General features: G+C 50.4%; 1 protein-coding gene across 1 annotated transcript; it reads left to right on the top strand.

Annotated features, from left to right (window-relative positions):
* Nucleotides 1-45,456: 45,456 nt before the first annotated feature.
* On the top strand, nucleotides 45,457-70,310 carry MMP2 (matrix metallopeptidase 2). Its single transcript, XM_036088786.2, has 13 exons — nucleotides 45,457-45,928; nucleotides 48,468-48,694; nucleotides 49,642-49,790; nucleotides 50,868-50,996; nucleotides 51,232-51,405; nucleotides 54,072-54,245; nucleotides 55,206-55,379; nucleotides 57,141-57,296; nucleotides 58,763-58,898; nucleotides 62,343-62,479; nucleotides 63,545-63,704; nucleotides 67,832-67,941; nucleotides 69,405-70,310. The coding sequence occupies exons 1-13, from the start codon at nucleotides 45,773-45,775 to the stop codon at nucleotides 69,506-69,508; spliced, it is 1,986 nt and encodes a 661-aa protein (XP_035944679.2). The 5' UTR covers nucleotides 45,457-45,772; the 3' UTR covers nucleotides 69,509-70,310.
* Nucleotides 70,311-71,336: the final 1,026 nt, after the last annotated feature.

The raw sequence follows: 71,336 nt of genomic DNA, 5'->3' as shown, positions 1-71,336 counted from the left end.
CGAGTCCATCTGTTCGAGCACGATCCACCTCAGAGCTCCCATTTCTCATGTAAAACAGAAGATATGATTTATAATTTATATCTCACCGGTACAACCCTGATTGAAGCAAGCCCCTTTGATGAAATGTTGGTTTTCATGCTAGTGGAACACCATTCCAAATCAGAGAATATTTAGAACTCTAACTCCTCTCCTGCTACTTTGAAGTAGAAAGATTTGTATTTTATGTGCTGTTCTTTAAACAAAAAAAAAAGAAAGAAAGAAAAAAGAAAAATATGTACACTCCAACATACATGTGGTGGAAATATGAAAACATTTACGTGCGAATCAGCACCAAAATGTAATTACCGCTTTAAGCATTGGGAATATTTATAGACTCGTATCTCGTGTTGAAGACCTGGTTCCAATAATTCTCAGAAAATTGCAAAATTCATACTTTGTTTTCTGGGGACTAACTTAATTTATTTGAAATCTACAACACATGAAGAACAAAATCAAAGAGCGTCAACTTTCCATCACCTCAACTAATGATCTAATAAAGTTGTTCTGAGTAGATGTACGTGTATATGTATATGTGACTTTGATCGGTCGAGAAAGTGAGAGACAGAGTCAGAAAAACAGGCAGAAATGGAAAGAAAACTAGGCTGAAATTTGGAAGACGATTCCTCCCTTTCTTACGGGAACATCTAGAAAATACCGGTTACCATACAACTAAAATATCAACCAAGTTAATTCTCTTAATTATGTCCCCAAGTGACAAAACTAGCCAGTGAGTCAACATCATAAAAATCCTTCCTTCGCAGGTGTTCACTGGTCCCTTCTGGGCCAGGCACTGTTCTAGAGGCTGAAGAGATGGAAGCTAGGGTGACAAGCAAGACAGATGACTCTTCTCCTCATGGAACATACATACCTTCCAGTGAAGGACCAGAAAACAAATAAATGTATGGCATGCCTTTATGAAAGCCGTAATAAACCATTTAAAAAGCAGAGAACAATCTTTAAGTAGAGAGAAAAGAGGGTATGCCATTTTTGATGGGAAAGAGTTTTCTGGAGAGGTGACATTTAAGCAGTTACATGAATTAAGTGAGGGAGACAGACATGCAAAGACCTGGGGATGAGGATTCTGGAAGGAGCAGACAGTGAGTGCAAAGGCCCTGCAGTTGGGACAAGCTCGCATGCTTGAGGAAGAGCCAGAAGGTTTGCTGTGGCTAGGCAGGGCTGAATGGGGTGAAGAGGAGGGGTTGAGGAGGGGTTGAGGAGGAGGTCAGGCAGATGGGCAGAGCCACACCCCATGGGGTATGACAGGGATGCCATGTAGACTTCGTTCCCCATCAAAACCCGAAAGGGTGAGTTTAGCTACTCTGGGTCAGTTAACAACCACAGGCTAAGTGTCAGTCATAGGCAAGGCTCTGAGGGTACCAGGCACCATGGGGAAGGAAAGATATTCACAATGATTGTAGAATAAGGAAATGTGATAAATATGACAAGGAAGCTACACTCAAAGGGCTTTGCCTTTGAACCCTGAGATAAGGTGGGTATTTGGGCAGATAGAAATGGGAGAACTTCATTCATTCATTCATTCAATCCATCAATATTTATGGAGTGGCCAATGAGTCATCCATGCAAATACAGTTCTGACTGCAGGGAGTCATATGCAAGAGAGGCTCAAGGTGGACTCACCAAGGATTATCTGAGAGACTTCTCTGGAGAGGGCGTGAGTGGCTGGGAGCTACCTGGGAGAAGGGAGCTGGGGTCAGGAGCTTTTTAAGTGAAGACAATGTCAATGCGAAGAACCTGTGGTTCAAGGACTCAGAAGGACAATGATGGGAAGCATGACCCAAAATGAGGTTGGCAGGAGGTAGGTCAGGGTCCAGCTGTGATGCAGAGCCATGGAAAGACCATGAAATGGTTTAACGTGAGGTGAGGGTAATGACATGAGAGTCACATACTGAAAAACTCCATCTGAAGTATGGACAGCAGATGAGGGGGAAGAAGGATGGGTGAAATTAGGGAAATCAGATGATGGCTGCTACAGAAGCCTAGGGAAGGAGAGAAGTTGCTGGCGGAAGTGACGTGGAAACGGAAGGGAAGAAAAGCGATCAGTTTCAAGAGAGAGATTAAGGAGGTTGTGATAGGTCTCAGACTTGTGTTAGATGTGCCAATGGGACTTGTTGGCCACGTTGTGAGCAGAAGTGACATGTGGCAATTCCAGGTGGAAGCGTTAGGAGCCAGTCAGGGTGTGATTGCCCACACTCTGTCTTTCCCTTTGAATGACATTTGTCATCATTTCAAATGGCGGCCACTTATATATCCTGGGTGCCTCGTGCAGAGCCCCCAGGTGACCCGCTGGATATGTAGCATGAGTCAGACTTCAACTTCTGCCAGCTTAAGTCTTTGAGGTCCGGGGATTGCTTGTTACTGCAGCATAACCCAGCCTATGCACCCTAAAAAAAGAAATAAGAAGGCACGACAGGGACACAATTGTGAGGAATGAGAATGGAAACAACAATTATCCTAAGCTCTCCGGCCCGTATTTTCAGGCTGTTTTCAAGTACCACTCAGCACTCCGAGGGAGTCCCCTGCTCCTTGTCCCCTCCAAATTCAATCTGATACGATCCGGTGTGACACAGAGGAAAGCGAATCTATCTTCGGCAAATGTGGCCTTTCATGGTAGCAAAGTGCTTTGAAGATGAAAAGTTCTCTGTGAGTGCCAAGCATTATTATTCTGCATCAGATGTCAGTATGCACTTAAAAAAAAAAAAAAAATTCAATTAAACTGCCTTGCCATTGTTTTATGACACAACCATCAGACTTTTTCAAAAGGGTCAAGTCATGACAGGAATATTTTAACTCCTAGGAGGAGCAGAGGGTAATTGGAGTGGACTGGAGGATGAGCCAGGAACTGAAAAACTGTTTAGTTAGCATGGGATTCATTGGCAAGAGTGGCCACATTAGAGAATAAGGGTTAAGTGTGCTTGGTTAAGGAGCCCAAGGGTACAGAGCTTGGTCCCTGGGTCTGAGGCCCTGGTGTCTGTGTGTAGGCAAGTGAGGCGGAGACAATCCACCTTGGGCATAAGGAAGCAGGGAGGGATGCAGACACACACACTCATGGTCACTGCTGTTTCTTGTACATCAGTCTCAGATGAAAGAGTCTGGGAGCTAGGAAGCTGAGCCTCGGCGCCCCATGACCCCCACTTCCTGTTTGCTACTGGATACAATAGTCCTTCAGTGCTGGGCATCTCCATTACAGAAGAGATGGAAGAGGATGTGGAGGAGGACAACCTGGAGGCGAGGGCATGCTGGGGATTGTGGGGGCAGGCATCCTATGGTGTAGTATTAAGTGGTCTGGTCCTAGGATGCTACCACACAGGGTGGGAAGGGGGCGCGTCACAATTTCAATCAGACTACCACTCAGATGTACAAAGAAAATGTCACTGTTTTCTTTTACATAATTGGTCTTATCGTCTCCCCAAACCTCTTGCCTCTGGTTGTGTGTGTTAGGCAGTAAGTTTGGGAATGGATATCGTAAGCTTGCTCATAAAGATGACTCCGTTTCCTCAGTTGGAACCATCTCCTCTGAGTTCAGATCATTTCTTCTGGTCCTCATGTGTGTGACACTGGAGGGAAGGGACCCCTTATCCGTACCGTGCCTTCTGAGTACTTGCTGGCACCTGCTGGCGTCAGCTCTGCCCCCAGGACCAGAGCCCCCCCCACCCCAGCGATCTATCCCATCTGGACAGTCGAGGTGTTGCTCATGTGGAGAATGTGGCCCCAGTATTTCCCACTGAGGGTGGCGGTCAGAGCTTCCCTACCTGGCCATGCCTAGCATTTTCCTCTCAGGGCTCCCCTGCCAGGCAGGGGCTTTCCATTTCCTCTTCTTGTCCGCAGGGACGTCTCCTGACTTATATCATCCTCCTTCCCAAGGTGGCATTCACCCTTCATTGGAGCAAACATGGTGGAATGGCTGTGGACACCGTGATTTATAGAGGACTTGGATGAAAACCACAGGCATTTAATATTTTAAAAATATTTTCTCCATCACAAGAGGTGCATTCCTTTAGCCTAAGGCTTATTTCGTCTCATAAAATGCAGATATGCCTAGGAGATGGCAAGCTAAATGTCTTCCTCCTAAAATACTGTTGGATAATATGAGTTGGTTGTTGGTTCATCCGCACCTGAGACTGCATAAGCTTTGCCATCCACCCATCCATTCATTCATTCGTTCATTCGTACATTCATTCATTCAGCAACTAGTCGGCACAGCCCCAGGCACCAGGGATCACCAATGACCCTGAGGGATAACAGCTATGAGCAGGGCCACCTGGGGATAGTACAGGATGCTCCAGGAATGAAGAACTTAGAGAAGGAGATCCGGGAAGGTGACCTGAGCAGGTGACAGGTGGCATGTAAGGACAAGAAGGACTTGTGGAGCTGGTATGGGGTGGACAGAAGAGGCACTCCCAATAAAGCCTGTGTGTGCAGAGGCCTCGAGGTAGGAAGGGGCTTGGCAGGTCCCCTCCAGAGTGGCCTCTGGAAATAGGTTCTGGAGGGAAGGAGAAGATGACAGAGGAGAGAGGCTGAGGGAAAGGAACCAGGTGCTGGGGAGGGCACTAACCATGGTCCTCACCTTCAAGGCTTCCTCCCTCTAGTCAGCACCCGGCCCACCCTTCATCTGGGGGCACAAATCCCAATCCTCAGAGGCGTTTTGATGACTTCTTCTGTCTACACCTCAAGGCTAATCTTCTAAATCCTCCCAATGCTACCTGCAAAACACTTCCAGGGTCCTTTCACCTCCCTCGGGCCTCCCTGCCTCCACTCTCATCAAACTTTAAGTTTTCAGCTTGATAATTGTCATGACCTCTTAACAGGTGACCCCAAATCCAGTCTGATTCCCCCCCACACCATGGGGCCAGCCAAAGTGATCTTGTCAGTTGCATATTTGATCATGTCGTTCTCTGCTTTGCCCACTTGAGAGGCTTCCTTGCTCGCAAGAGAAAGGAGGATCCCTATCCAGTCCACGAGGCATAGGGAGACCCAGCCGGTACCTGAGGAGGTGTAGAGAAGGGGTGCATATGCAAGTGGCATTTACTGGGTCCCTCTTATGCTCCAGGCACCAGCTGAACCCCTTCATGGTTATTCTTCTAGCATGTCCCCTCAAAGCTCCACTGTAGATAGGAGGGAACAGAGTCCTGGAGATGAAGTGACAGGGACCAGGCCAGATGTTAAGAGACAGAACCGGATGTGCAATCACAAACTAATGGCTGGAGAGGCCTCTAACATTCATCCATTACCAGCAACTTGTTTTATGGATTCAAAACAGAAAGTGGCCCCAAGTCCCGGGGAGGCCCGGGGAGGCCCAGGGAGGCCCGGGGCAGCCGGGTTAATGCTGCAACCCTATTGCAATCTCTCGACCATAGGTTTACCCCAGTGACATTGGCCCTTCCCTCCCCCCGCGTTTCCAACTCCTGGGGTGTCTTCCCCAGCCCACATCCAGCCCACTTCCTCTCCCATCCTGACCTTCCTCCTCACCCACCGCTGCATGCCTGCCAGGACTACTCCAACTACAAATTAAGCGAAGGGGAAAACTGAATTGATATGATCTGAGTGAGGGAAGCACAAAGGCCCCAGTTTCCTCTGCACATTATACAGGAAGATCTGGGCCACGTGGGGCGCAGGCGCGGGGCCTTTTGATGTCTGCCTTTCTGCAAGTAACAAGCAGGAGGACATGGGAAGCCTCCACCTCCTCCATGCAAACTCACAACAGCAGGTTTCTAATCATGCTTGCAACAAATCCAGAGATGAAAAAAAAAAAAAAAGAAAGGAAGGAAGGAAGGACGCCAAGAAGGAGGAGAGGATTGTTGTTTAGAGAGCTTTCAGGATGACGAGACCCTTTAAAACTGAGTACAGGACACGTTAAATGGCTTACAAACACCCCCAACACAGCGCTGGGCTGAGCTCCTGAGGGGGCATCCGCAGGCGCATGGGCCTGAGCTGAGGCCATTCCAGGTGGGGACACCAGGCCCTCCTCTACACATGTAAGCTGAGATTTCTGAGAGCCTGGCCCAGGACGCTGCCACCCACCAGCTCCCGTACTCACTTTTACCAGCCAGGTCACCTGGTCTGTAAATATAAATATCCGGAGACCCTCATGCCCAACTCTGGTATTTGTGGTTCAATGCATGACATGGGCCACAGATCATGGCCACCTTTAGGTGCTAAGGGGAAGCACTAGTCGATTGATCTCTCTCTCATTCTCCCCAGATTTTTATTGCAGTGAGGTGGGAGGCTAATGTGTGGCTCCCAAATCATCTTGGGCTTATTCTGTAGCATTAGAAGTTCTGGAACATTCCAAGGTGCCAACTGGAGATCAAAGCTCTTGTACCATTACAACACCTTCCTGCCTTCATTCACCACATGGAACAAAAACATTATTTAGGAATTATAAAAGAAATATATACAGGCAAGAAATAGCAATAAGATTTTCCTTCCAGGAGGTGGGGGGATTGAGTAAGATGCATTAGTCTCTTCTCTTAGTTGAATTATTTGTGGCATGATTTTTTTTTAATCTTAATATGCCAACAACTCTATTGTCATTATTCTACAGGTGGCAGAACTAAGGCTCAGCAAAAGTAATCGAGTTGCCCAGAGGTCATAGATTTTTAAGTGATGGAGCCAGACATCCAGCCTAGGGCTCTCTGATTTTAAAACCTGAGCTCCTTCAGAAATATCCATTCATATTCATCTTAAAATGGCCATGTGGGGGTGCATGGTTGGCTCAGTGGGTTAAGCGTCCGATTCTTGATTTTGGCTCAGGTCATGATCTCAGGGTCGTGAGATTGAGCCCCGCGTAGGACTCTGCACTCAGCAGGGAATCTGCTTGGGATTTTCTCTCTCCCTCCTCCTCTGCCACTCCCCCCAACCCCAGTAAATAAATAAAATCTTTTTTTAAAATGTCCATGTGGCCCCCTCACTGACAGCCTGTGCATTGCAAGGATCCAGTTGATGTTCCTCAAAAATGATACCAGAATAACTTGGACTTGGACGTGTCAGCATTATCCACAATGTCAGCAAAGTTGGAAGGTCAAGGTCTTCTGCTGTTGACATACATAAGTACGAGCATGCTCTGTACTCAGATTTATTTCCCCGTCCTTGACCTCAACCCTTAACTCCCTGGACTTATATTTCCACCTGATTACTCAACAGTTTGGCTTGAATCTCAAACTCAACATGGCCAGATCTACAATCTTGACATTTCCCCTCCAAGCCTTCTCCCTGGCCATCCCCCAGGTCTTTCTTATCCCAACAATGGCACCACCACTCATCTGGTCAATCTAGCCAAATATTTTGGAGGTATCTATTTGATGAGTCCAGGAATTTGAGCCCAGATCCTGCCCCAAGGGACCAACTGATATGAACCTATGGGTGCAGAGTGAGCAACTGGAAAGAACGGGTGGGTGGGATAGGCCTCCTGAGACCAATCATACAGAGAAGTGACTGCACAAGAGAGCAGAATGTGGGACTCTAAGAAAGAATGCCTCAGTAGAAGGCTTTAAACTTCTAGGAGGGAAGAAAGCTTCCAAGGAGCCATTTGGATCTCTCAGTCAAGCAAGGCCTTGGTGAGAGCTCTAGAGTCTAAACTTTCGTGGCACTTTCTCTGTGCTTGGCACTGCCTACATGTTCTGACCACTGTCCATCTATTAACTCATTTAGTCCTCACAATAACACAGGGAGGGGGAAGGTTTATTTCTCTCCCATCTAAAACTTCCAGGGTTGGTGGCTGGGGTTTGATTTGGTTCTCCTCCCTGATGGGGACCCTTATGCCTTCTATCTTGTTGCTCTGCATCATTCAAGGTGGCTGCAGGAGCTCCAGCCTTAATGAACAGTTCCAGCCTGCAGGAAGGAGAAAGCTACAAAGAAAGGAAGATGTAAGACAGTGTCTCTAGTGAGGGCACCCTCCAGAAGTTGCACATCCCACCTCCACATATGACCACTAACCAGAACGTGGTCATGTAATCACACCTAGCTGCAAGGGAAGCTGGACAGTGCATCTTCCAGGCAGCCAAAGAGCCCTTTAAAAGCCAGGGGTCTCTCTTGTGGAGGGAGAACAGAAAACCTATTAGGGACAGTAAGGAAACTCTGCCCCACAGATTGAGTAAGCTGATCTGGAACACCCCAGAGAGCCTTGGGACTACTTCACTGGTATATCAGTTATCTGTTTCTGCATAACAACTTATTCCCAAACTTAGCAGCTTTAAACAATGCATGCTTTATATCATGCAGTTTCTGAGGCTCAGTATCTATAAGCAGCTAAGCTGTGCTCTGGGTCTCTCAGGAGGCTCTCTCAAGCAGCTGGGGCTGCTGTCATCTGAAGACTCAGCAGGGGATGGGGTACCCACTTCTAGACTCACTCACATGGTTGTTGGCAGGCCTCAGCTTCTCACTGGCTGTCAGTTGAAGGCTTCGGTTCTTTGCAGGCTGGGTCTCTCCAGAGGGCTTCTTGCAACATAGCAGCTTGCTTTCTCCAGAGCCAGAGATCCAAGGGGGGGAGGCAGAGCAGGAAGAGAGAGAGAGAGAGCACACACCCAACATGGAAGCCAGTCTTTTATGACCCATTCTCAGATGACATACACCATTACTTCCACCAGTTTCTTTTGGTCACACAGCCCTACCCTGGTGCAAAGCAGGAGAGGACTAAGCAAGAATGTGAATATCAGGAGTTGGGATCTCTGTGGGCCATCTTGATGCCTGACTACCATCCGTGGGTAGGTAAGCAAGAGGCAGGGATTAGACACAGATCATTCGCAGAGAGAGAGTGTCTTGAAGCCTGGAAGACTGCACAGGTTGAAGAAGGCTCACTGGCCCTGGACAGCAGCAGGTCAAAGGGTAAGGAGTTCAATAGAATATTCCTTGGGATTGCCCCCTCCCCCCCCCAGTACCTACCTGATCACCCCTAAGGAATAAACCTTTTTACCAGTTCAGGGAGAAAGACAGTTTTTTTTACTAGCACGGAATGAGCAACCCTGGTACCCACAATACGTGCCCCTCAAGCCTCCCCAGATGCAAAGGCAAGACCACTGCATGGCTAAACAGCCTAGCGAAGTATGGACGCAGGGCACCACCAGAGAAGTGAACTCACAGAGGGCTTAGCCAGCTCCTGAAAGACCGCTGCTCACCATCTGAACTCACTAATATGGACAAGCCAGTCATTCCAGAGACTGACAGTCTCCATTGGCTCTTTACCTGAAACTAGGGACCCAATGCCATGTAGAAGGTATAAGTCATTATAGAGGCAATGAAATGCTCACCTCCGTAGCCAAATGCCAACATGTAGGCCTTTGTGCATGGCTATCTTAAACTCTTTCAGCAGAGGAAAAAAAATCTTTAGTCTTATTTTCTCTCAAGCTCAGGGGTTACTCAGGAAGCCAGCTTCCGTGACTTTTCCATAGAGGCTAATTTGTACAGCCATTGCCCAAAACTGGGGGACAGGGCGGGGTGGGGAGGACAATGGCACGCAAAACACATTGCTGGAGACAGTCAGCCATTGAACTCGACCTTAATATTCTAGTCCATGAGCCGGTACTTACACTAGAGCCCGGTTTAAAAAAAAAAAAAGAGCAGGAAAAAACCCACACACGTTCTTTCAATTTCTAAAGGGAAATTTGACTCGAGCTGCAGAACAAAGGATGAAGAAATAGAAGTAAAAGAAAATCAAAGAAAAAGTGATTTGGATTCAAGGGGATCAGATGTTTCATTTATTGCAGGTTGGAGACCTTCAATCAGTCAAATGAAAGGAACATTTGTATTAAAATACCTACGAAGCAGAGAGAAAAGCCTTGATCGGGCGCAGGAGAGTAAAGTTACAGCAGTCTTGCTGAGAGATATGAACCCACCTTCGAGGCTATCTGTTCCCAATATTGGAGGTTTTCTGTGTTACGAACCTGAGATGAAAGGTAGTCGTTTTAACGTCTGGGTCTGGAAGCCAGACGTTGAAATTAGCAGCATTCTCGAAGTGCGTGCCGGAGGGCTGGGGAAGCCCAAGAGGGGGTGAAAACGTAGTTGCTTGATTAAGATGAAAAGATGTTAATGTAACACTGAGGGCCTGTCATATGCAGGCAGGCAGTGAACAGGAAGTATGAAAACACCTTCTACCAGATGGGAAGGGGCAAGGAAGGAGCACCAGACTGGGAGTCAGGGGACCTGGGATATAGCCTCTAAGATGGTAGCTCCATGATGATGGGACTTGGCCTGCCTGGTTCACAGTGCCAGGCATATAGGAGGTGTCCCATGGATAGACATCAAATGAATGTATGAACGATTAAGTGAATGTGACCTTGGGTAAACCCTTCTCCTTTGGGGCATAAGTCTTGCAAACGAGAGAGGGTTTGACTAGCTGCAGATTTTCCCAGTGGGATGGGTACCATGATGGTTGGGTACCAACTGGATGGGATTGGGTGATAAACATGAATATGGCATTAAATCATATTGACGCACAGAGAGAGAAAGGGATCACTATTGAACTACCCTTCGAGCTTTCTGAGTCCCTGTAAGAGAAAGTCTCAGTCCAAAGGTACCATGACTTTAACACCGCTCTTCTGTTTCTAAACCTCTTTTCATCATTGTAAGAGGGGAGTCCTCAGACTCCATCTCTCCTCAGGCATGGCATCCAACTAAAATTAATAACATGATTTCTTTCCTTTGTATTTATTTTTATAGTTACTTACTTAAAGCAAGCGGTAATAGTTTTTCCTTTACAGGACTGATTTTCTTTAAGGTGTCTTTGTCAAACAAGAGTATAGTTCAACAATAGAAATAATAAATAGTTCAAGAGGGATGCAGGCATGGCAAATATCTTGATGGGGAGACTCGAATGCCTTAGGCTTGGGAAAAACTGTCCCAGGTGACCTCCAAGGTCCCTTCTGGCAACACTGACCGTGTGATATCTAAGACTACAGACCTCTGGTTTGTGGAGAGCAGAACCCGCTGTCTTCAGCAGAGGCAGGTGTAGCCAGAACTTTAGGAGGATAGGTCCATTCATTCAATAAATATTTATCAAGGTCATTCTATGTGTTCACTGCAGGGGGAAAAAATAAACCAAAAAATCCTTGCCTTTGTGGAATGTCTATTCTAGTGCTTTGAGACGGGACAGGGACCAGGTCAAGCAAATGAGGCACACCAGGGTGCAAAATCTAAGAAGGTAGCCACTGTCAAGGTCATGCACACCCGGACTTAGCTTGAGCACGGTGCCACATTCTGACCACGACTTGGTCATCATTATGGGGGCCACAGACTCTGCCCCGGGAGGTTCTGGTGTTTGATCTTGGGTGGGCCCCAGAATCAGTATTTTACCACAGTTTTCCAGATCGTTCCATGTCCATCACGATTGAGAACCACTGAGTTATAGCTCATTTTTATAGTTTGGCATTTTTCAAAGGCATCTACCTTCCAAAGTCAATCGATGTTTGTCAAGCGATTTAACTAATACTTGCATAAGTCAGTGAGTTGCCACTCACCATAATGACAATAATAGCCCCTTCCTGTATGTGTTCATCGGGTGTCAGGAGCTGCTCTGAGCTCGTTACCCTTGCTCCCTTATAGAGGCTCGCAACCACCTACAGGATAGGTGTGATTACCATCGTGACCCCATTTTGCTGATGATGAAACAGAGGTGGAGAGAGTCTAAGGAATTTGCCCAAGGTCACCAGAAGAGTCACGCTCCTAACCACTATGCCCTTCGGCCTCTGTGCCTGAGTCCTTGGGCATGGGGGTCACAGTGAAAGTGAGTGAAGGAGGGGTTCATTTGCACCTTAAAGCTAGCACAGAGAAGTAGTCTTTACTTCTACCAAAATATGTGTTCTCTCTTTTCCTCCAAACATGAGGCCCACTCCGGCTTCATTTTGCTTAAAGCCACATGTTAAAGCCATGACTATATAATAATGTTCCTCTAGGAGGGAAAAAACAACAATGCAGGCCCAATAACCCATAACAACGGTCCTCCCACCCTGGTGCTGGGGTCATCTTGGGGAATGGTGGGGAGTGCGGTAAACTGAGAAGAAGAGACTATCTAATGTCTCCAGATCTGCTTTAGCAAAAGAAACAAGAAATTCAAACTTAGCATGAAGGCTCTCAATTTCTATGTGGGCTCCCACTTATAAATACCTGTGTGGGGCAGATACATGCTTTGTAAAATGTGAAAGGCAAAGCTGGAGAAAAAAGTCCCTCAGGGTCTGGTCTAAGATCTTTGTGTGATCTAGGACAAGTACTTGGGTTTCTCTGGGCCTTGAATCTAAAGCTGTAAGAACATAAAAAGCATCATTTATTCTTTCTTCTACTTTTAGTGACCATTTCTATATTAATTCTAGTCAATACATTGCTGTTTCCAAAACCCAGATTCGTCAGCATCGTCTGCGGCTTTAAACCTACAATGGCTCCCATGGACCTCAGGCCAAAGTGGAGCAGGGCGTCCTAGCCTCTTGGCACTTGGACCCTGCCTACCCTTCATTCCTCACCCTTCTGCTCCTGCTGCCTGCCTCCCGCCCAGAACATGCCTGGCACTGTCCCACCCCGGGGGAACTGCCACAGGTTCTAGCTTCCTTGTGTGATCTTCCTGCTGTGTTTAGCTGTGGACCCATGGCCAGGCTCAAGCATTCCCCCCTGGGGAAGGGTTTTCCTGCTGTCACACCCCCTGGGGCGCAGCAAACTGGGGAGGCAGAGCTAGAGACTTAAGACCGTGAGGTAGGTGGGGTCTTGAAAGTCAGACAGAGAAAAGTCTTTCTGAAAGGTCACTTTTGCAAAAGCCTCAATCCAGAGAACTCTGTTGCCAAGCATGGAATCCACCCGCAGAAAGAAAAAGAAAGCAATTTCACATGTTGGAAAAAGGCCCAGGGCAGAAGAAATGAAAAGCCACCAGTTGGCAGTAGGTGCGCTAGAGGTTGAGCAGAAAACCCAGATCGAATGGGAGGCTGGGACGTTTCTGGGCTGCATATGGGCCCCAGCCCTCAGCAGGCTGACATTCTTTTCTCAGGGGCTCAGACAGCCACACACAGGGGCCTCCTTCTTGGCCAACAGGCGGGGAGGGGGTGCGCGCAAGGCTGGCCCTGGGCTGAGGCGGGCAGGCTGATCATTTCAAGACGGAGCAGGCTCCTGGCTATGTCTCCATCGGTCACCAGGGAGGAGACTAACACCCCCACCAGGGGCATCCCCCCTTTTCTGCCTTGAACATCCAGACCTTCTCCCTGTTAAGCACAGTCTCAAACTCAAACCCCAAAATGTCACCCAGCAGGGACAGGATGAGCACACTGTGCCCACCGCAGGCTGGCCCTCTCCTGCTCAGCTCCAGCTGGCTGTGGCCAGATCCGGATTTTCCCAGAGACGTTAAATATTGGCATTTTCATGGGAAATCTTTTGTTATTAAGATGTTTGCTCAGTTTTTCGAAAATATTGTGCAGTATAAAATAAAGAAGGCCACCAGGTCTGAGCCCTGATGCACAGGCTCAGATTAAGCTCAGTTAATTCAGACCAAATAAATATGACCCTTAAGTCTGCATTACTCCCTCTCTTTGGCTGAGTATTAAGATTCTTTCGTTAAATTGGATTTTTCTAAGATCGGGGTATTTGGCTCCAGGGGAGATGGGGCATCAGTACCAATATATTATAATATACCTATCAGTAGTATATTATCCGTTAGGCAATCAAGAGTATATAGGCAATCAGTAATCAATTGACAATCAATAATATATTATCAATATATCATCATGAGCATTTTTCTGGCCGTTCCGTCTGCATCTGTATTTTTATCTGAGAGCAGTATCTATAGCATTGTTTTTGTTTTAAGAACAAGAAGCGCTCTGAAACCTCAGATAGGTTGGACATTGAGCCACAATTTTACAGTTCGGGAAACGGAGGCCCTGAGAAGAGACAGGCTTCTGCGGCCCACAGAGCAGTTTAGATGCCCCGCTCCCGGGCTCCTTCTCCATCTACCATGGCTTTTCAACCTTCGGCTGCGCACCGCACCACTGTGTTGGTGTTTTCTCCTGTCCCGAAGGAGAAGCCCACCAGGTTGCCAGATGTCCCGGGCTCCAGGGAGCCCGCGGAAGTGGTCTGCCCGCGATGAGAAGCAGGCCCGGGCTTGGGGTGTAATCTGGTCTTCTCATCAGGCCGACTTTCCGCCCACAGCAGATAAGAGGCCGGTGTGGAGGGGACTGACGCACACGGTCACGCACCTCGGGAAGGGCCCCCTCTGCGTTCTTTCATCTGGGGGCTGTGGCAGGCCTGCCCTCCCCCTCTCAGCGAAGCCCTGGGACCCCTCAGCCCATGTGTAGAGAGAGGCATCTCTACCTTTGCTGGGTCCTGTCTTTTCCCCCTTCCTTCTCTTTCTCGGGGTCCCAGGGTTCCTGGGGGATCTGTTGAACCAAAGCACCTGAAACCCGAATTTCTGCTTTATGATCTACTCCTACATCTCCCTAGGGAGCCTGCAGAAGCCGGGGGAAGCCGAACTTAAGTTCTAATGGGGGGATCGCAGGCTGTTCGGCTGAGAGGGACTTCTTGGTTCATATCGGAGGTTGCCTCTTCAGGGACCCCTTGCTCCAGGTTCTGGTAAAGTTGCCTTGACGCTTGAGGGGACTCTGGCTGACTGCGCCTGGCTTGTCCCACTGTCCCATGTATCCCCGTGTCAGCGCGGACCTTGGCTACACACTCCCCATCTTCGCTTTAAATACTATGCACTTACAGGTGGGCAGGGGCTATATGAGATAAGAGAGAGGGGAGGAGAGGGGGAATGAAGCCCCTACTACGTGCTTAAGTCCTCCCGAGGTCACCTACCCCACGAAGTAACTTATAGTATCCCCACTTTCCAGATGGAGACCCTGAGGCTGCTCTCCTTCTCTCCATCCCTTTGCCCCCCGTGTCCTTCCCCTCCTGTCCCTCCTTTCCCGCATCAACGTCATCTTCATTTGCTACGGCTGAGCAGGTCTCCGGCTACTGCATGCCCGGGCCGTCACATGAGCGGGAGAACGCAGACCTGGAACCCGTGTCACCAAGGGGCCCCCAACAGCAGACTTTGTGCTGGATAGACACATCCAGCCTCGGCAACTCCTGGGGATTCACTGAACGCCACAAAATCCCAGGGGCAGATGTAGCCCCGGAATGGAACACCGCCCAGGAGTTCAGCAGCCTGGGGGGCGGGGAGAGCCCCAGCTCTGGAGGCAGAGAGTGGGGGGATCCGTGCTGGCATACCACCTCAGGCTAAGGGAGCAGCCTCTCTGCACCCATCAGACGGAGTAGTACTATCTGATATTAGGACACCAGCGTAGGGTTGTTGGAGGGTGAAGTCTGATAATGGAGTGTTTGGAAGCTTACAGAGACCACACATGATGCCTGAAATGATTTTATTTATTTTTTTAAGATTTTATTTATTTATTTGAGAGAGAGAGAGAGAGAGGATGAGCAGTGGGGAGGGGCAGAGGGAGAGAGAGAGAAGCAGACTCCCTGATTAGCAGGAAACCTGACCCGGGCCTCGATCCCAGGACCCGGAGATCACGACCTGAGCCTAAGGGTAGTTGCTTAACCAACTGAGCCACCGAGGCGCCCCCTGAAATGATTTTAGATGATACTCAGACAGGGCATTAAATAGCATTGACTCACACCATAAGTACCTAATGTCTTCTTTTTTGTTGTTTTTTTTAAGTAGGCCCCACACGGAGCGAGGAGCCCGATGCAGGGCCTGAACTCACAACCCTGAGATCATGACCTGAGTGGAAATCAAGAATCAGATGCTTAACCTGACTGAGCCTCCCAGGTGCCCCCGTTATGTCTTTTTTAACTCCCTTTGGACCCTCCTAATTACATCACGAACATCTCTGTTTGATGGTAGTGTGTCTTTAAACCTAACACAGGCTGAGTATTTTTGCTGTTTCCTTCATGTTTTAACAAAAAGAGAGTATACTTTAGTCTATTCCAGGCAGCAATACAAAGGTAGAATTTAAGAAATAGTTTCTTTTGATTGAAATGATTTGCATGGTTCCTAACTACATGTCTATTTACATAGTGACATGGAATTTGCTTTGTAAATCAATAGATCTAATTCTTAAAAGCAGGTCCATTGAAAGGAGAAAAGAATCACTAAGTAGATAAGTTTCAATGACACTCAGATATGACCAAATTTATAAAGGGAGCCACAAGGGAAGAAAGTTCTGGAATCATTGAGATAATCCATATCAGGGGGTTAGCAGAGGGATTATGATTGCTGTTTTTTGGTGTCAATTCAAGAGGTGCCACAAATCCTGAGAAGCAGGACAGGTTACAGACCCAGACCCCCCTCTCCCATCCCCTCCATTATGACGACTCAGGCTGAAGAAGAAACCGAGAGATACTCAGGCTGGCGCCAGGACACGAAGACTTCTCCCGATGGCCTCAGCCACCCTGCGAAACAGGTAGGACAAGCTGGATGGCCTTTCCAACTCTGGGGATGGGACAATCCTTGCTTGTTTAGTCCCTCATTTTTCGCTGGTGGGTTCAAAGCCAGATTCTCCAATGAGACATGATCTTTATGTAATGTAGCCCTGGGCTTCTGCTGAGGAACATCACTACAGAAAGATGTTCGATGCAGTAGATCTCCAGGGTCAGGCAGGTTCACCTTTCTGAGCCTTGGTTCCTCATCTGCAAAATGTTGTTCCTGATAATACCAACCTCATAGGGATTATAGATTCACTAAGATTATATAGATTCTCACAAAGCGTGGGAACATTACCCTGAGATTCATGTCAATGGTGCATGGACAAAGCATTAAGTAATTAATATTCACTCGAGTTTCTCTGTCGCACCAAGGGGAAGTCTCAGTTTGGTAATAACATGGCTTGAACACTCCTCTGACACTTGCCAAATAACCCTTCATTGAGGCAGAGAGCAAGGTCTTGGGCTCTTGCCAAGCAGCGAGGTCCAGCTGGGATCCTAGCAGCATGCTTAGAGGGATGTAAAGAATATGTCCTCAGGTGAGCCCTGGGAACAGAACAGAAGCCACGGGGACAGCGCCATTTGAGATGGACCCTGAAGACTGAGGAATATTCCTCGGGCAAAGCAGGCTTGGAACAGCATACAGGCACGAGGAAGGGCAATCCCCCGGAATCAGGGGGTCTTAGCCTACATTGTGACATGGAGCTCTCCAGTGAGGCCTATGAATCCCTTTGCAGGGTATATCTTTTCAAAATGTGATGTGAAAAGATCTGTATTGTTCCCATGGATTTTTAAAAATTGTGATAAAATATACATAATATAAAATTTACCCTTCTAGCCATTTTTAAGCATAGGGTTAGTGGCATTAAGTACTGTTGTAAACCATAACTACCATCCATATTCAGGACTTTTTCCATCTTCCCAAGCTGAAACTCTGTTCCCATCAGTCACTACCTCCCTCTTCCCTCCACCCCCAGCCCCAGCGCCATCCCACTTCCTGCTTCCATGAATTTGACTCCTCTGAGTACCTCATCTGAGTGGAATCACACAGTATTTGTCCTTTTTTTAATGTTTTTCTTAAAGATGTATTTATTTATTTATTTATTTGACACAGAGAGAGAGAGAGAGAGAACAAGCAGGGAGAGAGGCAGGGAGAGGGAGAAGCAGGCTCCCCGCTGAGCAGAGAGCCCCATCAGAGAGCCCCATGTGGGGCTTGATCCCAGGATCCTGGGATCGTGACCTGACCTGAAGGCAGACACTTAACCGACTGAGCCACCCAGGCACCCAGTATTTGTCCTTTTGTGCCTGGCTCATTTCACTCAGCGTCATGTCCTTGCACTGCATTTCATTACAGAGTAACATTTTCAGAAAGATACAAAAAAAAAAAAAAATAGGACTACAAAGAAAACAAATTCTGTTGAATGACCATTATCCAAATAATTTTAAAAGATACGATAATTTATGTGCTTTTACGAACCTTTAAATAACACGATATAGAAGTGGGTCTCAGTAGTTATAATTTCAGGATAGGAATGAGTCTATTTCAAGATATCCTATAAGAACTATCACATGGCATTAAATATCTATGATATCTATGGATGACAAGGACACACAAGTCACAAGTAGCAATGCTGATAGAGTTGTGGTTTGTTGCCTGAAGGAACTTTCCTTCAAAACGGAAGGAAATGCTAATTTTCAGTTAGAAATTCGCACCCCAAAAAATGTGTATGTGCCATTGCTGTGTGTAGGTGTGTGTGTGTGTAAATTTTTCCCAAGCAAGCTCATGCGCTCCCTGAATTCTTCCCGTGGATCTTCCAGGGTTCTTCTGCTCCATGAAACCCAAGTTAATGAGCTCCACCCGAAAATGGGCATTTTTATTCTCTGCAGGCTATTTATTTTTTAAAGATTTATTTGCTCATTTTAGAGTGAGCATGTGGGAGCAGGGGGAAGGGCAGAGGGAGAGGGAGAAGCAGACTCCCCGCTGAGCAGGAAGCCCCATGCAGGGCTCGATCCCAGGACCCTGAGATCATGACCTGAGCAGAAATCAACAGTCCGATGCTCAACCACTGAGCCGCCCAGACGCCCCTCGCCCCCAGCTTATTTCTGTCTTGGCTCCGAGGTGGGGCAGAGCCAGATTCTCCCCACTTCCACCTGACCGCAGAAACTGACCCACTGGGCATGGACAGTGGACTGGTCTCTGAACACCAAACAACCTTCCTTAACCCCCCAGCACCCCCCCCCCCCGGGGCGTGGTGTTTGTGCAGCCGCCTGCGGAGGGGAGTGATTCAGATCCAGGACAAGCCTGTCATCCTTGCTCTGATTCTTAAGCCTCTGGCTCATTTCCATCTGTCCTGCCACGACGCACTCCGCACTCCGATGAAGCCGGGGTGGCTGAAACGTAGGAGACCCTCCCCGAGTATAGACGGCCGTGTTCCCCCCCCGACAGAGGAGACATACTGCCTGCTTCATAGCGTTGTTTCATTTTTCTCATCTGCAAACAAGCTTTGGATCGCCAACCTTTAATTAAGATGCAGTTTTCTTGTCAAAAGCAATGTGTTCTAATAAATACCATCTGAGCTGGGGCGGGGGTGCCACAGAAATTATAACTGTAGCTGAAAAACCATGAAGGCCTTCTGGAAGGGAATAGTTTCCATGTGCTTTGGAGAGGAGGACACGCCTCGTGGACCATGATCCCCGGCTTCAAAGCCAAGCCACTGGGCCGGGGGTTCTTCCTTCTCAAGAGAAAGGCGGGCACAGAGAGGTAGGGCGTTGGCTTAAATGACCCCCACCCTGGCATTTTGACTTTAAAATCAAGAAGGTACAGGGCATGAGGTGACTGCAGGAGAGACCCATGGGCTTTGAAGGAGGATGTTTCTAGAAAAGAAAATGTTTCTGCAGACTGACATATCTCAGTATCCCTGTGACCACCCCTCGCCCCCACCACTTAGAGTTGCCAGATAAAATCCAAGACGTCCAGTTACATTTGAATTTCAGATGAATAATGAATCGTTTTTTGTGTTTTTTTTGGGTTTTTTGGGGGGTTTTTTTGGTGTGTCCCGTGCAATATGCTAAAAATATACAAAAACCATTATCATTTTTTTCTGAAATTCAAATGTAATGGAGTGTCCTGTATTTGTTTGCTAAATCTGGCAACTCTACCACCACTCAAACAGGATTCTGGAACCTCTCCTTACAAAGAAATGCTGGGCCAGCCTGGGACACATTGAGGTCAGCTTAGAGAGATCTTTACAGTCAGCACAGTGGTTAAGAATGTGAAGTTGGGAGTCTTAAAGACTTAAAGTGGCTTCCAATCCGGAGCATGCGCTGCGTAGAGGGTTGACCTTGAGAAGGTTCCTTGGCCCCCCAGATCCTCACGTTTGTTCTCTGCAGAATGGGGAGACTGAAAATCAGACTGAAAATGGGGACGGCTGATATTCAGCCAATATCCGATGGGACAGGTTTGTACTGGTTATTTAAAAATCAGAGCGCTTCCCAGGCCAGTTGCTAAACAGCCTCCCACACCCCCATCCACCTTGCCAACCACCCTGGCTTTTCCCCTACCTCCCCAAACTCCACCTCTCTCATCTTCAATAAATACCTGGCACAGACAAGGGTACCCAGGGCTCTGCCAGGTGCCTTTTCTAATTGGCAGGTGTCATGGTTTATGGATCATTACATAGATTGACTATCACTCCTGTTAGGAATACCCACCTTGAAAGGTTGTTTAAGGGTTAAATGAAATGATGTAGAAGAACTGCGTGTTTTAGGACCTGGCCCATAGATCACACGCATACACACACGGTGAATGAATGAATCCATATTCTACTTATAAGGAAGAAGCCTTGTTTTTTTTGTTTTCTTTGTGCATAAAGTTCTCTCTCTCTCTTTCTCTCTCTCTCTCTCTATACACACACACACACACACACACACACATATATATATAGACACACATATATGATGTGTGTACTAGAATCACAAATTACATCAGTTTTAAGAAATCATAAAGATTATTCTAGTTCTAGTTCAGTTCCTTCCCTTTAACACAGAGGAAAACTGAGATCTGGCTTAATTTACTGACTTAATCTAAACACGGCCAACTATGCATTGGAGGAGAATAGTTTTGAGGAATTGTCGGAAAGGTATTTTGCTCAAAAATATCCCTTTTATCCACCCGCCATAAACCTGAAATTCCACCATTAGCATTTTATCCATCTTTTAAAATCAAAATCAGGTATTTCTCAAAGCTCCCTCTCTTTAAGCTTGCTATGACCCAGGGTCATCCTGAGAGACTTGAGTGCTGGGCAGATGGGGAAAAGGGGTGGTAGAAAGGAGATTCTAAAAGAAGCTGAAAGACACGTGTGGCCAACTTTAAAACTTTGTGACAGGCTGGCTATGCATGAAATTGTCCCACTGAGACAGTTGTACATTTGTGCTGTTGCATAATATAGAAGGACAAAAAGCATAAATACTAACTGATCATTTCATTCAAAAGAACTCCGACGAGAAAGCCAGACCCCTTGGTGCTGCCTTATGCTAAACAAAGCTAAAAGCCTCTCTTAAATTGTTGGCCAAGGGTTTTTCGACTGGGTGGATGGAAATGTTTTTCACAGATCTACAAAGCACGGATGGTAAAACAAAGCCTCGAAATGTCCCGGGGCAAAAATGTAGCCGGGACTGTATCTGTTCATATACACAAATTGGTTCCGCCACTTGGGTGAGAGCTGTAACTGTTGGAGTTCAACATCCCTTGCATTTGGATGTGCCCTTATCTGCTGTCAGTGAAATTCAGCCCACCTATGTGTTATTTTGGGGACAGTTGGTGAGAGCTAACCGGTTGCTGGGATCAACTAGACTGTTTTCTCCAAAACCAAATAAACACAACCCCCTCTGATAATTTGATTGGTTTGGAAGATCTGCATCTAAGGAAAGGAAGGAAACTTCTAGAAAACCAGGGGATAAAATTCTGGCGATTTCTTCTAATACCAATATTTGTGACTTATTAATTACCAATGGGTGATCACTAAACACAGATTTTCCCATCAGAGTCTAATTAGTTTCATTGTCTTCTCTCTGAGTTCTATTGTATTCCACTCTACCCATCGGCTGCCTGTTTTAATTAATTTTGCACGGCATTCAAAGGTTTTGCTTTTGTGCTTCTCCGTTTGATTTAAATTCCTTTCTGCAGATAAATAAATAAATAAATATCAAAGCTAATGAGGCTCTGAAGATTTGAGATGTAAATATCATATGCAGATTCCTTTTTGGGTCCCAGCTCAGCGGAAGACCAAAAATAACACTTGGAAGTTTGATTAAGAAATCTCAGGCTCCCCTTTCCAGGCCTCCCTCCAGACAATCCTGCTGGCAAATTCAGTTACTTGACAAAAAATCATGCCCCACACACTCAAAACCCCAGAAGCAAGTTCCTTTCAAGAAGAGCTCAAACAGGCATAAGATTGTGCTGAGCTACTGAAGATCTATCTCCAACCGACTGATTCGGGTCTATCCTGAGAGGTTCCTATCTATGTGTGTGTGTGTCTTTGCACATATTCACACACTCATACAAACACACATCTTTTATACACATCCACACCCACAAACACACACACCACAGACACGCGCACACAAGTTCATACGGACACACAGACACATTTTACATACACACTCACACATACATACACCAAATGCACACGTGCACACGCACACACTTTCATGCACGTTCAGACACATGCACAAAATCACACACACGCAAAATCATACACACAGACACTCACACAAACGCACACACTTTCTCATACACATCCACAATACATTATCACACTCACATGCACACAAACTCGCACTCCTATCCATACACACACACGCGCATCATGCACTCATACACATGCACTCATTCACCTTCAAATCCACACACGTGCACGTGCACGCACGCACACATTCTCCCACACGCGTGACACACGTATCATGCTTTGGTCGGTCCAGCTTTCCTGTTTCAAACCTCTGTCTTCAACGACCTCCCAAAGGACACCTCTGCTAGATATGCCAAGACCCCCCCCCTTTGAGGTGCAGGGCGGGCTACACAGTTATTAAACTGTATCCAAAGAGCCCTGACATTGTGCAATCTGCTTTTACCCGGGATATTTGTATCCTTTACCGAGAAAGTCTGATTCATTTCCCAGAAATGTTCATCTGCTATTAATCTTTCAGGATATAGTTAGTGTTGTGATATTTTCAGATATTGTTTTCGGGTGGCAGGGGGAGGGGAGGGCGGATTTCACATGTCTGTCCCCTGGCAGTTTCTGAGCTTACTCAGTGCTTATAAGCAGCTCAGAATTGTATGACTGCATTTCCATGCAAGGGACTTACAATCATGTTTCATTAATTCGACGTGAATGAAGCCTCATTTCTGGCCTTGAGGAGCTTAAGATTTATGTGAAATTAATAACAGAACAGATGTCTTCACAATTTGGTTCCTCTGGAAAAAAAAAAAAAAAGGAACCTGATTACTTTGAAAACTTCAATGCTTTAAAATGCAGACCCAGGGAGTTTTTACTCCGGGGTAAAGAGTTATGCCTTGATATCGTCCACATAGCAGAACTAAGTGGAATTTAAATGTCAGATTTATATTAAATAGTCATATTCCCCATTATGACATATAATAAACAACAGCTTATTACTTTCATTAATGAGATGTGTTGGACATTTAAACTAAAGCTTCCAAGATAAAGCCAGCACCTCATAAGCAGGAGATACTGGGGAGGTGTGGGGAATAGGCAAGCAGCCTGGTTTTTAGCTTGGTTTCTGATAATTTAATCATTGATTCCTCCTAGGAAAACAAAATGCATCTGTGCTCACACAAAACTCACCACTTTATAAAGGAGTTGAGTCATCTCCCGCAGACTTGTGTGCCGAGGGCCAAATGCTCTCCATTTCATAGGACATTTTAAGTCTTGCCTCTTTATTTTATTTTTTCCTCTTGCCTGAAATCCTTTCCCTTCATCTAGGCTTCTGTAGCACTAGGTGCCTCTCCAGCTGAATGTTAACACTCTCCGGGCTCAAATGTAGCTGCAGACCAGTGGGGGCTGGGTTTTTACTTCCCAAAGTCCAAAGAGGGCAAGTGTGAGAGAAAGCTCCCCCCAATGGGGCGGGTTGTTCTGGAGGTGGGAGTGAGAGAGCTGAGACCCCCCCCCCCCCCCCCCCCCCCCCCCCCCCCCCCCCCCCCCGCCTCCAGGCACCAGGCAGTTCCCCTCCCTCTGGCAAAGCAAGTTAATGAGGGTCGCAGAGGGTGGGAGGTGTCAAATGGCAAAGCCCAGAGTTAACTATTAGCTTCCAGAATCCGTTCCCTATAACCACTGTGATGGTTCTCTATTCCAAACCAACCATGGGGGCTGGACTTGGAACCTTCCCCTATCTATGTGTGTGTGTGTCTACGCACGTATTCACACACTCATACAAACACACCTTTTATACACATGCACACTCACAAACACACACACCACAGACACACACACATACAAGTTCTCTTGCCCCACGAGAAAACAAGGACATTGAGCCAAATAATCTGAAAGCCCCTCACTTTAACACATGCCGTCTACTCTAATTGTTTCCTTTCCTGACCTTTGTTCTCTTATTTCTCTTCTTTCCCTCCCTTCTTCCACACCTACACTGGATTGGGGATCCCATGGTCTAGTCATCTCTGCTGACTGACCCACGGACAATGGTCCGGAGAAGCTCGACGGGGATGTGACCGGTCCCAGTAGTTCCTAAGGGTGTGTGGCCCTGGGCAAGACACCGAGTAGGTTGGAGCCTCTGTCTCCTCAGCTGAAAGGGGACAGAATCACCCCCATCCGGGGCTGTTTGAGGATGCTATGAGCCGATGTGTGGAGAGTGCTTGGCAACCAAGGACGCTCTCCACAAATTGAGCTACTGTTAGTATTATACAGCTCCTGGAGGGGTGATGAGACTTTCAGAAATTTTCAGGTTTGAAAAGATTATACAACAAACCTGCCATCTATTACCCGACATCCCTGAGTGGGGCTCTGGAGCAACGTGACACAGTCAAACTCATTAATATCTCTGCATCACAGGACGGGTCACCACTTCCTTCTCCCCATGGGGCACCGGGCACGGCAGGCCCTCACCATGCTGGCAGGTCGGCACTGTCTTCTGGCAGAGGGGGGCACCTGCGGTGGAAGTCTTGTGACCCAGTTTCCTACAGCCAGCCCCGCTCACTTTAGAGAGGCTCACAGGAGCTGTGAAGCTTTGGGATTCCTGAGCTGAAAGGTGCCTGATGATCGTGGCTTAAGTCAAGACTAAGTCACTGGGCTCTAAGTGATGGAAACCCAAGTCGAATAGGGTTCGGCAAATAAGGGTGGTAACAATCCCGTTTACTAGCTCATGCAACAGAAGAGTACAGAGGTGGATTCAGGTGCTCTGACAAGGTCCCTAGGACTCAGTTTCTCTTATCACTCTCCTTCACTTTCGATTGTGTTGGCCCCAAACTCAAGCAGATGCTTCCCTCATGGTGACAAAATGGCTGCCAATAGCCGCAGCTACACATGTTTCTGAGGTTGGGTCCCATAAAAAACAGCAGGTACTTCTGCCCAGAAATCTAAACAGCAGCTATTGGGCATCTTCATCGCTCTGATGGAGTCACTTGTCCATCATGGAACCCATCACAGTGCCCAAGGTTACACGTCCACCTGGACCTGGGGATGGATTCCTCTTGGCCCAACCTGCCTGGACTTGAGAGTGGGAGATTCTGAATGGAGGCCGGGGCTGGGGACAAAACTACAGATGCCTGTTACTATGGTGACCTCTTTTTTCATGCTGAAGGGATGACAGCCCTTTCATTTCATGAGGGGGTAACAAAACTAAGGGAGGAGAGACTTGGCCAATCACCCAGCAAGACGCTGGCAAAGCCAAGACTCTGAGCTAGTTGTCTCAGTTCGGGAATCCCTTTGCTACACCACCAGGGCTGCCAAAGTAGAGGGGGTGGGACCAAACCCCCAGGGCTCCAGCCTGCTCCAAAGCCTTCTTCCCAATTTCTATGTCTCCTCAACCCTCTGGCCGTGGGGAAGGGGGAAGACATGGAGAGCCAACACTCTAACAAGCAAACACGCACACACACACACACACACAGACACACACACAGAGCATGAATGAGGGTCAGCACCCTCTTGCAGCAAGTTTGCTTTGAAGTGTCTATAATTTCCCTTTTCTTCCTCTCTTGTACCTCCCACACCGGGGACAGGCCTCTACTGAGACTGATGTAGAGTTAGCGCTCAAACCATGTCACTGTTACTATGACCGTTAATGCTGTCATTATTACGATTATTTCCAGCACTATTATTTACTCTCACCTACACTCTCCTTGGCCACACCTATTCATTTACCCACAAGGCACAGATGAGTAAGGGCAGGGGGGGCATGAGGGGGAGGGAAGAAGGACCGCAGAGTTGACTTTTATTTTTTTAAAGATTTTATTTATTTATTTGACAGCGAGAGACAGAGATATCAAGAGAGAGCACGAGTGGGAAGGAGAGGGAGAAGCAGGCTCCCCGCCGAGCAGGAAGACCGACGTGGGGCTCGATCCCGGGACTCCAGGATCATGACCTGAGCCGAGAGCAGACGCCCAACCGACTGAGCCACCCAGGCACCCCCAGAGTTGACATTTTTAACAGGAGCCGAAGCCTGAAATTCAGCAAAGGGCGGGAAAGCCCTAAGAATTCTTATTGGGGAGCTCTTTCCAACGTGCAGACGACTTCCTCATCCATCACCTCATTGGATTCTTAAAACACAAAGACAAAACCAACCCTGTAAGTGAGGTCAGGAGGGAAAATGATCTCCGTTTACAGATGAGGAAACTGAGCCCGGAGCTTCAAAGATTTTCCAGGCACTCACTAGTGGAACCAGAAGAAGACCTGAGTCCTGGTTCAGGTGCTTTGTTGCTAAATGCGCATGTGCATGCAGGCAACGCACAGCACGTCCACACACGTGCAAACTGTTGGGAATACAGACTACAGAGATCCAAATAAACAGAAGGATCTAAAAGCCTACAAGAGAACAAACAGCTTGTAGGGCCTTACATGACTGATGTCTTGATTCAACCTGGCATAAAAGTAGCAAAATCTCCCTGGGCTGAAGGTGTGTAAGCCCCGTATGAAATAAACCCCCTTCCTTACCCACCCCAACATGTCTGCTGTCAGCTCTTCACTTGTGGTCCACCCTAGACCACCACTCTGACCCCCTTCCTGCCTCCCTCCCTCATAATCTCCACGGTGACCAAGAGGTTTCTCTTCATCTTGCTGATTAGAACTTTATTCAATTCAATCAGCATTTCCTGATCATGAGACAAGAGACAGTTCTCACTTTCCCCATTTTACTGACCAGGAAACAGGAGTGAGTGCAGTGTCTAAGGCAAAGAGTATGGAGGTTCCTCGAAAAATTAAACATAGAACCACCCTATGATCCAACAATCCCACTTTTGGATGTTTATGGAAAAAATCACGATCTCAAAAAGATACAACACCCCCATGTTTATTGCAGCATTATTTGCAACAGCCAAAACATGGAAACTATACCTGTGTTCATTGACAGATAAATGGATAAAGCAAATACAACACACACACACACACACACACACACACACACACACACACTGGAATATCATTCAGCCATAAAAAATAAGGAAATCTTGCCATTTGCAGCAACATAGATGAAACTTGAGGGCATGATGCTAAGTGAAATAACTCAAATAGAGAAAGACAAATATTCTATGATCTCACTTACATGTGGAACCTAAAGAACCCCAAACATACAGAAAGAGCTAACAGAACGGTGGTTGCCAGTGGTGGGGGGTAGGAGTTGGCAAATGGATTGAAGGGGGTCAAAAGATTCAAACTTCCAGGTATAAGGTAGATAAGTCCTGGAGATGTCATGGACAGCATGGTTCACAATACTGCATTGTGTATTTGAAAGTTGTTAAGAGAGTAGATCTTAAAAGTTCTCTAAAAAAAAAAGTTCTCATCACAGGAAAAAAAATCGGTAACTATGTGTGGTGATGGGTGATGGATATTAACTAAAATTTTTGTGGTCGTCACGTCCCAGTATGTACATATATCAAACAATCACGTTGCAACACCTAAAAGTAATACAATCTTATATGACCATTATATCTCAAAAAAGAGTTTAAGTAACTTGCCCTAAATTGTAGAGCTAGATTTCACCATTTCTGCCTGTCGATCTCTGGTCCTGATATTTGATTCTACTCAATCTGTCTCTTTTTGAAACTGGGAAGGCTGGATGTTCAGGTCCTACCCTTATAAAAAGTGGGAAGAAAAGTGGTGTTAGTTCTCTTCAGCCTGAGGCTGTGAGGGGTTTGGAGTGCAGAGAAGAAAAGAAAAGGGAGAATAATCTTTGTTAATTAATGTTTAACTGGATCCAAAATGTTTTTCCTTGAGCTAGAGCCTATATTGTCTGCCATTATTGGAAAAATAAGTTCAAGCCTCAAGCCAACCATACTGGATATAGATGTAGAGGAAGTCTAGATGTAGATGTCAATTCTATTTCAGTAGGTAATACATACATAAAATTAAAAAAAAAAAAAACTTCTAAGTCATGAAAAGTGTCTCCCACAGACATCAGCCCGCTACCCAATTGTTCTCCTCAGAGACACTGGCCTTAGTTTCTCATTAGTCTATCCAAAAAAAAGGTGAAGCATGAGCCAAGAGACTACTTATTTCTCCAAAACCTCCCCCAAAACAATGTATTATCAAACTTTGTGATATTTGCCACTCGGATCAATGAAAAACAGTATTTTTCTTGAATTGCCTGTTCATAATCTTAAAAGATTTTCTGTTCAGTCATATGAGTTTTTCTTATTGATTTATAGGAACTCTTTATATATTCAGTAAACTCATCTCTGCATGATATGAAATGCAAATATTTCTTCCATATCTAGATAGCCTTTACTCTGGTTTTTTTGTTGTTGTTGTTGTTGTTATGCGGCCTAAAAATATTTCTTCTTAGGCTAATGGATCAATTTTTTATAGCTTCTGGTGTTTCGGTCATATTTTGAAAACTCTTACCCATTCTGAGATTATTTTAAAGTTCCCCCATATTTCCTTCCAATTCATTTATGCATTATTGAATGTATACAAACATGGATTCATCTGGAATTTATTTGGATATGAGTTGTGAAGTAGGGGTTCAATTTTATATATTTTCTGGATGACGGCTCAGTTATTTCAAAGACATTTATTCAATAAGCCATGTTTCCCCCACTTCTTTGAAATTCCAAAACCTTGGAACATTACAGCATTCTGCATTTATTTCATTGTTTGGAGGCTATATAATTATTCCACAATGCCAGTATCACGCACAATGCTCATGGGAGCCATCTTGCACACGATGGAGGTGAGACAGATAAAACAATTCTGATAAGGAACAAGGGCTGTAAGCATGCACCCAACGGAGAGCTACACCAACACATGCTATCAATAAAAGCATGGTAGGAATACTTCCCATCGTGGACCTCTGATTGTGTGCAGGTTTTAGCCATGAAGTGGAAAAATTTGAATATCAAAACTAGACAAAAACTTGTAACACGGAAGGATGGAGGAGGTTCTCATGTAAGCTTAAATTCCCAGGACACGTGGATTCACCCCCAGCTAGGACAGCTTCTGGAATATGCTGTTAAAGTTGTGACTCTGTAGACATAACCAGACAATTGCCTTCCCACCAGCAGCAATGTTAACTTCTGGGACTTTCCTTGAGCTCGAGGTGATCCTGGGACCTCCTTCCCACAGGGGAAGGCCTGGGCGCCCTTTAATCTTCTTAGAGCAAAATCCACTGGGTAAAATTATAATTTGATATGGCTGCACTCAGCCAATAGAAACTCATAAACCGTCTTAACATCATAATGCATTGTGAAAACGAATCGCTAAGTACCACAAAACATATGAGAACCCCAGGCTTCCATTCATCTCTAGCTTTATGAGAGGGCAGCATATTAAAGTGATTTCAACTTCAGAGCAGAGCTCCCCGAAGAGTGCTCTAGTCTTAATTAAAATGTCAATGAAATACAAAAGTGCATAGGGGACATTCTCAGAAATCATTCCCTTTTAACTTCGGCTGGATGGCTGCTCCTTCCCAAGCCTGCTAGCTTGGCCACTCAGTACAGGTACTCAACACACCCTTCTACTCTGCCATGGGGGAGCCCTTGCCCAGACCCTTACCATCCCCATGGGAGGCCGGAGGGAGGTGGGCTGCAGATTCCTGCTTGAGGCGTCTCTGGATCTTGAACTGCCCGAGTTGAAAGCATGGATTAACACTACTTGGGTGCAGAGCCCAGAACTGCAGAATAAGGGGTGGGCTGGATAGGTGGGGGGGAAATAAAAGAAAACATCAGCTTCCAACCAGTTGGGTGCAGCATCAGAGAACTGAGGGAAACAAGAGGGACATGGAAATTTTTTTTTAACTAAGGAATTGAAAATGCAGATACCTATGGAGCTAGACAAGTGACATGATTGAGGATGTAGGTAAGGTGCAGGGGAGGAGGGAGTGGTGGGGATTGCCATGAGCTAGAAATCATCGTCCCCTCAAAAGGGGCACTTGTTTCTCAGCTTCAAGACTGTTTACATGTGGGAGTGCAAACCCGGTATCACTATGCCTTCTGAGTTTTTTTAAGGAAAATCCAAAAATCTGCATTTTTCAAATGTGAAATCTCATGATTTTGTATTGACTACTTATTAAATATTTAAATAATATTTATATTTGTTAATGTTATTTTAATATTAATATTTATTATTATTCAAATATTTAAAATCTTTGCATGGGTCAACATATGACCAATATAAAATACGTGTGGATGAATTTCAGTCCTGGGAGGGGACTCTTAGGTCCCAGGCATGTCCCTTCCTTAAACTCTATATCCATCCATCTATCCAACCATCCATCCATCCATCCATGCATCCATCCATTCATCCATCCATCCATCCATCCATGCATCCATGCATCCATCCATCCATCCATCCATTCATCCAACCATGCATCCATCCATCCATCCATGCATCCATCTATCCATCCATCCATCCATCCATCCATCCATCCATCTTCCATTGAATATTCACCAATGCCTCCAGGTGCAAGTGAATATGATAGAAACAGAAATGAGTCTAACTACAAGTTCAGTCTTATCTCCAGTCTCATTCTGATTGTATCTTTGCTTGAGAGAGGGAAGTAGCCAGATATAGTATTTAAATAATACTGTGTGTGTTTTAAGCACAGACCAGGAATTAAAAGGCAAGCTTTTTGATAGATCTACCTTGGCTTCTAAGTTGCACATGACCTTGGATTCATGCCTTCCCTTCTTTCTCATAGCACAAGCCGAAGAATCTTTTATGACACTTTTCAATTGTCACAGTGACCATTTCTGATCTGGTTTGTGACCTCACTTCAGGCCCCAGGCCAATGGTCAATTTTGTGTTGACATCCCCTCTGGTGAGCTGGCCTTCAGAGGGTCGCCTGCCTGAATCGTGACTTCCTCCCTGTGTCTTGCCAGGACCGTAACCGCAGGAAAGGCCTCCATCATTGTGGACTTGCTACATTTTATGTTTTTAGCCGAAGGAGAAAGAGGCATCCACCATCTCCTCAGAGATAAGTGACAGCCTGGACTGCAGTCAGAAGAGCTTTTGCTAGGAGGGGAACTTCCTTCTGTGTCCCCAGGTGTCCTTGGGCATGGCGGGTGGGGGAGGTTCTCTTAATAGCACGAGCAAGGCAGGCCCTGCTCTGTAGGTGGTGGCCTTCCTTGGAGGTGAGGGCCTTGGGAAGAGGCCAGTCCTAACTATACCCCACCTGATGCCACTGATACCTTGTGAGAGCAGGGACCTTGACTGGTCACTTCTACAACCCCAGGGCCCGGCACAGAGACTGCCCATAGCGGGTGTGACCTTTGCCGGGGAAACTGGCCCACTGGGGGAGAAACCATTTTGTTGAAGGGGAATTAAGGATCAGAGAAGAGAAGGGACTTGCCTGAAGCCTGTTCCTCCCTTCTCCCTCTTACTATCTTCACACACACACACACACACACACACACACACACACACAGACGCACTCCCATACGCCCCTACCTTCAGCTCCCAGCTCCCAGAGGCCTCCCACTCAAATTCACTGTCCCCGGGTGCAGGATGATGTCATTTCTCTCACACCTCTGTCAAAGGAACCCAGTTCGTGCTAAATACTTGACTGTCCCTCAAGCTGCCCATTGGGAAAAAGTGTCCCCATTTAGCAAGGATCTCTACCTGGAAAGACATTTGCATTGACCCGGGGGAGTGGGGGGGGTGTAATTCCTGCCATTCCTGAAGTCCCACCTTTGAGGAAGCATTTACTTCCCTTGAGGCACAAGGAGGGGGCACACCTCTTGGTGGGCGCAACCAGCCTTGACCTTGGGCTGACTAATAACGCATCTGCTCAAATATGTCTGGGGTTGCAAAACTGCAACATAGCTTCTGGGCTCTTCTGTATGAAGAGTTCAGGATGCTGCTCCTAGATCACGGACGCCTGCTTTCTCTGTGCCTGTTTTGCTGAGTCTGAAGTTCCTGCTCTCCTTATCTGCTTATCTTTTCCCGTGTGTCATAGATTGGGGACCTGCATATTCTCCTGCACGTATTCACGGGGTCCGAGCCTTTCGGGCTGTGTTTTCTGATCATCCAGCCTGAGGTCTTTCTTCAACTGTTTTTCCAAATGTGTGGATCGGCCTCTTCTTCAGCGGATAACTTGGCCGTGATTTAACATTTGTGTTCTTTCAACTGTGTCAAACGCTCTCCTTTCATGGGGCTAGCCGCCCTTTCTGAGAGGTGGGAATGTGGAGAGAGGCTTGGGTTTGCTCTGCTTTCGTGTGCCCCTGTTGCTAAGAAATAGTGTCTGTTTTGTTCATCTTATCTGCCTCTCCAGCTTTCGATCGATAGCAGAGTGTGTGTTTCTTCTGTAAGAACTAACCACATTTATTCAACAGATTACACATTAATTTCACCATCAGGACATCGTATGAACAGATAATCTACCAAAAAAAAGAAAAAGAAAGAAAACCGTTCTGGATTTCTTAAAAAAGTGAATTTAATTATAAGTAATAACGTGTGCTGGAGAATTATAATTATGAGAAGTCATGTTCTGTAAGTCTGAAATGACAGATTATATTTCAAAGACTTATTGCGGAGGAATTAAAGGACCCAATTTATTAGTTGTAAATTTATGATTATTGCAGCTTTGCTTGAACACACACACACGCCACAGACACACACACACACACACACACACACACACAATCACAGCATATTCTAGCTGGATTTAGTATGCCTAATCCTTTCGACAAGAATCGTCTTTTGCACCAAAAGCTGCCACCCCATTAATTTGTTTGTGAGACAGAAACAGGCAACTAATCTTTGTCTTCTGATCCCTGAATGGCAATAATTTCAAGTAGTTTATGGGCATGTTTTTTGTGTCCCTCCTCCCATCCTCGCAAAGCGATTAAAAAGTTGACATGGATCAGAAAACAGAAATGCTGTTGTCATGGAGGAAATGAAGAGGGTTTTGTGGGTATTGGGGGGGGCGGGGGGGGGTTGGCAGAAGCTGCAGAAGACCTGGGATCAGGCTGCGCTTATTCACAACAACAAATATTTACTGAGCAGCTACTACGTCCCAGGCATCGTACCAGGCATATTCGAGGGGTTATCTCAATTAAGCCTCTCGGGACAACACCCCCCCAAGGGAGATAACTTATGAATTTATTTTACAGATGGGGAAAAACTGAGGTTCAGAGAGATCATCGAGCAACTAGCCCAAGGTAACTGAGTTTTATGGAGCCGGTCCTTGAATGGCCCAAAGCCTACATTGTCAGCACAGCTCCCCATTCCTGGCCCGGGTGGGGCTCACAGGCTCACTGGAGGGAAGGAGAGTTGTGGGCAGTGGCCTGAGGTGAGAGGTCTGTGTGTATAGCGCTCTAGGAGACAGGGGAAGAGAAGGAAGGATTCGTGGTGCTAGGTCAGGATGGGGAGGGTGGCGTCGGGGGAGACCCAAGAGGATCAAGCAGGACTCTGTAGACCGTGACATCGAGCCAAGCCCGGAAGGATGAGTAAGCTTCTCTGGGCAGAAGAGAAGCATTCCTAGCAGAAGGAACAGCCCGTGAAGTAGACAAATTCTGAAGTGGACAAAGAAAGTGTCTTGTGTTTGCAAACATGGGAGGAGGTCTTATGGTACAAGGCAAAGCTGGGGAGGAGGGGGGTGAGACAGAGACAGGAGGTAAGCCTGGACTAGTCATGGAGAAGGGCCTCCAGCACCAAGCTAAGGGGCTTAGACCTTCTCCTGTAGACAAGTGGGAACCATAGATGGTTCATGAACATGAGTTGGTGGTCTTGGGGAAAGACGTAGGCAACTCTTTTGCCTACAGGTGGGTAACGTAGGCCGGGGCAGGTTGTAGAAGCCAGAGAAAGCACACCTTATCAAAAGAGGCAGCCACTCCTTGGCTCTAGTCCACCATGGACAGAGAGCCTGGATCTCCCAGCTTGTTACAAGATGCAGAAATGTGGCAGATGGATTGCAGAAATAGTCCCACCTTTTTCTGTATTCATGCCCTTTGCAATGTGACTTGGTAGCTCGTCCCAGAACGTGTTGGAGTCTTCTTCCCCACCACTGGATCTGCTCATCGAAATCTCATCGGCTGTAACAGAGCCTGGCCTTCAGGTGGCCTTGCACACTTCCACTGTCTCCCTCGGGAGTCTGTCTCCACCCTGAGCACCAGCCCAGGCCTGCCTGCTGGGAGATCGGAGACCACGTGGAGTGGACCATGTGGCCGTCCCAGCCTGGCCTGCCTAGACCAGCCTACCCCGGCTGACCTGCCAGCTTTGCAGAAACAAGAGCGAGCCCAGACCCCGCCAGCCAGCCAGCCTATAGACTAATGACAAATAACAAACGTTTGCTGTTTCACGCCACTGAGTTTTGGAGTCTTTTCTTACATGGTGAGAGTTAACTGATACAATGATTAATTCGTATTTGAAGAAACAACTATGCTGATATCCTTCCCCTCCCTACTACCCCCCCCACCCCCCTACACACACACACACACACACACACACAAATAGAGGGACCAGAGACTCAGTAAACATTTCTGGCTCACCAAACATCCAAAAGGGTTCCGTTCTAGATTGCTGGGGTCAGGGAGAGGGCAGGAAGCCTGAGAGCAGGTCACACCCTGCCACCTGCTCTGTCCTTCCTGCAGGAGGCGCTGCTGACCAAAGGGGCCGCTGTGGCCTCAGTCCTCAGTCCCCCCCCCCCCCCCCCCACGCACAGCCACAGGGTCCACCTGCGCTCTGTGCAGGTCCCAATCCAGCCATGTGTCCCTCAGCCCCAACCCCCCCACGCCATGTCTGGGGCTGCAACACCCAAGGGCTCTGAGCCCCAAGCATTTGAAGCTGAAATCTCTCCCTTTTTGGAGACCACATGGTTTGAACACTCTGTGGACCGGACAGAGCCCTCAGGCAGGCTGCACCCCGTCCTCCAGCCTCCCAGGGGGCTACAAAGTTCTTACCGCGGGGCCTGCATCCCTGGCTCAGAGGACAGTGAGGCTCGGGGGGTCAGGGCAGGCTCTCAAGCTGGATCCTACAGCTAGATCTTCCTCCGTCCCCAAGGCCTTGCTGTTGTGTGAATTAGAAATGCTCTCTCTGGGCAGAGGCCCCTCCAGCAGGCGCGGACAGACACAGCTGGTCAGGGCTGGTCTTAGCTGGGTGTAAGTCCCACTCAACACCCCAGCCAGGGCCCTTGGTTTAAGGCTAAGCGTGACATATATCAGAACTTGAATCAGCCCAGGTCCTCCAAGTTTGGAAGGTTTTTTCCCCTCCTCAGCCTTCAAGACCCAACTCCAGTGATGCCTCCTCTGGGAAGTCCTCCCTGATCCCCTCCCCTGACTGAGATTGTTCCTTCTGAAACTCTTGAAGCCCTGGGAGCCCCCTTCTTCAGCTTCTGCCTTGTCCTGGGGTTCCCTTGGCACCTGCCAGTCACCCCCCCACCACGTGAGCAAGGAGGGGTGCTCACCTGCCACCCACGTGGGTGCCCTTGGGCCATGAGGCAGGAGTCAAGGGGTGGGGAAGTGGCGCCTCTGAAGGAAGGAGGGGTCCTCTGGGAATCTGAATCAAGGGGAACCTAAAGGCATAGAAGGAGGCTGGCCTCCCCCTCTCCCACTCTGCACTGGGGGTGATATGCCTGGCGTGAAAATTCCCCAGGAGCCGGGGCATTGCCCACAAGGTGCTCTGTGGACACCTCCCCATCCCTTTCCTAGGCCTCCCTCCTAGCTGTTCCTCTGCAATCCCACCGTAAATCCCTCTCGGATTCTGCCCCAGACGCACTTACTCCAGTGAGCCTCCACCGGGTGAAGGAAGGGGCAGTGGCTTGTCAACCCCTTAGTGCCGGTCACCGAGGGGGGGAGGCAAGGACTAGGCGAGTTTGACGAGTGGGAACAGGACCTGGAGAAAGTTCCAGATTTGGAGACTGACTTGGGCATCCCAGTCGGGGCGCCAGGAGCCTGGATGGGTCTGTGGGTCTCTGGGCTGTGGCGGGGAGGGCAGTGGACTGAAGCCAAGCTAAGGGGAAGGAGGGAGCTGATGCCCTGGGAAGCAGAGAGGATCCAAGTGGCATCTGTGGCCAAACTGGGGGAGGGGGAGGTCGGGGTGGTACTTACAGCAAAGGGATTTTCTGGATTCTTAGAAAAACAATAGCCAAGGCTTGTTGCTGGGGCAGAAGGATTGGGGTCACCAGCTGGCTGTTTGGTACTCTGATTGGTTCCTGATGCTTCGGAATTCAAGGGCAAGAGGCACTTGGGGACACTGGTTAACCCTCGGGCTCCCTAGCCTTCTCCCCAGCCCCCACCCAGGTTCCACAATATGCAGGATGTTCTGATTGTCCATTTCCCCTTCCTTCTCACTTTGCTCTTCTTTCCCTGGGGGGGTGTGATGGGGATGAAGTCATAGAGCCATGGAGAGACCTCACAGGCACAGGAAACAGACAGATCATCTCAAAGCCCTTGGCTTCTCGTCCCTTTGCCTGAGCACCTGCTGAAGGCAATTGCTTGCTAGTCATAGAGTGGGGTACAGGCCTGGGTTTGGGTGGGGAAGGGGGACATTCTGGACGGGAGCTGGTGGAATAAGGCCATCCCTGCAGGTGAGGAGCCACGAACACACAGTCCTAGGGTCTCAGAAAGGGTAGCGTCAGAGACATCCCGGGGTTCCCACTGTCCTCAGAGCACAATCCAACTCCTTAGCTCAGCCAAACAGCGTCATCTGGCCCCACCGACCCCCCCTCAACTTCATCTCCCTTTATTGCCACACTGAACCCTTAGGGTTATTTGGGTGCAAGCAACAGAAATAAACCCTGACTAACTTAAGGGCAATGGGGGTTATCAGGGTGATGACAGAGGGGAGGACAAGAGCCTCACAACTGGGGCAAGGGTCAAGATGGGGATACCAGTCCATGGGGCCCCCCAGCCAGCATGCTTGGGCTGCCAGCACTCTTTATGTTTACGTCACTCAAGATTTCATGGGCATCCCATTGGCTGAGCCTAGATCACAATCCCACCTGTAGGGCAGCCAGAGGAAGGCCCTGGCCCAAGAAGGCTTCAAGGACCCACTTGGCTGCCGGAAGAGTGAAGGCAAATGTCCCAGTTTACCTTCCCAGCAGCACTGTCCTCAGTGGGAAGGACAGAACTCCCCCAGAGGAAGAGGGGACACTTGCTTGGTGATTAAACCCACAAATGTCCATTGTGCCCTCCACTCACTTTGCAACAGCCATACTGTCCTGCTTTTGTTCCTCAAATACAAGAAGCTTGCTCCTACCACAGGGCCTTTGCACTTGCCATTCTCTCTACCTAGCACACTCTTCCGTCGGTTCTGCACATGTCTGGTTCCCTTTCTTTCTTTAGAACTCAGATCTAAAGTCAGTTCCCCTCAAAGCCTCCCACCCCACCACCCCTTCTCAAATTTTCCCCATCAGATCATCTTGAGACCATCCTTTGCTGGTCTTCCCAACATCCAAAATCACTTCATCTATGACCGTGCCTGCTTTGTGTTTCCTGTCTCCTTCCACTAGAATGTAAGCACCATGAAAGCAGTGACTGTAGTGAGTCATTGCTCTAGATCCAGTGCCTGGCGCAGGGCTTAATAAGCCTTTACCAGGTAAATAAGCAAATAGGAACAAGGAAATCCAGACAAGGGGCGGGCGGGCGGCCTGGCCAAGGACGCCCAGAGAGGAGACCATGATGGCATTCAGGGTGCAAAATCCAAACTTCACCTGCTCAGGTGCACTGGGTGTCAGCTGGCTAGGAGCATGGGCTCCACAGCAGATTGCCTGGGTCAGCGCTCACTAATTGTGCCTCAGTTTCCTCATCTTGGAAATGAGAATCCCAGACATGAAGTGGGTGACTATTTTATTACTGAATAGGTGGGGAGCGGCTACAAATATATCGGCAGAAGTCCCTTTAAAGGCATGCTTCTCAAACTTCACCTTTCCCAGAGTTATAATAACCTGGGAATGTCGTCTAAAAGGTCCTAAGGAAGCATTCCCCTTACCCCCAAATACTGATCCAGTAGCTCTAAAGTGGAATCCTGGAACGTTCCAAGAACAGCCTCCCAGGGTTTTCCGGTTGAAGTTGATACGCTGTAATTGCGCCTTAATGACACTAGATGGAGCCACGAGCCCAGAGAAATGGTCCGACCCGGGCCAATCGGAGTCCTGAGGCTGCGTCTCCAAGAGTGGCCACCAGATGGCGTAGCCTGTCCTCAGAAGGAGCCGCACCTCTGCCGTGCGGCAGGGAAAGGGATAGCCCCGCCTTACAGAATCAGAGGTGTGTGGGGTACACACACATCTTTCCCTGCTAAGGTGGGTTTTAGACGCAAGGAAGAGCCCTGAGGCCGGGGGAGACCTAGTTTATTTCAGGGTGGTGGATTTCCAACCCTCTGTCCCAATCAGAGTCCCATCTGAGAGTGATCTCAGCACTTGCTCTCAGGGTAAAGGTTTTGCACTCAGTAGGTGCTCAACAAAAACTTGATCACTTAAACAGATGCACACACACACACATACACACAGGCCTGCTTGGTGAGCCCTGTGCAAAACCATCAGTATAAAGATAGCGATTGTCGGGCGCCTGGGTGGCTCAGTCGTTAAGCGTCTGCCTTCGGCTCAGGTCATGATCCCAGGGTCCTGGGATCGAGCCCCACGTCGGGCTCCCTGCTCTGCGGGAAGCCTGCTTCTCCCTCTCCCACTCCCCCTGCTTGTGTTCCTGTTCTTGCTATCTCTCTGTCAAATAAATAAATGGAATCTCTAAAAAAAAAAAAAAAAAAAAGATAGCGATTGTCTCATTATTGAGTGCCTACTGCATGCATGCCAAGCACTGTCTTAAGTGTTTAATACACACTAACAGATCCTCCCCATAGCCCTGAGAGATGGTTATTATGATTATTAGACTCATAAGTGGAATGAGGCTCCATGGGGTTATTCACATGGTCAGGAAGCCCTAGGCAAGCACTCAAGCGTGGTTGCAGAGCCGTCCTTCGCCTGGGGGTGAGTTCTGAGCAGGCTCCAAAGTAGGGGAGAGTCATGGACTAGCAAAGGGAGGGCACTGGGAGAACACTCCTGAGCAAAGGGGAAACCAGTGAGCTGAGAGTGGTGGAGAGGCGGGAGATGTTTGGCTGCAAGGGTGCTGGAAGGGGGTGGAAGCCAGTGGGGGTGGGGAGCTGGCTGACAGAGGACCCGGTCACTGGGGAGGTAGCAGCGGCTGCAGGGGAAAGAGTCAATAGACTGAGGTTCCAGTGCTACACTTACATGTTCTGTGTCCTTGGTCAAGTTTCTTAACTTCTCTGGGCTCACTTTCCCTCATATTCATAGCCCAGTCACGGGTTCATTGGGAGGACTGAGTACAGTGACCCTGTGAAGGTACCTGCCACAGTTCCCAGTTCAAAGTGAGCCCCTTGGGGTTGCCGATTTTCTTTCCCTTATCATGTGGTCTGAGCAAATCCTTCTCTGTGCCTCAATTTCCCCCATCTCTCCAGGGTGGCCAGGTAGTGTCATGGTTGGTGCAAGGGTTCTGGTGTCAGAGAGCCCGGGGGTCTCCTGGTGCTGATGTTGGGTGTATGACCTTGAGCAGGGGTCCATCAGAGGCACCCACTCGGGGTGTGGGGACGGAGGCTGGATGCTCCAGCACCACCCAGTCATGAATGCCGTTCCAGGACGAAGACATGGCCTCGGGAGGGGGGGGGGGACAAGGCACTTCTGCTAAGGCAGTTCCCAAAGGGTTGACAGCTGGCCTGCAGTATGTCAGCGGCTGGGGGCACAGGTCCTCTGATCCAAGGGGGATGCGAGCAGCACATCAGCCCACTCACTGCAGAGGCCAGATTACAGAGTCCTCTCTGTAGGCTCCCTGACGCCGGGAGCCCCACCCTTTTTGAACACATCCAAGTACGGGGAGCTCACTACCTCCTGGTATTCTGTGCTTCTCTTCGCCTGCTCAAGCAACGGCAGGAATGTGGTCCCTTCCTCGATGATGCCCGGGAGCCCGCGGAGGCTGGATCTCTGCTCTGATACCTCATGATGCCTAAAGAGGAGGAGCCGACCCCCAGGAGCCGAGGAAGGGGTGGTTCTCTACCCGGCCTGGTGACATGAGGACAGAGAGGCAGGCAGACAGACTGACAGCATCCAAGTCCATGATCGGCACAGCCTCATCCACTGAGGACACGTAACCGCCCCCCCCGGGGCTGCATCCCCCCTGCAGAAGCAGCCCAGTGGCGGACCCTTCCCAGATATCACATGCATTACCCAGGACGATTTTAGGTACAAGTAACAGAAATGCTACTCAGATTGGATTAAGTCTAAAAGGACGCATCAAATAGGAAAATCCAAGGCAAGATTGGTTTCAGGTAATGCTAGATCTGGGGGTCTCAACAAGTGTCCCCAAGTCTGTGTCTCCTGTTTCCCCTCCACTCCGAGGCAGGCATTACCCCCTCAGATAGAAACCGCCAAGTGACTCCCGGGCCTGAAGGGGGGGCGCCTGGGCCCCGGGGCAGGGAGGGGCCCTATCCCAAGCCAAGCTCGGGGCTGTGAACAGAAGAATGGAGAAGAATGCTGAGCAGGCACAAAGAGCAGCACGGTTCCGTCCTGACCATCCCAGCCAGACCACACATCTGCTAAAGGCACAGGGGGAGAGATGGGGGTGGGCAGGGAGGGAGCCCTGGAGGAGGCAGTGACTCAGGGACTCAGAGACCTCAACATTGGCGTGGTGGGGAGAATGAATGGCCAACGGGCAAGGTGGGGGCAGCAAGGAAGGAAGCCAACGGCCCACTTGTCTGTCCCTGCCCAGACAGGATCTCTAAGCTGCCTGAAAGTCTTTGTGTCCACCCAACTAGTCCACGAAAGGTCAAACATGGTCTTGCCTGTCCTCTGTCTCTGCCTCTTAGGGAGACAACTGTCTCAGCCTACCTCACGGACACTTTAAGGCCTCATTCCATTTTTTCCCCCCACTGTTGGGAAGTCCTACCTGAAGTCTACCCTAAGTTTCTCCTGCTGTTGGTCACAAATGAACAACTCTGCCCTCAGACTCCCCAAAGTCTAAAGTGGTCTGTCCTCACTTCACTCCACGTGGCAGGAAGGAAAAACCCAGGACAGAGTCCTGGCCTTTATAAGACAAGAGAAGCCACAGAGGTTTGAGTCATCCAAAATGACTTCTAGACAACCCAATTCAGAGCCCCCAGGTGCTCACTCTGGCCTTTCCTTTTATTCTGCGGGCCACCCCACCACTGCCTCCCCTGGTTACTGAGCCTTTCTTTCCATGTCCCCACATCTAGGGGAGAATCATTAATTAATTCAACCATTTATTTGACAAATAGAGTACCTCCTTTATTAAAAAAAAACCTATCCTAGTGCAAAAGTTAAGAAACAAATAAGAAATTAAAGTAACAACATTGTTTCAAGACTATTTAACTTACAGGAAGGAAATAACACGGGTCGGGGGTGGTATCCTTCTGGGGGATGGTCAGTCCGGGAAGGCTTCACAGAGGAGGCTGCATTTGAGCTGAGACCTAACAGAAAAGAAGCGTGCAGGCCAAGGGGGACGGGTGTGTCAGTTGGATGGTCCAGGAAGCACATTCTAAGATGGAGTTGGGGGTTCTGTTTGCTCCTGCAGATGGTGCGCCAACCTCCCCCTGCAAGCCCCACCCGTCCAGGAATGCATGGCTCAGCTCTGTGCCCTTGGCTTTGGGCTGGGGGACCCCAGCTAAGGATTGGAGGGAAGAGAACAAGATCAGGGAATTCGTTCCTGGGTCCCTCCTCCTACCAGCATCAAGAGGGGCTCTTGGGCTGGCTGCTTTGTTCAAGGCACCCACTCTGTGCAATTCTCTCCCCAGTTGGGTCCCTATGACCCCTGTGCTGTCACTCCTCTGGGCCTGCAGTGGTCACAGTCCTGGAGCTTCTGGCCCAGGTTCCTGTACCACAGACTTGCTTCCCCAGCACCCTGCCCACAGGCTTTGGATTTAATCCCTTTGTCAATAAGCTTTCCTAGAATTACCCTCCTCCAGGAGTGCCATCTGTCCCCTCCTGGGTCCCTGGCTGCAGTGGAGAGGCCATGGCACGTCAGAGAGAATTCTGCCGTGGCAAGGGAGTGGGGTTTTTCCTAAGAGTGGGTTTTAGTCGGCAAAGGGTTTTAAGCAGAGAGTAGCCAAGACGTCTGAGCCTCCGGGCCTGGAATCCACAGGTCTGGGTCTGGGGTTGGGGTCCTGGCAGAACACTCAAAGGGACCTGGATTTCCTGGGCCCAGAGAAGGTCTTGCGTCTGTTCCTCTAGGGCTGTGCATCTTGACGCCGCTATATTCCAGCACCTGGAACCACGCTCTGGAAGGTTTTCCCAAATGAATGAATGACTGATAGACATTTATCCCATACCCTGGTGCATCCTAATTACAGCCTGTCTTAATTTTCTAGGGCTCCTGTTTTAAGGCATCCAAAATTTATTCTTGCACAGTTCTAGAGGCTTGAAGTCCAAAATCAAGGTGTTGACAAGGGCCATGCTTCCTCTGTAGGCTCCAGAAAGAATCCTGCCTTGCCTCTTGCAGTTTCTGGCGGCTCCTAACGATTCTTGGCATTCCTAGTCATGCGACTGAGTCATTCTAATCTCTTAACTTGATTATATCTGCAAAGACCACAGCTGACCCTTGAACAGGGGTCGGGCAGGGGCACTGACCTCGCGTGCAGTCAAAACCCCAAGTATCCCTTTGGACTCCCCCCCCCCGCCCCGCCAAACTCAACCACTAATCGCCTATTGTTGACCCGAAGGCTTATTGATAATATGACCAGCAAATGAACGCTCTTTTGATGTTATATGTATATACTATGTGCTATAGTCTTACAATAAAAGAAGCTAGAGAAAAGAAAATGTTACTAAGAAAACCATAAAGAAGAGAAAATACATTTATAGTCCTGCACTGTATTTATGAGGGAAAAAAATCTGCACATAAGTGGACCCACACGGTTCAAGCAGGGTCATGCTGTTCATGGGTCAACTGGATTTCCAACGGAGGGCCTGGAGGTCCTGGAGGTTAGGATTTGAACATATCCTTTGGGGGGAGGGCACAGTTCTCCCCACCATACAGCCCCTTTACACTACCTGTATTAGGATTGGCTAAAAGATGCTGCAGTCCCAAACGTAGCTCCAAACCTTGGCAGCTATTATGCAAAAGTTTGCCTGGTTGCTTTCGTTTCATGGTTCCACCACACCAACATGGGGCTACCAGGATTAGCACGGCGAAAGGGGTCCACAGGGAGCTCATGGGGTCACCAACAAGTCCATTACCACCAGACGCAGCCTGTGCTCGCCTTGGGCCCCAGTCACTGCGGGTCACTGCCACTCCTCCCTCATTTCTGCAGCTGATGCCTTCTCTAAGTGGGCACCAGTCACCTACACTGGACCCCAATGCCCTTGGAATGCCAAAGCCACACAGGTGGTCAAGGGGCACAGTCAGGGCGCCTGGGGGGCTCAGTCTGTTAAGCGTCTGCCTCGGCTCAGGTCACGATCCCAGGGTCCTGGGATCGAGCCCCGCATCGGGCTCCCTGCTCAGCGGGAAGCCTGCTTCTCCCTCTCCCACTCCCCCCGCTTGTGCTCCTTCTCTTGCTCAAATAAATAAATAAATAAATAAAATCGTTTTGGTTTTTTTTTTAAAGAGGCACAATCAAAGCTGCTCTCTGCAGAGGAGCCCCAAAGCTATGTTGTTTAGGCCCCCGTGTCTTACAAAGCCTCATGGGAAACGGTGAAACCCTGAATGGGGCCAGCGATGTAAATGAGCCAGAGGAGTCACACGTGAGGCAACAGAGAACAGTGGGGACTGGGGCAAACCAGAGCCCACACCTCATCTAAACGGGGCAGCTGCCATTTAGCTCAGGCTACTGGCTACCATGTGAAAATTGGCACCCAGGATTGCCAGATCTTGGGGCATTTTTTAAAAGAAAGCCAGAAAGTCAGATTTCTACATGAAGTTGCCCAAGTTTCAAAATGCTGTTCAGGCTGGATTCAGCCCACAGGCCACGAGTTTGCAAGCCGGCTTTAGTGAGACAACTTTTTCCATCTCCCCAGCTCTCCACTCTGCAGCTTGCCTCTCTGGCTATCCACAGGACATGGACATGTGTCAAATGGGGGCAGAGCCAGGAACAATCCCCCTCCCCCACTGACCTCAGACTCACCCTCCCTCAAATAGCCAGGGCTTCTCCCGGGGGTCAGGCTGATGGGTCCGGCTCCCTCCTGGGGGGTAAGTCCCTCCCGAGGGCCTCCTTTCAGACTGAGAGCTGGCAGACCCGCAGCACACGGCCGCCAGGCAAGCCTGGGCATGTCTGAAGCCCACTGAGACCCAAGCTTCGGAGGCTTTTCCGGTTCTCAAGAGAAAGTCCAGGCTCGTCACCATGACCCCAGAAGGCTCTCACTGGCAGATGGTTCCTGACCCTTGCAGCCTGTGACTTTGTTCCTCAAACTGGTCCCTGCTGACCCCAGTGCCATCTCTTTACCCTGCCCTCCCCCTACCCTTTTTAGATAGAGGGAACTTCCTTCTCCAGGGCATCTTGCTGTGTCTTCCCTCTCTGGACCTTTGCACGTGGGGTTCCCCGACTGTTTTTGAAACGTCCCCCCCACCCCGACCCCCACCCAACACTCCCATGTCTCTCTGTAGGTAGTAGCTCAGAAGTCACACGTCTCTTCTTCCAGGAAGCCTTCCCTGACCATCTATACTAGTTTAGGGGCTGAGGACAGATGTTCCCACGGGCTGCTGGAGTTTCCCCTTAGCACTTAATTCTTTTTCCTGAGAGAGGGAGGGGACATGCGTCAAGGACAGGGACCATAACTGCTGTGTTTCCAAGTGTACCCAGCATCATGCCTGAGGCCAAGCAAATGCTTTTTGCAGGAGGAAGAAAGGAAGGAATGAAATAGGGAAGGAAGGAGAGGAGGGATGGGAAGGGAGCTACCCTCCACTTTCCCTGTTTCCATCTCTCTGTCTCTTTCCTTTTCTGTCCATCTCTCTCCCTGCTCTCTGTCCTCATCGCCAAAGTTCTAAAATCTCTTCCTCTGACAATCAGCGCCGCGGATCATCTGTTTCTGAGTCGGCCTCCCCATCTTGGACCTGCAGGCCGTCCTGCCCTCGCCCCCACCACAGGCGTCCCTCCGAGAACCGCGGCTCCCCAACCTCAGGACGTGGAGAGTCTAGAGGCGTCGCGCGGGCTGCTTCCCCGCAGGGGGCCCTGAGGCTGGGCGCCCGGCCGGGAGGCAGGGGTGGCGAGGTCGCGCACGGGCCGGGGCACGCGGAGGCCAGGAGCGGCGGGCGGCGGGGCTCACAGGCGGGGAGAGGAGAGAAGAGAGGGAGGGCGCAGGGCGGGTGGGGGTGGGGCGGCGCGGGGCGGGCCTGAGCGCGCCCCCCTCCCTGCGCAGCCCGCGCCCTCCCAGCCCAGCAGGCCACATCTGGCGGCTGCCCCCTCCCTTGTTTCCGCTGCACCCAGACTTCCTCCGGCGGTGGCTGGAGGCTGCGCATCTGGGGCCTGAAACATACAAAGGGGCTGCCAGGACGGGCGGGAACGCGCGGCGGCGGCGCGGGCTGGGGCGCGGGGGCCGGACCATGCGCCGCTGAGCCGGGCCAAGCCCAGGCCACCGAGTCGAGCGGCCCCCTCGGAGCGCAGCGCCGCGCGGCGGAGCAGGCGCCAGCCAGACGGCGACGCGGCCACACGCACCGAGCCAGCGATCCCCCGGGCGACGCGCGGGGCCCGGGAGCGCAATGACCGAGGCGCGAGGGGCCCGGGGCGCGCTCTCCGGCCCGCTGCGGGCGCTCTGCGTCCTGGGCTGCCTGTTGGGCCGCGCCGCCGCCGCGCCGTCGCCCATCATCAAGTTCCCTGGAGATGTCGCCCCCAAAACGGACAAAGAGCTGGCTGTGGTGAGTTGCAGCGCCCGCCTCTGGGAGTCAAGTTCGGAGAAACTTCGGAGGATGGCTGGGGGCGGGGGGGGGGGGGGTCTTTGGTTAGCTCCCGAACAGCCACCCCCGAGGTGGGCACGCGGCCTGGGGAGGAGCTTCAGGAAAGGGCTTGGTGGGGGGGGGGGGGGCTTTGGTTAGCTGAGGGAGGGATCTCTTTTGCAAACCGTAGGGCAGCCTTAGTAATGGGAGAAGGCTTTTGATAAACAACCTGGCAACTTTCGGACCCGCAGGGTGGGCGAGAAGCCGGTGGTGGTAGGGCAGGGGATGCTTTGGCAAACAGCTGGAAGGGACCTCTTTTGTAAATAACGGCCGCATTGTCTAGTATCCGGGGGATCTGGCAAGGGGGCCGCTTTGTAAACAACTTTTGGACACATCTGGGGGATTGGCTAACCGGCCCTTGGCAAGCGTCTTCGTAGGCCTTTGGCCAAAGGCCTGAAAGGGGTCTCTTTTGGAAATGGAGGATCTTTTGAACCCCTGTGAGACTTTGGGAAGAGGGTCCTTTGGCACACGTGTGGCTAGGAACTCAGGGCAAAGCAGAGCTTGGCCAAAGTCAAGGAACCTTTGGCATACATCTGGAGAGAGGCCCTGGAGGGATCTTTTGGCAAGTTGTGGAGGGCAGGAGGGAAGCAGAGAGCGCATCTTTTTCGGCTGGCTCAGTGGACCAGTTGGCCAGGAGGGTCAGGGGTTGCACCTCGGAAAGTTTCCTCGAACTTCTCCAGAGGGGTTGGAGAACGGGAGGAGAGAACTGGCTGGCCAGGCGCAGGGAGGGGCAGGCGCACGGGGGCCGTGGCGCGTGGGGCGGGGGCGGACGGAGCCCCGGGCGCGGGGGCGCGGGTCGGAGCGCCGCCAGCCAGCCCTCACTCCTGGCGGGACTGTGGTTCGGAGGTTGTTTTGCCAGCGCGCGCCGCTGGCTGGAGGAGCTCCCCCCTGACCGACCGCAGTGTTACATAAGGGGGCTGGGGGCATCAGAGGGGCACTTCCTCTCACCCTGCGAGCGCCTCGGGGGCGGGGACCCCTCCAGATGTGCCTTCCAGCCTGCAAGACATCTGCTTCCTTACTCCTTCAACCACCCCAGAAATCTCCTATTCTCCTTCATCCTGGTCCCCAACCGGCCCAGGACAGGACTTTTGTACCCTGTGGTCACCCTAGGAACCCCTTCTCAGGATGTGATGCCACCACTCCTTTTCCCTGCATATAGACCTCTGTCCCTGCTGGGTAAACGGGTGGGGAGACCTTACATTTTTAGGGGGCTATTCATTCCAGGGGTCTGGAGCTGGCCTGCCTGATGAGGTGGCTGTTGGTTGGGGGTGAGCTTTGGAGCCCTGACAAAGCTTCGTGGGTCCCCACGCCTCCTACAGTGTCGGTGTTGCCCAGAGGCCATGCGGGAGGAGGCTTGAGGAGATGCCTCTGGACTTAGATTGCCTGGCTTCACATCAGGGAGTCACGAGCAACTGGCCTCCTTGGCGAAATGGCTTCACTTCTCAATCTCAGCTGCTTCTGCAAACAGCATGATAGTGGGGGCTCGGGGTTAAGGGGGAGGTAATCCTGGACACCTTGAAGGGTACCTGGGGCATGGTAAACACTCAACAAGAGATAACCTTTGTTATTACTCTCATTGTCACTATTATTATATCCTCTATTCCCCTTCTCTAACTACCCCCCAAACAGGGTTAGGGCCCCTATAATAAGGTCTCCGGGTTCTTTTCACCATTCCGACAAAGCACAAATCACACATCCAATTTTCCACGGACTGTGGTCCATCCGCCTCCCTGCACTGGGATTTGAACCCTGGAGACTAGAAACATTTGCCGTGTTCACCAGTTTCTCCCCATTACTGTCACAGGGCTTGGCACACGGTAGGAGTCAAAAAAATATTTGTTGAACAGATAAATGAGCCGGTTGGTCCCTGAAACTCCATAGAGGCCTGTTTGGTTTAGGCCTCAGTGAGCACAGAGGACAGGTCGATTTTCTTTTTAGAAATGACAGCTTCGGGATTTGAACCCAGGTCTGTCTGCCGCTGGAGTCCAGGCACATAAGCCTTGAATCTCTTTATAAGGAAAGTGAGAAAACCAATCCCGCTGTCATCAGCAGTCGGGTGAATTAAAAGAGTTGGCGGAGGTAAAGAAGAGTGGCAGAGAATTAGTAGTTCCGAGAATGGGCTCTGGAGCCAGAAGGCTTGGGTCCAAATCCACCTCAGCCATTTGTGAGCTGTGGGATCATAGGCAAGTTTCTTAACCTCTCTGGGCTTTAATTTCTTTCTCTGTTTGAGGGAGAGAGTAAGAGTAACTGCATTCTAGAATTGCTATATGGGGCATATAGTAAGCACCCAATGCGTGCCCCAAGCCATGCGTTACAGCTTTTATGTCACTCAGCTAGTGGGCGACAGAGCTGGTTTGGGAACCCGGGATGCTACCCAGGACCGTTGGGCCCCTGACTCCTTGGGTCAGCAGGATGCCATCCTCACATGGCTGCTGGCCTCGGGGTGTTCCATTTCTTCCAGCAATATCTGAACACCTTCTACGGCTGCCCCAAGGAGAGTTGCAACCTGTTTGTGCTGAAGGACACCCTGAAGAAGATGCAGAAGTTCTTCGGGCTGCCCCAGACGGGGGAACTCGACCAGAGCACCATCGAGACCATGCGGAAGCCACGCTGCGGCAACCCCGACGTGGCCAACTATAACTTCTTCCCCCGCAAGCCCAAGTGGGACAAGAACCAGATCACATACAGGTGCCAAGCCAGGGCAGCCGGAGGCAGGGCCCCGGGGCTTTGGGACACTGGGTCTCCTTGGGCCTTGCCTTCTCCCTTCTCCGGGACCCGGGGAGTATCTGGTGAGGGCCTGGCATCTCAAGGAGTTTGCCTACAAAGTTTTCTTAGGAACTGGAGTCAGACCGGAGCTTGAATCTCACATTTCCTAGCCTTGGGGCAGTGGGCTAGTTAGGTTCCAGTGCGTTCAGCCTTGACTTTCCAGTCTACAGAATGGGGCTAAAACATGACCTTCCTCGAAGGTTCATTGGGAACTAAGCTTGGTCACATATATAATGGGTCACGATATATGTCAGAGTCCAGCACACAGTGAGAGCGTAAGGAATGCGAGTCACTATTGTTCTTAGATGGGCTCACTGGGGTGGGTGGAGGGATTTGATGATTGGCTGCTAATTGAGTTTTATATTCTATCAGAGGGTTGTTATTATTGGTTGTTAACTGGGCTGAGAGCTCTCCTCTGCATGGCTCATGCTGGATTCCAAGGGTGAGGTCTTTGCCCCGTAGCCCTTAATGCCCTCACTATTCATGCCTCCCCGCCCACCAGCCAGAGGTGAGAAAGGAGACTCGAGCCAGGGCATGGAGATGTGGGCTGGTCTAGGACTCCACGGAAGCTCAAGGCATTCTGGGTGGGCTGTTCTCCCAGTAAGCTCTGCTCCACACACACACACACACACACACACACACCTGCCCGTGCATACACACTCATACATGCACACAGAAACCTGTGTGCTCCTTACGTGCTCAGGCGCACACTCGCAAACTGCACACGTGCACGCACATTCACACACATTCACGCATGGTCACACAGTTGCACACACACCTGGGCATGCACATGCATGCTTGTGTGCGTAGGCATACTCCCATTCCTTTGTGCACACAGACACCCTCACATGCATTTCTACCCCCTGCAGGATCATTGGCTACACGCCTGATCTGGACCCCGAGACGGTGGATGGTGCCTTTGCTCGTGCCTTCCAAGTCTGGAGTGATGTAACTCCGCTACGGTTTTCTCGTATCCACGATGGAGAGGCTGACATCATGATCAACTTTGGCCGCTGGGGTAGGCAGAAGAGGGGTCAGCAGGGAGCCAGTGCAAAGACAAGGGGGCGGTCTGGCCATTAGAGGGGCCCGGGGTCTTGAGCAGAGCTTAGACAGGACAGTAGAAGATGTAGACCCTGGGCAGCCACATTGATGTGGGGCCAGGTAAGGTGACAGTGGGTATACCCTGGAGGCGGTATAATCCCGAAAGCAGGTGGTCTGTCTGCACCACCCAGCACGGTAGCCATTAGATACATAGGTCCATTCACATTTAAATTAGTTAAAATTAAATTAAACTGAAAATTCAGTTTCTCCATCACACTAGCGACACTTCAGCTGCTCAGTGGCCATGTGAGATTAGTGTCTCTTGAATTGAACGGCACAAAGACTATCCCCATCATCACAGAAAGTTCTTTTGGTGGTGGACACTGAGGAATTCCAGATGTGAGAGTGGGTCAGAAACAGTGGAGCAATGTAGACTCCAGAGGAAGTGGAGTAGAACCAGGATCAAGGACGCCATGTGGGTTGGTCTTGTGAACACTGGCGGCAGTGTAGACGTGAAGGTGGGTGGTGTGGACATTGTGAGTGGTATTGTGATGTGGGTAAATGGCATGGGCAAAGGTGTTGACACTCGGTGGGTGGTATGCACTGGGTGGAAAAGTAGACATGAGGATTAATGTTGTGGTTATTGGCGATGGTATGACTTGAGGGTAAGCGATAGGGCTAAATTGGCAGTGCGGATGTGGGGTAGGTGATACAGACCACGGTATAGACGAGGAACAGTGAGAGAGCGGTGAGGACATGGGGGTGGCACGTTAGTCTGTGGGTAGGTATGATGTCACCGGCACTCGTGTAGACAGTGAAGGTCAGCGGTAGAGATACTGGGGGCCGTATAGACTTGAGGGGGGAGTGTAGACCATAGGATGGTAACAATCAAGTCAGGAACTCTACTGAGATGCTGTGTTCCCAGGGCTGGATAACCGCACCAGGACAGGGAAGGGGACGGATGTCAGGGCAGCTAAGGGCCCAGGCATGGGGGTGTGGCTGGGTTTCGGGGTCCAGCTGGGACAGCTGGAAGCCGAGACTCTGTGTGTTGCAGAGCATGGAGACGGATACCCTTTCGATGGCAAGGATGGGCTCCTGGCTCATGCCTTTGCCCCGGGCCCTGGCGTTGGGGGAGACTCGCACTTTGACGACGATGAGCTATGGACCCTGGGAGAAGGGCAAGGTAAGAGAGTGAACATCCGGGTCATGGCCGGGTCTCCTCTCTGGTCCTCCACATGCCTCGCTGTCCCTTGGCCACAGAACCATGGCTTTCCTGGCCACCTCGGGCCCCTCCCTCTGCTCTGATGGGACCAGAGAGCCGGCAGCAGGAGGGAGGTCATATAACCCGGCTGAGTCAGAATCCTGGTCTCCAAAGAAGCACCCAGAGAGGCTGATTGTCCACCCTGTGTTGCCCTCAGTGGTCCGCGTGAAGTACGGGAACGCCGACGGGGAGTACTGCAAATTCCCCTTTCTGTTCAGCGGCCGGGAATATACCAGCTGCACGGATACCGGCCGCTCCGACGGCTTCCTCTGGTGCTCCACCACCTACAACTTCGAAAAGGACGGCAAGTACGGCTTCTGCCCCCACGAAGGTGAGCAGCCGCCCGGCCCCAGGCTTTCCTCCTCAGCCTCCACCTCCCCAGGCAGCCCCCCGCTCTCCCCCACCCTCCCCACTCCTCCGCAGGCCTGACCCTGCCGTCAGCCAGCATCACCCCCGCCATCCTCACGTGAGCCACGGTCATGGCTGCATCCTTCTCACCCGCACAGTTATTTACATGATACTTTCATTAAATCGGTTGGTTGGTTGGTTGGTTTTGCCATTAGCAATAATATTTGTGAAATCACAGGTTTGATGTGTGAATTATTTTTTTTCTAATGTGCATTAGAATGAACTTAGAACTACTAAAATGCCCGCTGGTTCTCTCTAGAACCACTCTCTACCCCCCAGGCCAGGATGGGGGCCTCAAGGACATGAGGAGAGGTGGGGGGATGGATCAGAAGCCCCACAGAAGGATTGGGAGGCAAGACTCAGACACTGAGGCTGGTACCCAATCTGGCTTGGGGACAACGGCCCTGGGAATGTCAGCCATTGTTCCTAGTTCTGATGCTGATTCTTCCAGTGTGTGTGTGTGTGTGTGTGTGTGTGTGTGTGTGTGTGAGTGACACAAGCACACATCTGGGTGTGGGGGCTGATCCATATCTGCCTCTCTGGGTCTTTGTCTTTGTTTTTGTCTGCATCTCTGTGTCTTGGCAAAGGCATTAGGCCTGACTCAGTATTTTTGTATGTGTTTTTGCCAATGCTTAGGACATAACATTTTCAGATATTTTGAAACCATATAGAGGAAGAAGTTTTTTGAAGGGGTAAGGGTACTGACATACACACTCGATCCTTTTTTAACATATCCTTTACAATGAGACACACCTCATAACCAGAAATCATAAAAAGATAATGTGTACATCTTCATACTGGTCACATCGTTAGATTGGATGTTCCTAGAGGTCAAAAGCCCAGAAAACTAGGGGGAAATGGGAGAAAATCCAAAAATTAATTTTGTAAATACTTGTTTCTTTTCCATTCCGTAAAGACTCTTTGATCTATAGATGCCTCCGTCTTTTGGCTGTAATTTTACACGTTTGTGAATCTCTCTGACCCAACCGGACACTGAGCACCAGCCATCTTAACAGAAGGGAAGGAACAAAGAGCTAGTTAATCGTGTTCCTGTTTACGCTTTTAATACCAAAGTTCGCACAGTACTTCATATTAAGTAAGAGTTCAAGCCATTGACCATTAATAAGTCAGAAACTTTTAAACAAAAGTATTTTATGTATCTTGCTTTTCCCAGCAGGGATTCAAGCAGAGTTAGCCTTGCCATGTGTCAGTCCCTGTGATTAGAACAGAATGCCTTGATCATAGAAGTGGAAACAGCTGTAATTCATAAGTTTGGTTTTTCCCTGCGTTGGCCATTAGCCATTTACTTGGTCTTTAGCCAGATGCAAGTACGTACAACACGCACGTGTTTGGGTCTTGGGATAGATGTCCTGGTTACTCAGCCCCTCCTGATGCTGAGTCAGCATCCTCTTCTCTTTATCCTTGTTGGGGGCAGGATCTGAAAGGAGATGGGAGCTTCCCGGGTGGTAGACATGCAGCTGTTGGGAGGCCAGAGGCAGAGGCTTGCCTCCGTGGAGGTTACCGCTTTGCCTTTCCTTCTCTGAGGCCGCCAAGGCATCTGGCTTCAGTTTTGGCTCATTGTTCCTGGCACTGTGGGGGAAAGGTCTCTTGGTTGGGGAGAGGGGAGTAGGAGGATATGGGGCCCTGATCCTGTGATCCTTGGCCCTCATTTTGGTCATGGTGGAGTTAACGGGGGCTGATGAGGTCACCTCTGGCACCTTTGTGCACAGATGGTCCTTGTTACGCATTTGTGGTTTTGCTAGTTGGCAATTCCAGAGACACACCATTTTGTAGTTTTGGGGTGGATGAAGGCATGGGGGAGTGGGGGGAGAACCCAAGACACGCAAGCCCTGACTCTGAACCCCACTCTTTCCCAATTCTCCAGTCATAGCCTGTCTTGGGGAGGTCAGAGAGGGAGCTCAGAGTGTGTGTTAAAAGGTTTCTGAAGACACCGCCTCCCTTCCGTTCTCCTCCTCTTCTCCTCCTCTGTCTCCTGCAAGGACCACAGCGGGCCATCCAGGAAAGCCCCTGGGGTTGAAAGGGAGGTGAAGCTTTGTGTGTGTGTGTGTGTGTGTGTGTGTGTGTGGCAAAGACTGTGAGCAAGAAAGAGATGACCAGGAGCAGTTCCAGAACCAGCCTTCTGAGAACTGTTTTCCTATCTCTCCAATGGAAAGACCCTTGTGGTCCTGCCAACCCCAGTCTGCATGGCTTGGGCATGGCCAGGCAGCGTGGACAGTGACCTTGGGGTGTGGGCCGGGCTCTGGAGAACCCCGTGCTGTGTGCCAGGTGTTAACCATTTCATTGTTGGGAGGAGGGCATTGGGGTGGATTGAAGGAGGCGTCCCTAAGGTCCCAGGGGGAGGGATCGAGCTGGCCAGGGAGGCAGGAATGCTCTCCAGGAGCCCGGAGAAACATCAATTCACCAACCACTAGAGACGGGTTTTGAATATTTTCATGACATCACAACCTCACTGGTGTGACCTGGCCGCCAGCGCTGTGCCCCCGGCAAGTGCCCAGCCGATCCTCAGCCAGGCAGGCGGGTGGCCTCTCACACTCGCACCCCTCCCCTCTCTCCCCCGCCCCCCCCCAGCCCTGTTCACCATGGGTGGCAACGCTGACGGACAGCCCTGCAAGTTCCCGTTCCGATTCCAGGGCACCTCCTACGACAGCTGCACCACCGAGGGCCGCACGGACGGCTACCGCTGGTGCGGCACCACCGAGGACTATGACCGCGACAAGAAGTATGGCTTCTGCCCCGAGACCGGTGGGTGTCACCACCTCCCCCTGCCTCCCCAGGGCCGGCAGCCTGCCCTGTGAGAGAAAACCTCCCAGAGACCCCTCCCCACCTCCTTTCCCCAGGACTGGGCTGCTGGCCAGGGTGCTGAGCGGCTGGGACAGCATGGGCACCCACATCGGGACAGATGGTGCGTGGGCACCAATAGCCCGTTGAGCCAAATTGGGGATGCCTAATGTCCGGCCAGCTCAGGACCCTGTCTGAATGGTCCACGTTCCCTCGGCTTCCCTGGTAATCATTTCCCTCTCTCTCTCTCCGTCTCACCTTGAAGTTTCTCTTCCCTGCCTTTCTTTGCTCTCCTCGGTATCTCTAGCCTGCGGTTTCTGTTTTGCAGTAAGGATTCCCGGCTTCCTTTCTTCCTCCCTCCCTTCCTTGCTTCCTTCTACTTCCTCCAGCAGCTCTTTACCGAGCACCTGCTTTCTGCAGGAGACCCAGGTGGGTCCTCCACAGGACCCAGCATGAGGAAGTTCACGGTCTAAGGTCCTTAATTTCTCCGAGCTCCTGTTGCCCATCGCATGGTCCCTACTGCACAGGGTTGTAGAGACGTGTATAAAGTGCTTGCTCCAGGGCCCAGGGCTGAGGTCTAAGGACCTCTAAGGTCTAAGAAGCGTTGGAACTACCTCTGGTCCCTCTGGCCCCATCCATGGGAGGCTGAGTAAAGTTCTGGAATCTGCGTGGGTTTGAATCATAGCCCTGACGCTTCTAGCAGTAGCTGCTCAGGCTAGTTTCTTAATTTCTCCGAGCTCCCGTTGCCCATCCCATGGTCCCTACTGCACAGGGTTGTAGAGACGTATATAAAGTGCTTGCTCCAGGGCCCAGGGCTGAGCAAGTGCTCAGTGAGCATGGTTCGTTAACGTCCTCATCGTGTCGTTCCCTGGCGGTGGCCTCAGATGCCTTCCTGCCCCCTGACCCATGTCCCTCGCTCCACAGCCATGTCCACTGTTGGCGGGAACTCGGAGGGGGCCCCCTGTGTCTTCCCCTTCACCTTCTTGGGCAACAAGCATGAGAGCTGTACCAGCGCGGGCCGCAGCGATGGGAAGATGTGGTGCGCGACCACAGCCAACTATGACGATGACCGCAAATGGGGCTTCTGCCCCGACCAAGGTACACAGCTCTGACCGTCGGGCAGAAACACCAGACGCCGCCCTGCCCCTGCCCCGGAAACATTCCTGGGCCCTCCCACCCACCTCTGGTATAGACACCACCCCCCAGACATCCCCATGTTGGTAGAGACCCTGTGTTGGCGGAGGTCCTGCCCATCCAAAGCTCCTGACCTTGACCGCCCCTCCAGGTGGGGTTCTTACTACCCCAAACATTCAGTGCTGGGCACAGGGTACCCTATGTCAGAGAATGATTCCCCTACAAGGCATTCCCGTTCTAATGGAGAGCTGCCTTTAAGGAGCTGGGTGGGCAGGAGAAAGGAGGAAAACGGAAGTAGCCTCATCCTCCAACGCCACCCTCCACGCATCATGAGAGAGCCCCCAGAGCCCTCCTTGCCCCTTCAACACCCTTTGCCAAGTTGTGAATGAGGGGGTCTGTGACAGTGCTGAGTGCTGAGGACCGGGCCACCTGAGACGGCTCTCTGCCCTCCAGGGCACACAGGCTGGGGAAGAGAGTGACCAGGAGATAGGCCACGACCTTACCACATGGTCAGTGCAGTGAGCAGGCTGCCGGGGGGCACTATGCCCACTCTAGTCTGCAGGGCCCCGTGGCACTGGGCTCAAAGCTCCCTGAGGGCCCCGATGGCCAGGTAAGAGGATGGTCCAGGGCTGGCCAGAATTAGATCAGCCTCTTTTTCTGTGACCTTTCTTCTTTTTTACTCACAATGAGGTGGAGTTAGGATCATGCTATCTATCCTACAGAGGCCGGCCAAAAGAGTTTTTCTTAACCCCCGCCAAACACCATGCTAGGACATAGTCTGATGTTACCTGCTCTGCCCCAGCGTCTACTTAAAAGTGGGATTCTCCCTCTGCTGGAGTGGCTTGAGACTCCACAGCTGGTGTGGCCTACTGGTGGTGTCTATTGGTTTCCCAGGGCTGTCATAACCAAGTGCCGCAAACTGGGTGTCTTAAAACAACAGAAATTTATTCTCGTGCATTTCAGAGGCTACAAGTCTAAAAGTCAAGGCATTGGCAGGACCACATTCCCTCGGAAGTCTGCATTGTTCCGGTGTCTGCCTCTCTCGTTACATGCCCTTCTATGTATTTTCTCTTCTTAGAATGATACAGGTCACATTGGATTAAGGGCCCACCCTACCCCAGTATGACCTCGTTTTAACTTAATTTATCTGCAGAAATGCTATTTCCAAAAAGGTCACATTCACAGGTGCTCGGGGTTAGGAACTCAACTTATCTTTTGGGGAGACGCAATTCATCCTACGATAGGGTATGCAGTGGGGTTTGCCCTCTGGGCTGAGCCTGGGCAACCACTCCGAGGGAGAGTGGTTTTTACTGCTTCCTGGGGAAGAAATGGTGGACCCACTCTCTTACCTCTTTGGAGACCCTGAAGTGCAGGATTTGCCCCTACTCTTTGTAGAGAAACACAAAGAGCCAGAAAACAGGATTTTTAACAAATGGGACTTGAAGTAGAGGATTTGTCGCTGCTCCTGGCTGTCTTTTATAGCTCCCATGAATTCCACCCTGGAAAGGGACAGAGGGACTTTGGCTGACCCTACTTGAAAGCAATGGGCATAGTCTCTCGGTCCCTGATTTCTCAGGAGAAGGGAGAATCAATACGAGCCATCTGCGCGGCTCTTAGCCTCCCCGTGGTGCTATCCTCAAAGTCCCCATCGCTGGGGCCAGAGCCTCGCTGCTCTCTCACCTCTCTCCCTGTCTCTCTGCCCCCCTCCCCTCCTGCGGCCCTCAGGGTACAGCTTGTTCCTGGTGGCAGCCCATGAGTTTGGCCACGCCATGGGGCTGGAGCACTCTGAAGACCCTGGAGCCTTGATGGCTCCCATTTACACCTACACCAAGAACTTCCGCCTGTCCCACGATGACGTCAAGGGCATTCAAGAGCTCTACGGTAACCTTCAGCATGGGGGGGCATCTGGATGGGGGTCTGGGGAGGTCATGCAGTCTGGGATGGAGGCCCAGGGCTTGGGAACTGGCAAGGTCCCATTTCTCCAGGACTGTAGGAGACAAAGGCAGGAGGCAGGAGGCAGGAGGCAGGAGCGTTGATCTGGTCTGGGGATAACAGAGCAGCCCTGCAAGCATTAGTCCCTTTGCTTTGGATGGTCCTTTTCCTTTCCAAATAACACCAGCGTTCATGCCCCTCTCGGCTCCCCAGAGCCACTGCGTGAGGTCGGCAGGGGAGAAACTGACTCCCCATTTTCTAGGTGAGTCAACTGAGGCCCAAGGAAGGTGACCCTTCTGGCCCAGGGTCACGAGGTTTCAGCCACCAAGTTAGGTTTAGAATCCAGGACAATGAGCCAAACACAGGGCAGAATTGCCCAGCATATGGAAAGACCCTGATGATACGGGGAGTGAAAGTGTGTAGTTTTATACCGATTCTTTCCTTTTCTTTTTAGGATTTTATTTATTTCTTGGAGAGAGAGAGAGACAGAGATAGCAAGAGAGAGTATGAGCCTGAAGGAAAGGGGGAAGCAGGTTCTCCACTGAGCAGGGAGTCTGATGGCGGGACTCGATCCCAGGACCCTGGGATCATGCCCTGAGCTGAAGGCAGATGCTTAACCAACTGAGCCACCCAGGCGCCCCTGATTCTTTTATTTTAATGTGTAATGGGCACAATTCAACCGGAGCTTGAAACTGGTGTTTTATTTATTAACGCCTACAATGAGGCTAGAGTGGGCCCATTTAAAAAAAAGTCACTATGAAATGGTCCTGGACCAAGTCACAGTAGTGGAAATGGTGGTGGGTGATAGGGCTGGGGACACACGGATTTGGGAAAGAACACTAGATCAAGGGAGAGATGCCGGGTTCGAGTATGTTTACCACTCACCAGCAGCAAGAGATGAAGCAGGTCTTTACCTCCCTGGACTCGGCTTCCTCCTCTCTAAACTGTGGCCGGTTGCCATGAGGGGCAAAGGGATGAATCCTTGAGAAAGGGTCACACCCCCGGTGCTGGACACAGGTGGCCGCTGCCGGCCGTGACTCTCCTGCGGGCTTAAGAACCTGAGCTTTGCGTTTGAATGGTTGGGCGAGTCACTCAACCTCTGTGGGCCCCAGTTTCCTCATCTGTAAAATGGAAGTAATAACAGTGCCTCCTGCCAGGGATGTGGTGAGGAGCGGTTCAGGTGACGTCAGCAAAGAGCATTTGTCAAGTACCAGGTGCTTGGGATTCTGGTTTCTCTTTATTGTCCTCCCCCCAACGTCCAAGCGTCATCTCTGTGTCGTCCCCGCACTCACTCCAAGCCCAGAATACTATTTCTTCGGACCCTTCACAGGCTGGGTGGGCAGCCCCGGGGCTCAGCCTGGTGGGGAGAGCCCCTGGAGCTGGGGAGAGTCTGAGGTCGCGTCCTCCTCCTGCAGGGGCCTCCCCCGACGCTGGCACGGGCACCGGCCCCACCCCAACTCTGGGACCCGTCACTCCTGAGATCTGCAAGCAGGACATTGTCTTTGACGGCATCTCTCAGATCCGTGGGGAAATCTTCTTCTTCAAGGACCGGTGAGTGCGGGAGCTCGCTTCTCGTCCTTGTCCTCTGCCCATTCCCTGTGATTCTTGTGCCCCCAGTCCTTGGTCAGAGAGCCCGCTGGGGGCTTCACAGAATGGCCTGTGGGGACAGTTTGTCCTGTCTGTCAGACAGCCTCCAGATGTCAGCGTCTTACTGCAACGTGCGTCTCTTTTGCTCTCTCCTCGTCTGTGGGTCTGCTAGGTGTCTGGGCTTCAAGCTGTGGTTTTGGTTCGGGTATGTTCTGCATGTCACTCCTTCTCTTGGGGTTAGCAGCTGCTCATGGCGGATGACAAGCACAAGAGGCCAAATCAAACCACACGAGCACATTTAAAGCCTCCACTCACATCATGTCTGAGAATATTCCATTGACTGAAGCAAATCACATGGCCAGGCCCAACGCCTACTGTAGAGGGTGGTGCTGTGAGGTCACATGGCAAACACACGTGGATGTATGATTCTAAAATAAGGGTGGAGAGAAGAATTGGAAACAATGATCCAGGCTCCCACAGGCTTTCTCCTGGAATGGCCTTGACCCCAGATAGCCAAATCATTCTTTGTAGGAGGAGCAGGTAACCACAGGAGAGAGGTGGTATCCTTCATGCTAGAGATAAAGGCCCCTACTCAATCAACCAAGAGCGGAGACTCCCCCAGCTGCCCTAGCCCGCCCAGAGAATGGCACACAGTATTTAGGACTGCCGTAAAGGATCTGTTCATCGGCCATCTGTACATACGTACATACATACATACACCTATCCATCACTCATCTATTTGTCCATCTATCCATCCGTCATCATTTATCTATTATCCATTAGTCTGTCATCATCCATCCGTCATCCATCCATCCATCCATCCATCCATCCATAAGGTGTGGGAGTTGACGGAATGGGCTCTGGAGCCAGATTGCCTGGGTTGGAATCCTGGACCTGCTGTTTACTGGTTGTATGATTATAGGCAAATTAATTGTGTGTCTCTTTTGAACCTCAGTTTCCTCATCTATAAAATGGAACTAGTATTCTCACCTATTTCATGGGGCTGTTGGAGGGATTTGATGCTGTTAAGATTAGATGCTTAGAATAATGCCTGACACAGGGTAAGTGTATTCAGTCGCACTAGCTAGTATTGTCAACAAACAGTTATTCGGCATTTACGGTGCCAGCTCCTTTGCTTTAGGAGCTGGGGGTGGGAGATGGTGTGCTGGGAGCAGAGGGGCCGCCTAATGCCTAGAGTAGCATTCTCAAAGAGAGGTCCGTGGGCCTCCTACACCAGAGCCCCCTAGGGTGTGAATGTTAGGAGTGTGGGTTCTGCGCCCACCCCCAGGCCCTCTTGACAGAAATCTCTGGGAGTGGGCTCTAGGCATCCACATTTTCACAAATTCCCCTGTGAGTCTTACGCACACTGAAGTGTGAACAGCAGCAGTCAAGTCTGGGAAACAGAGGCAGGGAGAGCTAAAAGCAGTCCATAGCCGAATGAGAGGAATGGAATTGCAGAAGCATTTGGAAAGTGCTTGCCTGGACACCCGCAAGTGTCCAGGGCCTTTAAAGGAGAAGCAGACCCAGGGGGAGTGATGAGCTGACAGGTTGTGAGGGTGTTTGGGTCAGGGGGTCCTGCAGGAGCGGAGTCACAGAGATATGAGAGTTCCTGGCTTGGGGGAGGGATGGAGGGAGCCTGATAGGGCTGGAAGATGTTCCGTGAACTTTCATGAAGCACCTCCTCTGGTCCAGGCACTGGGCTAGGTGCTGGGGGGCAGATGCCCTGCTTTTTTGCAGAGTCTTCTGGCCAACAGGGAGATGGCCAGAATGCAGAGAGAGAGAGGAGACTCAAAATGCAGTGAGAAGTCAGGTACCGTCGGGCCCTACTGTCCGCACTGTCCTTAGCCTGGAGCACTTCCCACTCGGGAGGCCCTGACCCACATTCGGAGCTGAGACATGTGGACCTAGGAAAGGGTGCAGAGCCCAGGCCCGGGTTTGCAGCCCTCCCTGGCCTGACACAGCGTAATTTCAAAAGGAAGTTGATGAGTGTTTGATGGGTTCGTTGAATTAACCAGTAAATAAGCACTGACCATGTGCAAAAATGGGTGGTAGGCACTGGGGGGATGAGAAGGGTAATACCACAGGATAATTAAACTCAAACCTTGGAGTCAGATCTGGGTTTGAATCCTGGCAATACTAATCTCTCTGAGTTTCATTTGCCAAATAAGGATGGTGATACCTTCCTGCAGCTGGATGTTTTGGCTGCAAGTAACGGGGATCCCCAGCTCAAACCAACTTACACAGCAGAGAGAAACTGCTCTCACGTGGTATAAAGTCCAGAGGTGGGGTTGTCTCCAGGGGCAGAAAGAGGCTCAGTGACTCAGTGATGTCTCTGTCCACTGCCATCCTCTGCATTGTTTTCCTCTCAAGCCTGGGTCCCTCATGGTCACACAGTGACTGCCAGGGGCCATGGGGGCTGCAGGCTTCCTTGGCCACACCCAGCAGGAGAGAGTGAGAGGTTCCCCAACTGTGAATTACAAGTCTGTTCAATCTCCTTGGGCCCACATAAATCATACAGTAACTGCTGAATCAATGCCAATTGCCAAGAAATGCTAAGCTTTGATAGGCTTAGACCAGTGGTTCTCAAACGTTGGCATGCATTAGGATCATCTGGAAGCCTTGTTAAAACAGATTGCTGGGCCCCAAGCCCAGAGAGTCTGGTGCATAGGTCTCGAGTGGGACCCAACAAAGTTGTGTTTACCAGTTCCCAGACGATGCTCATGCTGCTGGTCAGGGGATCAAACTTGGAGACCAGTGGCTTAAGCTCAGCAGAATGGGGATGGGGTCCAATGGTGGGCAAGCCTGGATCATAAATACAGGAGTTGTGTGAGGAAGGATGATAGGGAAATAAATGTATCAGAGATGCTGGTAGACCACCAAGAGTGCATATTATCTTGTTGTATTGTGAAGGTTGCATTTTACACGACACACAAAGTGCTTGGCACTTAGTAGGCACTCCATAAATAATAATAGCTCTCACCCTTGCCAAAGTGCACGCGTCCATTCCATTTCAATTCAGGAAATACTTTGAGTACTATCGGCCCCTGCCTCAGTGGACTTCTGATTTAGTAAGAGACGTTTTAAAAAACAACCAAACTACTATTCCAAGGCACTCAGTGTTAAAAGACTCAGAGGAGAAATAATATGGTATGGACAGAGGTAATTAGGGAAGGCTTCCTGGAGGAGGGAGTAAGACAGGGAGCAAAAATGTGACTTCTCAGCCCTGGCATTTTGCAGAGGGGGCTCTGCCCATTCTCCAGTCCTTCTCCAGCGTGCCTTTGACCTTGCCTCCCCCTCTGAGGGCATCATCGCTGGGAAGTTTTTGAGTGGGCGTGGGGAGGCATACGTGAGAACAGCTGCAGAGTGACCGAAGATGTGGTTTCCTGTGTCCCCTGCCCCCCACCCCAGGTTCATTTGGCGGACAGTGACGCCACGGGACAAGCCCATGGGGCCCCTGCTGGTAGCCACATTCTGGCCTGAGCTCCCGGAAAAGATCGATGCTGTGTACGAGGCCCCGCAGGAGGAGAAGGCTGTGTTCTTTGCAGGTGTGTGGGAAGCGTCTGCCTTACCCTCGGCTCCCCGGGGCTCTGCACCGTGGTTCCTGTGTGCCTGGGGGTGCTCCCTCTCCTTCCTGGATCTCTTCTTTCAACCATCAGTTCCAAAAGCGTGGGCTTCATCTGGGAAATTGGCTCAGACACCCAACATCAAACAGCAGTAGCCCACAGAGTGAATGTTCCATTACCTTTTAATTTTCAATCCTTCTAATTCCTCTTCTAGAAGGAAAATCACAGTTTAGTGCCGGTATGTCCGGCACTAAAAAGTGTCTCTTAACACTTTTCTAATGCTAGAGCCTTTGGCAGGCAACAATTTTAGCCAGAACTTTTTAAAAGGGGATGACATTTTTAACATCTCAAATAAATTTATTTCCAAAAAAAGAAATAATTTATTTCTATGGAGTTCAAGATGAATTCCTTGAAAGCAAAATCTGAAGTAAGTAATAGCACAGAAAGTCTCTGTAAGTGGTAAAAATGATCAGGGTAGGGTCACGTGGCCCACATTTGGGAAACCCTGTGCATCCAGCATTGATCTGAACCTACAGTGTGCCAGGGATCCAGGCCCGGCCCTCTCGGAGCTCACAAGCTAGGGGGCTATGGCAGGAGAGGGAGGACGGACAGGAGCCTGCCCTGGTCTGAGGTGTGGGCACAGGGACGGTTTCCTGGGGCAGCCAAGGCCTTGGCCGCATAACAGGTCCATGTTCTACCAGCCTGCTCCCCACATCCTCCATCCCAGAGCGGTCCTGGGCTGTGGCGCCAGTTAAGAGGTCTTCGTGGCAGGCGTTGCACTTAGCATCCGTGGCTTGGTGAGTGAGCAAGGGCTGGAGGCACCCCACCGCCCCCACTCTTCTCCTCGGCCAGGCAGCTTCTGCAAGCAGTTGGTAAAACCGTATACCCGAGTCCTGATTCTGGGCACCGAACTGGAAGTGAGCGGGACCCCGTGTCCCTGTTGAGAATGGCCACAGTGGGGTCCCCGATAGACAGATGACGGGAGGAACAGACCAGGCTGAGGGATTTCAGCACCAGCCGCCAACACACCCTTTGCTTCCGCCCCAGGGAATGAATATTGGGTCTATTCAGCCAGCACCCTGGAGCGAGGGTACCCCAAGCCGCTGACCAGCCTGGGGCTGCCCCCTGATGTTCAGCGCGTGGATGCTGCCTTTAATTGGAGCAAGAACAAGAAGACCTACATCTTTGCTGGAGACAAGTTCTGGAGGTAAGGGGTTAGCGGTGAGGGCGCGGTGGCGGAGGGGCGGGGGCAGTAGAAAGGAGAACAGCATAGCCAGCCGTGTGGACATGGAGAAGAAGCTCTGTGGTTTCCTGTTTCCTGGGTCGGGGTCGGTGATGTGGGGCGAGAGATGCCCCCTCTCTGACCTCTAACCTGCCAGGGCTGCAGGGCCTCCGAGAGGTCCCTGAGTGATGAACATCCTTGTGCACGTTGATGGTACGGGGCTGGTCAGAACCTCCTTTCCTTCTCCAAAGCCTCCCATCTGGGGGTGACTCGCTGCAAAAGGGGGTAATAAAAATAAAACTAACAGCTTCTACTACTGATGCTATATGCCAGACACTATTTCAAGGGCTTTATGAGATCAGTATTGTTACTATTGTTCCCATTTTGCAGATGAGGGAACTGGGGTTCAGAGAGGTTAAGTGTCTAGCTTAAAGTCACACAGCCATGTCATGGCAGGTTGGGATTTGAACCTTGGAACTCTGGCTCCCAGACAACATGCTATTTATTCTTCGCTGTTCTGTATTGTACGGGAGATAGTGGGGTCTTCAGAAATGGGGTGGTGAAGGCAGGGGGAGCAGAGGACAAAATATGATGAAGACAGAGATGGGTGTACCAGCTGCCCACCAGAGCATCCAAATCGGGCCTCCCAGGAAGCAGCAGGCACCCTCGGGCGTGTCTGCCACGGGCCCAGTGTCTGTGGGCCCAGACTCGCAGGGGGCCAGTTTGGAAGCAGGTAGCTTCTAGCTCTAGGTCATCAAAAGGGAAGGGTTCAATTCCAAGAGGCCACAGTCAGGGCTACAGGTCAGGGAACCCAATATCCAAGAACAGTCAGGGGAAGGCTGCCCAGACTTCTGGAGTTTGATTATAATTCGTCGCATTTCCCAGACAAGGAAACTGTGCCCAAAGAAATGAAATAACTTGGTGTATGTTACTTAAATGCAAGTGTGTTGACCACAGAGCCAGGATGATAACCGCATCTCCTGTCCCCTAACCCCACGCCCCTCCCCGGTACCCTCAGGGTCATTCGGTCAGTGGGAAGGGATGGGGGGCGCAGGGGCTGATCCCTGCCTTCCTCCTGGGGCTGCTACTGCATCTGGGCCCTTTGTCTGCCATCCCTGGAACAGTCCAGCCTCCCTCCCAGGCCTCTCTCTTCTGCCCCTTCCCTTCTCCCCATCACCCTGCCCCCAGCTGCCCTGCATTCAGAAGCTGCTTGCCTGTGTCGGAGGAATTCCAGACATATTGTTAAGACACTTAGCAGCTCAAGCTGATGGATATCTCAAGCCTCAAGAAGGAACACAGCCAGGAGACCTCGGAGCGGGCTCTCCGCCCACAGGCTCCGGAACACTCCTTAGCACCAGCACGTCCTACAAATGGCATCTCAGTGTGGTAGGCGCCCTGAATCGCCAAATCTTAGAATGTGGACAGTGAGAAGCACAGACACACGGAAATGTGAATCTCAGAATCAAATCATGAAGACTAGTGTCTACGACTCATGGTATTGGAAGGACTTCTGTAATCTCCCTCCAGTGCCCCCTGTGGATGTGAACACATCGGACAGATGTAGCCACGTGTGAGCGTGAGTGTGTGTATGCACGCGGGGCTTGGGCCGTGGTGGTGCCTTGCTGGGTTTCGGGCAGAGTTACCTGCTTCCCAGTCCCTTTCTGCAACAAGCCCACCTTCCAAAGCTGGGATCCAGGAAGCCCTGCTGTAGGTCAGTGACACTTAAATAAAAGCAGCGGAGCCGAAGGCCTTAACTGAAGCTCAAGAAAGACAGATGGGCCTCCCAAAAGAGGCGGTTGATGAACTCGAGACACTGTTACTGGAGCTGAGTCTGCAGGGGCCCCTGGAGGAGAAGGACAGAGAACCGCTGATGACAGAGGACAAGCATCTGCCTCGAGCCTGGCTTCCCCTAGCTTATGCCAGGGAATACTCAGCCCCTGCTTCTGGAAGCTTCCACGAAGCCCATAAATGTATATTCAATATCTCCTAAGTGCTAGGCACTTACCTGGGTGCTTCTGGAAGGCAGTGGTCAGGAAATAGTCACACTTTTCCTTGTGGAGCTAATGATAGAATGAGGGAAATAGACATATGTGCATTTCACTTTTGTTTCTTATTTAAGGTAGATGGTATTATTAGCCCCATTTTCTAGGTGAAGAAACTGAAGCTGAAGTGTCTCAAGGATACACACCCGTGGAAAAGCTGGGATGCAAGTGTCTGTGGTTTTTGGTTTTTTTTTTTTTTTTAGATTTTATTTATTTATTTGACAGAGAGACACAGCGGGACAGGGAACACAAGCAGGGGGAGTGGGAGAGGGAGAAACAGGCTTCCCACTGAGCAGGGAGCCCGATGCGGGGCTCGATCCCAGGACCCTGAGATCGTGACCTGAGCCGAACGCAGACCCTTAACAGACTGAGCCCCCCAGGTGTCCCAAAAGAAACCTTTTAAAAGCCAGCAGGAAGCACTGTAGGAGCCTGGAGACAGAGGACTAAGTGAAGAGCTTCAGGCCCCTGCAGAGCTAACACCTTCTGTTGCCATGATGACATGTTCTTCCTCAAGGAAAAGAACTTGGAACCAAATCAGTTCACTTCTCTGAGCCTTGGTGTCCGCATCTATAAAATGGGATTGCTTCCTGCCCTGCCCGCCCTCTGTGGGCAGACTGGACACAAGCAGAGGACGCATAGCTCTGAGCGGGGGCGTCAGGGGAGGCAATGTGGATGGAATGCTGGGACTTGGAACTGCAAACTTGGCTTTGGGACGCCAGCTCACGAGGAAGCATGTTAGGTTTTGCAAGCAGTCTTATGATGCAGCTGGGATCAAGGAAGGCTTTTCTGGCAGTTTTCAGGGTGACGGGGAGGGGGGGAAGTGAAGCCCCCTGTAGAAGGGAACTTACAGGGGAAGCTGTTGGGGGTGGTCTCGGGTCGGGGTGGTCGGGCTGGCCATCGGGATGAGGATCCACTCTGAGGCACAGCCAAGGAAAGCCTGGCTGTCACCAGAACAGCATTCAAACAAGGGTCTGTCTAGAAAATGAGCTCCACAAGGGCAGGACTTTATTTTGATTAATGCAATATCCACAGGCAGACCGAGGGGGAGTTCATTAAATATTTAGGGAATAAATAGGTTGAGTGTAAGTGGAGAAGCAAAGGAATCAAAGTGACCCCAGCATTTCAAAACTTCTCCCTGAAATGAAAAAGATGGTGGTATTGCTAGCCCAGAAGAAGAAGATGCCAGCTAATACTCAAGGTATTTAGCTGGATAAAAGGCCCAGCCCAGCATAACTACTCACCCTGGTAGCTGCAGCAGGGACTGGGGTGGCGGGAGGCCTGCCCCGTGACTAACTGGGCTTGGGTTCCCGTACCACCTTGCATTGTAACCTGGCTGTCCCAGATGAGATCATCTTCTGGGATGTGGATTGTCACCTCCACCTGAAGGATAAAGAAGCAGCAGTTTGTCCAAGCCTCTCAGTGAAAGAACGCTGAGGCTGGATCCTGTCCTTGGGCTCCTAGTCCAGTGCTCCTTATACCGCAGCAGAGATCAGAGTTTGTAAAGGGACTAACGTTTCCCAAATACCTACGAAGTACCAGATACAGAGACAGGCACTTTGCATATGTTCTTTCATTTCCTTTATATGTCAATTAAAAACATTAAATACAGCCCCATTTTAAAGTTGGTAAAATGGAGGTTCAGAGAGCAGCTTGCAGCCCTGGAGCCAGACAGGCTGGGGTTGGATTACCACTTGGAAGCTGGGTGCCCTTTCAAAGCCTCTGGTCTGTAAAATGGGTATTACGGTAGTAACCATGTCCTGGGACTGTCACAAGGATTGACTGAGAAAGTATATGGAAAGCGGTTAACATACTGCTTTACACGTTAGCAATAATCACAAGATTGCTTTTACAGGACTGGTGAAGGTCACATAATTAATGAGTAGTGGGGTTGGCATCCAGACCCCAGTCTGACTCCCTGGCCTTCCACTCCAGCCGGCTGACTCCCCGTAGAGCTAGGTCTGGTTTCCCAGGCTCAGCTAGGAACCGGCAGCTGGGCCCTCCCAGCCAGGTTTGGAAGAGGGCTGGTCTTTAGGGACGTCCCACTGGTTCCTCATATCCGTTTGCTTGCAGATACAATGAAGTCAAGAAGAAGATGGATCCTGGGTTCCCCAAGCTCATCGCCGATGCCTGGAATGCCATCCCCGATAACCTGGACGCCGTAGTGGACCTGCAGGGTGGTGGTGAGCTGCCCAGGCCCCTGTCCGCTTTCTAGGACATGCCTCCCCGCCCCCAGCCAGGGCCCAGCTCCTCCGAAGCACACACTCCTTCATTGTGCAGGGACGCAGGCGGCGCTCGGGGGGGAAAACAAACCAGCCCCTTCAACCCAGTGCTGGGAAGGCATCCAGACCCCTGACCTCCGCTCACTTAGCCGGCTCCAGGCAGTAAGACCCAGAAAGGCCCCTCACAGCTGCAGGGCCTGGGGCCAGGGAAGGGGAGGGCAGGAGGCCTGCTGGAACAAGAAACATGGGCTCTGTGCCCTGGATTCATTCTGGGGTTTGGTCCAGGCCCTTTCAGGTTCCACAGGAGGCCTGTGACTGCCTCCCATTAGCAGAAGGATGGCTCCATATGAGACAGGACAGACTTTGTCATGCCCTGTTGCTGATGTGGCAAAGATCTCCCACTCACTTCCATTCGCCCCTGATCCCTCGCTGAATAAAATACAACCGGTATCGGCAAGGGATAGCATTTGGAGTTTGCAAAACATGTTCCTGAGGTTTCTGTGAGGTCTGCAGGGACCTGGAAAGGAGTCCAGTTAGGCTTTTTTTTTAGAAGAGGTTGCAATTAAGTTCCAGAAAGATTTCTTTTGAGCCCCTATCCTGTGCAAATCACATGGCCCTAACCTCCCATCATGAAAGGTCTCACATGTCCAAGAAAGAGCTGTGTATAATCTAGGGGGGCTAGGTTAAGGATTATCTTCAAGAATAAGCATCTAGGGAGCACCTGCTATGTGCTGGGATTTTCAAGGAAGTAAATGAGGTCATGTATGTCAGGAGTCACACAGTTTAAGGCCCATAGGGGCCAGGCCAATAGCGCAGATGAGTGTGGCAGGCAAGGCAGACAGGAGGGAGGGGTGAGGTCTGTGGTGAACCAGAGTGCACACGGCTTATTTATAATCATCTGCTTCTCACGGTTGCTGCAAAAATGGGGCCCCGAGCCGTTAGATATTCTGGCTGTTTTAAAAGGAAGTGAGAAATGTATATTTTTGTGTGAAATTTCCAGATGTTTATATGTTGGCAACTTACTCAGCATTCAGAACAAAACAAAACAAAACACTTGTGTGAGCCAAATCAAAGCCATCTGTAGGTCTGACAGGGCCAGAAGCCTGTTTTGCCACCTCTGGTCTGTGGGAAATGCTTCGTTTGTGCCCGTGCTCAGTGGAGTGCTGTTATTTATATTAATAATAGCACATGTTATCTGATTTAATCCTCGCCACAAGCTCTGAGAGGTCGGTATCTTTATCCAAGATGAAGAAACAGGGACTCGGAGAGCTTACTTCCCTAGCCATTCTCCTTCCTCTGGTCTCCAAGGAGTCTTCTCTGGTTGAAAAGCTTGTTCCGTATGGCAGTTGACTCTCAAAGCTCCCGGAACCTTCCATATCTGTGGATGGGGTGATGATGACAGGCTCCCCCTTTTCTCATCCCAGGTCACAGCTACTTCTTCAAGGGTGCGTATTACCTGAAGTTGGAGAACCAAAGTCTGAAGAGTGTGAAATTCGGAAGCATCAAATCCGACTGGCTGGGCTGCTGAGCAGGCTCTGGGTCCCCCAGGCCCTGCCCCTCCATCATTTTCTGCCTACCGAGCCCTGAGTGCCAGGGAAGGACCCGGATGGGCCTGGCAGCCTTTAGCTCTGTAGTTAATCGGCGTGCTCACCCCTCCCTGGTAATTTAAGGTTCTGGAGGGTGTCTCTGCCCTGTGCCCAAGGAACGGTGCTGATTGTACCCCTCCCAGCTGCCCTCAGCTCCCCACTCTATCCCACCAGCCCTCCAGAGCCACCCCCAAAGAGATGCTTTGATATTCTCAATGCAGCCCCGCCTTGGGCTGCCCTGGTGCTCCCACACTTCAGGCTCTCCCCCCGCCACGGCTTTCTGTGGCTTACAGTACCCTCAGAGCCAACAGACAGAGACTGTCTCAAGAGGGCACTGGTGGCCCGACAGCCCGGCCTGGCATGGGGCAGCGGGATGGGGCATGGTCCCCTGGCCACCCCACACACCGGGCTTCTCACTGCTTCCTGCCTTAGGACGTCTCCTACCTTAGCGGTTCGCTTTGTGTGCACTTTGTTCTTTTCTTTCGATTTTTATTTTTCCACTTTGACATCGAATTTCTTGACAGAAGGACTCAGGTTATCTGAAGTCACTCCACCATGCATCTCAGCCCACCTCGGGATGGTTCTCTTGTTCACTCTATTTAGTACGCCCCTACCCCATCACTTCCTCCACTGGCTGGAGGAGAACCAAGCCATGGCTCCCCGCTCAGCCCCGCCCCCCTGCCCTTCAACAGTTCCCCATGGGAAATGTCAACCAGTATGAATAAAGACACCAATTGAGTGGCAGTGCTTGTGGGCTGGTTTTTGCGGAGCCTAGAGAGGCGGAGGAAAACAACTTAAAAAGTTTAAATCTCTGCTCCCTCCGGGGGCTCAGGTGACATTTGCCACAAAGGTCAGAGCTGCCAAAATAAATAGCAAGAGACCCTCCAAGTGGGGGAGCTGACGTCCCTCTGTCCCGTGGAAAGAGCCTTGAAATAGCGGTTCTGTCACTTTGCGGGCAGGGTCTCATTCAAGGCTCCCTTCCTTTTTGAGTCTCTGTTTCTTCACTGAAAACAACGCCAATTCTTTTTTTTTTTTTTTTTAAGATTTTATTTATTTGACAGAGAGAGAGATAGTGAGAGCAGGAACACAAGCAGGGGGAGTGGGAGAGGGAGAAGCAGGCTTCCTGCTGAGCAGGGAGCCTGATGCGGGGCTCGATCCCAGGACCCTGGGATCATGACCTGAGCCGAAGGCAGACGCTTAACCGACTGAGCCACCCAGGCGCCCCAACAACGCCAATTCTAATACTACTACTAAACAGTGTACAACAGTAACACATCCCCTCCTTTAATAGAGCGCTTAGTAGGTGCTAGGCGCTTGACAACCATCACTTGGTTTAACCTTTACAACAACCTAAAGAGGGGGAAGCTTTGATCCCCTTCTATACAGAAATCCTGGAGCTACTGGATAACAAATTTAAGGCCTGGGATTATTTCAGGGGTCCCTTCTGGCTCTGATAAGACATTTCTTCAGGCCTCTCATGGTGGGGCTGGTGGGGAAGGGGACGAGGAGTAGACCGGACTATCTGGAGGTGACCTTAGTGAGCCGGGAGTCATCTTTTCTCCACCCTGTGGCCTGCCCAATGGCTCAGGTCCTTGAGGGTCCTAAAGAAATAGACTTCGGGGCAAGTTTCTGGCTAAAGAGCCACACGGGACTGCCAGTCCCTACTTGAAGACCCCCGAGGCTTAGATCATGCCTGTGATACACTATTATTAACCCGCTCTATTACACTGAGAACATTCAGCTGCTCCACGACATAACACCTGAAAGATG

Source organism: Halichoerus grypus, chromosome 15 (genome assembly GCF_964656455.1).
Source record: "Halichoerus grypus chromosome 15, mHalGry1.hap1.1, whole genome shotgun sequence".
Taxonomy (NCBI): domain Eukaryota; kingdom Metazoa; phylum Chordata; class Mammalia; order Carnivora; family Phocidae; genus Halichoerus; species Halichoerus grypus.
The sequence above is the reverse complement of the archived record's forward strand: the minus strand, read 5'-3'. Positions and strand labels throughout refer to the sequence as shown.

Bases quoted from the DNA above. Each gene is read 5' to 3' on its own strand.
- MMP2 (XM_036088786.2), top strand. From the start codon at position 45,773: ATGACCGAGGCGCGAGGGGCCCGGGGCGCGCTCTCCGGCCCGCTGCGG. The intron at 58,899-62,342 runs GTGAGTGCGGGA...CCCCCACCCCAG, and splicing joins ATCTTCTTCTTCAAGGACCG to GTTCATTTGGCGGACAGTGA. The intron at 62,480-63,544 runs GTGTGTGGGAAG...CTTCCGCCCCAG, and splicing joins GAAGGCTGTGTTCTTTGCAG to GGAATGAATATTGGGTCTAT.